The sequence below is a fragment of the Pelecanus crispus genome, chromosome 4 (assembly GCF_030463565.1).
Source record: "Pelecanus crispus isolate bPelCri1 chromosome 4, bPelCri1.pri, whole genome shotgun sequence".
Taxonomy (NCBI): domain Eukaryota; kingdom Metazoa; phylum Chordata; class Aves; order Pelecaniformes; family Pelecanidae; genus Pelecanus; species Pelecanus crispus.
Genome location: NC_134646.1, coordinates 51,132,083 through 51,204,171, shown reverse-complemented (window position 1 = coordinate 51,204,171; position 72,089 = coordinate 51,132,083). Strand labels below are relative to the sequence as shown.

The window sequence follows — 72,089 nt, the reverse complement described above, 5'->3', positions numbered from 1 at the left end:
GGGGAGTCTTCCTTCCATTCTCTCTCATACACATAATGAAGAAATAGCTAAATTGTTTTCTTCTCTTTACAAAATTTTTTCTTCCTTTTTTTATTCTTCACACTTCATTTTTCCCTAAGTGTGTTCATTGTTAAGATCCAAACAAAACTACTTTTTCAATAATTTCCAAAGATTATTCCTACAGTAGGACTAGCAGAGTCTGAAGAAAACATATTGAGATAGAAAAAAAAAATGCAGAGTCTCTACAAAATGTGATTTCTGTGGAAAAACTAGATTATCTGTGAGCCAAAATAAGGCTATATGGAAGCAGAAGAACATCACCATTAAGAAGGGAAAATACCACACACAATAAGACAAGGTGGAGGTAGATTTAAAAAAAGAAAAAAAAGAAAAAAGTGAAAGATGTTTCAATTGAGAATAAGAAGGTATAATACACACTGTTTGATCTTGCACTCTTGAGAGTTTTGCCTGAGTAATGATTGCAGGAACAAGCACAGTCACTGCTTTCATCTCAAATCACCCACAAAACACAGAATACATCCCTTCATATTAGCCAGTTGTATTAGAAAGCTGCAGGTCTTCATCCAAAATTTCTAAGTGCATACACAGTATAGAAACAGAATTTAGAAAGCTTTATATTCCTCCTGATCTTTGACTTTGATGGGATTTTATCTTTCATTTTGTATCCACGGTACAAAAATAACATGCAATTTCATCAAGCTAATCTTATGAAAGAATTCTTTAGATCCTCAAAGCAGGCAACTGTTTTTGTAAGACAAATGATAAAATCGAAAAATTAAAAAGATCTGAACCTCCTTTGTGCCTGAGAGTACTAACTATATTTGCAAGAATAAGTTTATATTGGAATTATTTTACATAATGAAACATCCATACATGTCAGAGAGAGACTGCACCTTGTCATCCACAACCTTAAAACTAAACTGAATCAGAGATTTTAAATAGTTACCTATTTCAGAAAGCTGGCATGGCTTTAAAGAGAATCCAGACACAACCTCATCAAGCACCTTTATGCTGGTTGGAGTTCCTACACTGGTATGTTTCAAGAAGCATTTTTTACTGAGTGACAAAGAATAAAGAAAGTGGTAAGACAACAGGCCATCTTCCTTGGTCTACACCATCCTCCTGGCCCCATAATTCCTACCATGGTGCATGTTCTGGCCATGGGCCAGAGCAATCTCCAATCTCCAGAACAACCTTCAAATGAGGAACAGAGCTAGCTGAATAATGTTTAACTTGTAAAATTGAGCAGATTAACAGCTCAAAAATAGTCCTGATAAAAAATGAAAGTATTTCTCTGGCTGCTCTTGGTGATGCTATTTTCAGAGCAATAAGCAGAGCAAGATTTAACAGAGCAATAACGCTGCACACCTACCAATGTAATTTGCATTTCAATATCTCCAGAGGATTCTCATTTTATTCGGTGCTATGATAATTAAGTTTGTCTTTCTCACCGATGGACAAATGAAAGCTAATTTACTACAGACGTTTTCCTATCTGTAAGTTTGAACAAACATCGCAAGGATGACAAGTCAAGGAAAAATTCTTTCCCTGAATAAATTCTCGCACCTTAGACGGCTCTAAGACTTACTCTACTAAAGCACAGCGCTGTACAAGGAAAGGGATCAAACCTGTATTTACCGAAAGCTTGCATTGTGAAATGTTTCTGAAGCATATGTAAAAAAATGACAATGCTTGTCATCGGTACATGTTTTTTGACACTGTTGATAGCTGTCAGCCATAGTAACATCATAAATTTTCCCTTCCATATCCAGTCCTGTGTGGACATCTGGGCTGCAAGCTGTGAAAAGACAGACCAAGTTCTGAAAACGTGCTTCTATTCTTATCCCCGCCTCGCACCCCAAACTGCCCAAAAGATAGCAGTTCATATGACACAGCCCTTATAATCCAGATTCCACATCCCATGCTCACTTCAGTTACATCATATTTCACACATACTTCTAGTAACAAAATCAGAAGTGTAGGTATAGTATAGTACCGTATGGCAGAGGAAAAAAATGGCAGATTTTGACAGTGCCTCTGCCTAAATGAGAGAGGAGCTCTAACCACTATGGCTGAGACCACGATGACATTAATCAAAGCAAGAACTCAGGATTAATACTGAAACAAACTTTCCCATTTCCAAATTCACAGAAGCCATTTAAAAGGCAAATTCTGTCCTCATAAGCAACTGGCATCTCCCATTTGAGTCAGAAGATTTAATTTACACTCCACAGAGGGAGACTTAGGACGGTGGGGTTTGAAATAGCTTTCCTCCATGCAGGATGCAGGTTTTGCTTCATGGTCAGTGAGGTCTCTTCACAGAACACAAGTCAGCCAACCATTGGGGGGTAGGAGGGGTTTAAACATATACGGGTAGATTTTCATTTTAGTGACATTAGTCTGATTCTAGAGTAACTCTGCTGATATCAATCAGTCTAAATAGTGTAAAGAATAACATCCCGCTGAAATCTATTTTGCTGGGCCAAAGCTACTTAGAAACGTAAATGCAACAGGATGTTGGCAGGAAAGGGCTTTTAAAAGCCCTGACTCCCCTGAAAGGCAAGGGGCAAGCAAAAGCAAGCACAACTGTGCCGTCAATAGCTGCAACAGAGAACTTGCGTAAAGTAAGACCCATTTAGCCCTAGCATATCGCGGTGCTATACTAATAAAACTAAACTATTAGCCTGATATCCATAAGACACTATTTGGCCTCAAAGTCAGGAAGTGAATAAATATATTCTTCCTTATTCTGTTTTTCTGCAGTACCATGCTATGCTTACAGCTGATCTCCTCTTAATTACATCATTATGATTGTATACGTTTAAAACATATTTAAACCAACACATTTAATAGGTTTTAAATATGCCTGCTGATAACTTGCAGGTATGGCATGCTGACACTAAGACTCTGTGCATAGCACACATACACTAAAATATGGAGCTGCTAATAAATTATTACACAGAATCATGAAGGTAGCAACATCACTTTGTTACTACGTGCTCCTGCTTTGCTGAGCATCTGCTCTACAAAGTTATAAAGCAGGGTCACACACACTGTATGAGCAGCTTGCTGGAGCGGAATTGTAGTAGCAAATTAATCTTTAGAGCTGGAGCTACCAGTTAAAGCATGTGCTCCCATCTGCCTCTAGCAAATGAAACAGTGACTGCAAAAGCATAGTTTCCCCATTACCTCATCTGGGGAGCCTCAGTGGTGGATAGCTGGGGCTGAAGGGTGAAACTAGTACAAGATTTTGTAAGCTGTGTTTGAAAGAGATCTGGCAAAGAACGTACAAATCACTGCTTGACTTCTTCCCTGATTCTATTCCTGGTTTTGAAATGCTAATTTTCTAACATCTGCTACATGATACAGAGCATAAAAAGCATACATGTGAATAACCGTTTCTTACCACTAATTTGGATGTTACACTGTTTTAAGGAATGTCCAGAGATAGCTCCTTCCATATTCACTTTCGGCAGCATTTCTGTATCGCTGTCTTTTAAGTAGCAGGAAAACCTATGTTTTAAAATGCAGCAATTCACAGCTTTGGCAGTACAACACAAACTTTCATAATTGTTTCTCAGGTGAAATGCAGCCTGTCCAATACCCCTCAACATTAAAATTTAGACAACAAGTGCAATTTGGAGAACCTAGGGTAGAGCTGTATCTGCTTTGTTGGCACTGGTGGCAGATGAGATTATTCAGTGTATGTGGGAGCTCCAAGAGGTCTCATTAAAGTGAGAAGCAGAGCCCAGGGTTTGGAGGACAGAAACACACTGGGCATAGAGAGGGCAGACAACCTCATCCTCTCAGGCTACTGAAGTTCTTAATTGTGAGAAAAATATGCTAAAGAGAGAGAGTGGGGACAGTAGAGGGGACCAGTGGAGATGTGAAATTGCTCACATTGTCCCTCAACAATAAATATGTGGCACAGAGGAGGGAGTGCACAGTCAGTTCTGTTTTCTTGAAAGGGTTGGTACGCGAGTGCGAAAGATTGGGCATTACCAAATTTAATCTTTTGGATTTAAGCAAATACTCTTTTAGATCATCAGTTTTAAAGATATGTGACATTGTTTTCCATGGCAACCCTGTAGCTTTCCCTTTGTGCCTGTGTTCTGTCAAAATGTTACTGAGCTACTAAAATTATCACAGGAGACCAGCAAAAGCCATATGAACATGAACATTTTACCTTTTTGCAGGATCTTTAGTCCATGCTGCTGGCAAATAGGTGAAGAGCAGACAGGTAGGATGGTAAGTACACACTACTTGGCAGTAATTGGCACTTGGTGTAAAAAACGTAGAGAGGTCCCCTCCTTGGAAGTATGTATTTTCATAGATCTGAGTCACACATTCTGATACGGAATAACAAAATGCGTAAATTATTAGAGATGGGAGTGTGCACCGGTCATCAGGAGAGGATGAAGCCACTGCTCCTCTTTGTCATTGACCTTGGTTTTAAGACAGTCATTTGGCAGAAGAGGGTAAGGGGGGCGAGTAGCACAGTTCCTCCAAGAGTCTTGTCTTTTTTCTGCAGCAGAAATAAAACTCTCTGGGACGTCTCCCCCCGTTCCCTGCCTCATACCCGATGCTGGAGCAGGGCAGCTTGAGCCGCGGCAGAAGCCGAAGCAGCAAGATGGGCCACAAGGCAGATCTGCACGGCAAAGAGGGAAGGGACCTTCTCATGGCAGATCTCGGGAGCGGCAGAAGCATCTTCAGAGAGAGACCAGTACAGTACAGAGCACCATTAAGAAGAAAACCAGGAGAAGGAAGTGCAGAGACCAAAAGGAGTTAGAAAGTTGTATGTGAAGACAGTCTTATTTTGTTTAGGGATGCTCTGAGGCCAGCGTCACAGGCAGTGCCACAGTGCATAGCTTCAATGGCTCCAGCATTCTGCTCCCTCACACTCCACCTTGAACCACCTCTGACTTGCTTTACAATGAAGAAAATACTGTTACAGCAGTAGTGTCTCAGGAACGGTCCAGAATAAAAATGAGCTCAACTACCACCTCACATCTGCAGGAATTCATCATCAATCCCATATTGAACTCTGTAATAAAACCCACTCATGCTGCAGAGCTGTGCAATGACGGTACCTAAGAGCAACCTGTTCCCATCTTTCAAAACGAAGGCATTTGTAAGATCTCCATGTTAAAACACACAATAGGGCTGGCTTTGCAGAGGAGCCTACTTTCTTCTTGTATTTTGCCCTCCAAAGGGGTAGCAAATTGGCAAATATGCCAATTTTTATTCCTGTGTTTACAAAAGTGCTTTTTCTTAGCTAGAAGATAAAGAGAAAATACTGTATTTTTACAGAATGGGAGGAAACCCAACTGAAAACATTTTATCCTACTCCTTCATCTGTTAATACAGAGCTATCATTCTGTATCAAAAGGTATTTAAAATGAAAACAAATGGAACTATCATAGTGGATTTTACAGTTTTAAAATATTACAAGTCAATTTTATTTGTTAACATGATTATAATCTATACTTAGGTAATTCTATGTTTCCTCCACATGGGTAAAATATATAGTTAACCCAAAAAAAGGGGAAAGTAAGGAATTATTAGACATATGTGCAAGATATGCTAGTATCTTTTAAAGATTAATTTTTTGTTAATACAAAATGTGTACATTATAAACATCCAAGGTTTCTGGTATATATACTTTCAAGATCTTTCTCTAAAAATTGGTATTTATTATTCTCAGTAGAGTTTCTTTGCCCAACTCTGTCATTAACAGAAAAGCATTTTCTATTACTTAGAACACTCTAAGCAAATTCTAAAGTCAAAAGAAAATATTGCAATTATTTGCTGTATGAGATATTTTGGATCTTATTTACTTTCTTCTCACGTAAATTAACACACACACAAAATTATTTATGCTGTAAAACTATGTACCCTGTAAAACTATGCCATTTCTGAATAATTTAATAAAAATATATTTCCTAGGTCTCAGAAGTGTTCCAATATTTAAGTTTTGCTGAGATTTCAATCCATATAAAACATTACCTTAAATATTACCATATTTATCAAACAGATTTTGCTAAAAAGCTGAGTTACCTAATTGTCCTCTGAGAAAACAGTTAATACATTACTGAACATAAACCTGTGTTAGGTCTTAGTTATAATTTATCAGCACAGGGAACTTCAGGGAAATGCAATGCAATTTTTGTAGTTTGACTTTTGCTAACTGAACAAGGTAAATCATTAACACAGACTGACATTGGAAAGCATACACAATCACTAGTTTCCCAGCGTATAAGAGAATTCTAAAAAATAATCTACGATAAAACAATTTTTGCTGGAGTTATTCACACTTATTGCAATAGCCTTTCAAGCATGATGGTAGGTAGGTGTTACACAGATGCTTTTTAAATTGGTAATTTCACACAAAGGCAACGTGTGAATAAGACTGAAGGTTGGTGGGGTTTGTTTATTTAAAAAAAAAAAAAAAAAAAAAAAAGAAAAAGGATGTTAGCTCTGAAGCTCAGCTGCTGTCCCCCAGTGAGGCTGCTGGGCTGAGTGGCTCCTGCACCTTGGCCATCAGTCCTGCCTCCTACCCTGACAGCAGCATTTGGGGAAAGGGCTGAGGCTCCTCTGCAGCCGGGAAGAGGCAGCCAGCTTACCCCAGCACTGCCGGACTGAGCCTCCAGCAGCCGGCGCACATTACTGCAAACTTCAGAGAGCTCTAATTTGTGCTGGGGGGAACCAGGTTAGAGCGAAGTCAGCTGAGAAGCACGGGGCACCACTCCACCTCCTGGACCACCCACCAACCACAAAGGGCTCCTAAGCTACTGCTAAAGCTGCTAACCATGCTGTTGGGTGTAGGACATTGAACATCACACTGATTTCACAGTTACGAGCTGGATGCAGCCTCAGTCCGATAGAGAAAATGCCTGTAGCATGGTCCCGTGTGTGCTGGGCGAGGTGACGGCATGGGGGGGGTGGCAGGACAATGTCAGTAAAGCCCCATTAGAAAGTTCCATGTCTGACAATAGGGTTATGTGAGTTACCCAAACTTAACTGAGTACAACCCAGCAGAATCAAGACAGTGCTTTCAGGACCAGACTGCAGTTACTAATCATCTCCCCTTCTAGAAGAGTTGTGTTACTCAGTGTGCCTATCTTAGGAATTATGTATTCACTTACCACTGTAAACGGAAGCAAGTAAGAAAATGAAATAAAAAGTCTGATAAATCCAAATCATCCTAAAAAAACACAAAATCATTCTTTAGGATAAGTTTAATAAAGGGTGTATAATTAGTTTTATAAAGTACCGCAAGGCATATCACTGATTTACACTTGTACTGTTACACCATTAATTCAAAATGACATTGAGAAGGACAAATTACAGCTATGATACGCAGTTATGGCATATATAAAGTAGCGTAAAAGAGCAACAAAGGTTTGTCCTTTACTTATGGTTGCAAGAAGCAATAAAGCTTATAAACACTCAAGAGAATTTCTGCTTCATTTTACAGCAGAATATTTATGCTTGCTTAGACAGGGAGCAATATTCCATCAAAATGTCATTATTAATCCTGACTCTGTCCTGGTTGTTAAGTGGATACTCTTATCAACATAGCAAACAAATGACTCGCACTCACTGCTTCTGGTATATGTTATATGAATTTTAAACCATTTCTTTTTTTTTTTTTTCCCCCCACATGCTACAACTTAAGCAGTGAAAGAATCAAATAAATTAACCGCACAACACAATCCATAAGTAGATCAACATACACTGTCTTGTTACTATGAAAACCTTTCACTGAATATCAGTTGCAATAATGATTACATACCTGAACATACAGTAGGTCTGGATGAATGGATAAGGTTTATGCGCTACTAAAAAAAAAAAAAAAAAGTCAACAGTTTGTGTTAAATATTACTGTGCCCGCAATGCTAACTTATCTTTAATATTTACTTTGAACGGGTACTCTTTCTGTCAATATTGTTACTGACCTTGGGCCGCATTTTCAGAGCATACATTATCCAGACTGCACCGAAATCGATGTCCAGTTTTTACACCAGCTGAGCATCTGCCTCTTGATGACATTTTAAAAAAGAAGGCAAATCCCTGGTTCAGAACAGCCAGAGTATCTGCTACCAGCACAAGAAGCTCTATAAACAGGGAATGAGATTCGTCTCGAGAGTAAATCCTGAGCTGGGGTAGGGGGAAATCCACATGAAATCAGTAAGACTAGTGACTCAGACCCAAGTAAATGACACCATTATGAAACTACTGTATCTGAGGACAGAACCGTCACCTATGTTTTCTTACTATTACACCATTTTCTTGAGGCATGCCTTGGCAAATAGAGACAGCTGTATTTTTCAACTGCATTCTGTGCTGTTTTCTTTAGCATCAGTTCAAGTTCTTTTTCTTCCTTTTCTATACTCTGCAGAAATTATCCATTCTGCATCTTCCAAATAGTTTTACTGCAGCCCTTTCCACGCTCCTATTTTGTTGTTAGATGCAACTAAGAGCATCTTCAGTTTGCTGGAAGCCAGAAAAAAAAACCAAATCTGCTTGCAGATGCATGAAATATAAACACAACAAGAAGTCAAGCTTACATTGTAGCTGATCTGAATCACTTGTTTTGATTTCTACAATTCTTTTTAACACGTGTAACCAAAGCAAAATAGATTTCAAGCCAAAAAAATTATTTTAAATCTTAAAAAAAAAAAAACCCACCAAAAAACACAACAGTGTTTCATTTCCTAGTGAAATTGCCAAAGGGACAACTCCCTCCTCCCCACTCTTTCCTCTTTTCTTTTAGACTGAATATGCTGAAAAGACAGATACACATGCTTTACTCAAAAAATATCTAGATCAAAACATTTCACCCAACTGCGACCCTTTTAAGCATCCTGATGATTAAAATTACTTCTCCATGACCTATGGGCCAGCAAGGTCTCCAAGTCCTCCTTACAGAGGAAGAACTGCCTCAAAGAAAGTCTTCCTACTCTCCTGTGTATCAATTTGCTTTGCCTTGACATGCTTGTAGGAGACTACTCAAACGTTTTCAATACAGCAGCTTTCACTTTCATGGGCTCTCTTCTAAGTGTGCAACAGTGACAAGGGAGAGTGCTAGAAGTGCTAGAAGTTTAGTCCTGTAACATGAAGTGTTTTGAGACTAAGATGCCTGTACAGCTCTGACCTTCAGCTCAGAGGAGATTTTCCATTGGCCGCAGGGTGTAGAGGTAGCATGGGAGTACAGCTCTGGGAAAGTATACCACACCATCTCCAGCCAACACCACTGAAGTCTTCCTGTGTAACCACAGGTATGTCACTTAATCTCTCTTTTCTCATCTATAAAATGACTATAACCTTTAACACCTCTGGAAAAATTATCACCTTTGCTTCAAATTACAGAATTTTCATAATCCTGCAAGTAATCACAAAACCTACCATGTATCTGAATATTTATAGACAAAACAAGCTGAACTTGCAACGTTTTATGTTGCTCAAGCTGCACTAGTACTCAATTAAATTTGTGTGTGTGTGTGTGTGCGCGCGCGCGCGCACATTTCACTTGGTGGCACAAAGAAATTAAAACTTCTCTCCAAGGACTTTTTATTTCTTCACTTTTCATTTCTCATCTGGGCTTTCCAGCTCAGATATTGGGCAGTGTTATTCCAGTTCTTTACTGCCTTATTAAAAAACAAACCAAAAATAAACCCCCAAAAACTCCAGCCCCACACTTTTGGAAAAATAAGGTATACAGTTCAAATCGGCAGAAAAAATGGGGCAGATTCATCATAAATTTCACCAAGATCATGTGTCTCATCATAAAATGTGCAGTCATACCCATTCACCAGAAGCTTCTGTAAGATTTTGTTTCTATAATCCATTATCTCTATTTTAGAAATGTGTCTCAGGAAAAGGAATCTTTGGGTGATGGCTGTTTGTTTCATAAGCAAACTAGTGGGGGAAAAAAAAAAAAAAAGAAAAAAAGACTTCCTTAAAGCAGCAGTTCTCAAATTTAGGTATCACAATCCTTAACAAAAACATACATCATTTTAACTGCATCTATATGGGCATCAATTGGATTTGATGGTGAAGCTGAGAAATAAGACAGCAATACTATTCAAAGATAATCATAATGAGCAGGCTCACTTTGGAAAATAAATGCATTCTCTTTCAGTGGGCCTGCTACTCACATTACAAATGCTCCCCTGTTTACACCGCTGCACTGTTGCTCAAATCAACAGAGTTGTACTTGCATACAGGGAAAATTAAGTGTAAGAACACTATGTTCCTGAATGAATTATTTTTTGTTATATGATAGGACATATTTATTATAGAACAAATTATAAAATATGCCAAGACAAATTCTCAGCTGGTATCAGTTTACTGAGCTTCACCAAAATCCAGAGAGATTACATGATTTAAACTAGGAGACAACCTAGAAATTCAAAGTGCATGGAATACCAAAACCATCTAACACTCCTTAGGCTCATAAAGGCTCCACATGTAAGGTTACTGAATTCCCTCATCATATTCATTTAGCTATCAATAATATTCTGGCAACTAAATTGGGATTTGTAATTAAGATTTAGTAATTCAAATGGCAGGGTTAAAAGAAGAGCTCATCAAAACATTTTGATAAAATGGAAACATTTTTTGATGATACAAGTACAAAATTTAGAAGAATCATCTGAAACAAAATGGAGTGTGCACTTCAGTTTTGACCCCGTTTCATTTTGACTTGGTATTTAAAAAAAACAAAACCTGCTTCAGCCTAAGCTGTCAGCAAGTTCTCTAAGATGAAATGTCTGTGGCACTGCAATTGCCTAGTAGCTTGATACTGCTTTCTGGTGATTTCCACTGTGATTTATGCAAAATCTCATTCAACTGCAAAGGTGGCACGAATTACTGAATTGTCTCACCTCAGGAAATGAATGACTGGACACTACTCTTATCTGATTTAGGTCTAATTCTGCCTACCAAAACAAAATCCCACATTTCTTATAGCAATCCTATTCAAAAAGCAGCGTCAATATGGGAGAGGATCTACTACCTGCCAGTCGTGACATGGAACAAGAGGAAGAGCATCTCGGAGGGAATGAGGGAAGGAAGGTACCAGGAAGACAGGAACACCACAAGTTCTCATTTCCATATGACTTCGTGGACATCCTTCCATCTGAATGAGGATGCTATAATAATATCATGAACCTGGTTGTGAATGCTCCAGGAGGGGGGGTGGGAGCTGGGGGGGATGACAAACAAAAAACCCCAAATATTCTAACATATTCTCTGTGCATCTTTAATTCTGCATGGTTATCATTATGTATATGACAAAGGACAGAGTGGAACACCAAATGCTGCTAAAACAAGTTCTATAAATTAAATCTTGATCTTTCCTTCTTACAGTGAACAATCTGAGTCCAGATTACATTATCTGAGTGAAGAATCCACTCTCTCACTAGACTAAAGTCTTCTTGATTCCACCCAAAATGGCTGCAGAAAGATGGCTAGAATAGCTTGTTTGCCGATTTGTGGAAAGTGCTGGATTGCATATCGTATTGAAATAAAAGCAGTACGGTAGTTCCATGTCCTGCAATTACACGTCAACAAGTCTTCCTAGAAATACAGCCCAGAAATAACTGCACATCAGGTGTCAAATAAGAAATCAGTGCAGACCAAATTCAGGATCACAGAAAAAAAAAAAAAAAAGAAGACAGTTGCAAATATTAAACAACAAATCACTACTGCGTTTGTTTTGTAAGAGGGTTTTTTTGATTTTTTTTCTTAGATATAGATTTGATTTTTTTTCTTATAAATGGAGAGTCAGAGAACTGCCCAAGGCCTTGCTTCTTGCAGTTAAAACACCTGATGCTGGTTATTGTTGGACATTAGAGAAGCAGAACATTTCAACATACTGAAGGGTTCCAGTGTCTTGACCAGGTCCTGTAAATTGTCAAACAGTAACTTTTGAGCAAGTTATATGTGTCCCTGAACTCCTAGCCTGGCGTCAGGTCTGGAGGTTTGGGCATACAGGTTTTTTTGCTAACTGACTGCCTCTCTTCGCTCAAAATAACTTACATTTTCAATGAACATTTTCCATCTCCACAAGCTACACTCCAGGAATGGCTCAGAAAAGCCCATTTGTTGAGCAAAAGATGGAGTTATACTTAGCAGAGAACTCCCATTTTCAGAAGAATCTCAGATTTTAATTTTTTTTTTTTTTTTAGAATGTGAGTTAATTTAGTTTTTAATCCATGCAAACTATGAAGATCATCTTCTAAGTATGACCTGGCTATGAGCTGAGATCGTACTATAATGGGAGATTTGCCAGAGGGTAGCAGCAATAACTGCTTTTCGGAAGGAAAGTGGGGTAGGATTCTCCAAAGGCTCCGAGTCTTTTACCTGCTGCAAGAGGGTATCAGTGAGATGACATGTTAAATCATGCATGGCACGGATATCTAGTAAGCACCACTACTCCACCTTCTGCATGTGTCCCAAACATGCAGCTTTCAGAGCCCAAAAAGCAGTTTGCGTCAAGGTGGCTGGAAACCTCTAGTGCCTCTAAGGCAGCCCTGGAGGTGCTTTCAAGCAGCACCACCCAAGAGGTCAGAGGGTTTGTTGTTAGTTTTCTTCATAACAGCTGTAAGCCATGATCCAGAAACACTGATGCACACTATTTCTGTCATCCCAGTAGAAAGCTGTGTCCTTTTCGTCACCATACAAAAGGGATCTTCATACAAGACAAGGGTACCAACTTCTTAGAGCAAGGCAGTCATATTTCAGAAGCAGAGCCAGCACCACCCCATGATTAGCATCATTGAGATGACCCTACACGAACCATTACTCAGGCATAATATTTGGGTTTAGGGTTCAGCCGCTACCTTCATACCATCAACAGATACCTAAGCTATGAGGACAAAATCACAAACAGTTACTATGCACATGCAGTTTTTATGACACAATATTTTATTGTCCCATTACTTTATCAGGAAACCTGGCAAGGCTGCACTGCATTCCTAAGTCCTACGGGGTTTAAAAAAAGCAAACCCCAAACGAAAACCCCAAAGCGTTGTTGCTGACCACAACCAACAACTACACATAACTCAGGTTAGTAAAAGGACACATTCTATGCGACGCAAGGTATCTAACATCTACCCTGCAGGCAGAAAGTTCCTATTCTTTCAGTATTGATTTCCTCAATATTTATTTTCCTTAGCAGCTTCAGACTGCTTCTGAATCAGTTTTCACAACAAAGGACGAGAGCTCACCGCCTTTTTAGAATAGCTCTGAACACCAAGACTACGGGATTACATCAGTGCTCATCTTGGCAAAGATACTATGTGCATCATTAAACAGGGATTTTCCACTTTGATAACCCTGTGCCGGCATTTGAGCCCACGCACTTCTAATGAGTTTCTCATTACGGTTTTATCCAGTTTTTGACTGTATTATTTTTCTTGTTCCCATCAGAGATTACAAAGAAATGACCATTTACTTGAGATGCTGTTATATGAGAAGAGTATGGTACAAAAACAAAGCGCAAGCAAAAATGCTGGTTGTCGCAGATCGGTGTAACAAAAATAATCTCCTTATGGAGAGAATTGTTATAGTTTGGTCAATTTTAAAAACTGTTTCCACAAAATAGATCCCACAGAAGAAAAAGAATTAATATTAGTTTTCATTTGTCTTGAAAGTCCTCAATTTAAGGACATAGTTTAACAAGAGACATGAGGTACCTCTCCAGGTTTCAACTACATACCATATGTCCTGAGAAAACGTATTCTGGGTGCAAATCGTGTATACCTCCAAAGCTCACATTACCAACTCCCCAAAAGCATTAAATAATTCCTTAACTTAGAGTCTCTTTGGAAAACGTGTAATTTGTTTTATGTGTATTAACATAAGAAGGTAGTCTCGAAAGTTATCTCATTATAAAGAAAACGATTTTTACAGTCAGCCCTGTAAACATAAATTCTTGTTATTATCTAGGAATGAAACCCACCTTTGAAAATGAAGGCTGAAGAATGTAACCATATTGTCATTGTCACATGACTTTTGTTTTCTTAATGGCAAAAGAAAGGTAGCAATTACAATAAACTATTTGTTAATGTCTGTGATTTAATTTATGTAAACTAAGCAGTTAAATCCTTTCTTTTTATAAGATCCTCAGAAAATGGTAAAACCTAGGTTTATCAGAGTATAAAGAATTCGTCAGGTTCAAGGAAACCTCTAATTTACTTGGAAAACATAGGAATTATTCTGATGTTCTACAAACCACAGCAGTATCCCAGGCAATAAACCACTGTTGTTAAAAGGGCACAAGGCAACAGACAAAAGAAAAGAATTTGTAAAGGTCAACAAAACCAATACGGACAGGCAACTCCTTTCTTACTCTGTAAGACATTAATCATTAGAGGTGGACCAGTCCATACTAGCCATATCAGCTCTGACCTCCAGCTTCTCATCCAGTTCCCCTCTGCAGGTCACCCACAGCCCCAGAACAACCTAAAGGCGATAGCACACCCAAAACCCCCACCACCAACCATGGTGGCAAGAGCAACTGCTGCATCAGCAGATAAAGACAGAGGTGTGGTTATTGGTGTGCACCCTTCTTTGTACAGTGCCAGGGGTTATGCTGTGGTAACACACACCAGCCAAAAGAAGTGCCAAAGCATAGGGAAGAAGTAAAGGGCAGACCAGCTAGAGGACCTCAGCTTGGTCTAGCATCAGGTTTTTCTTCAGTGCTTACAAAAGTCATGGAGAGCCTGTTCTCCAGCTGTGTGGCTTGCTGCAGATTTTGACCTGTCCTGGAGGTACAAACAGTCAGAAACTTTCACAGGTGCTTCATTCCATCACTGTAATTCCTCTTTAACATCAATTAGCAAGAAACTCTCTATGTTGCCTTCAGGACCCTGGAAGGCAAGAGCAGACTGGCTCATTGTTTCAGCTTTGACTAACACAGTAAAATCCAGTCGATTGATCACCCCAGAGGAACTGATAATAAGAAATCATTATCCATCAGTAACTTACCTGCACACAAGCATGTAACCTTTACAGATATAATTTCATTCCATACTGAGGCACAGTAGAAGTTTATTCTCAAAATCTGTAATAATACAGTGTTTCTGCCATTATGAAATCCTGTGTGTAATTCGCACACTATCTAGTTCATGGTATGATTATACAGATTAATGCTTATGGTACACTTCGCTAGAAAATAATTCAGAGCACTCACTACTTAAGAACTACTGTAAATGCTTACAAAGGAGGAGTAAATTTATCAGATATTTTTGTTCTGTATTCTTAAATGCAGTCATCACCAAAACAGAAAAAAAATTGTGCCAAGCAGAAGAATTGATCACGTGTACCTTTCAGAACCAAAGAAACCTGAAAACTATACAAAGATTTGAGACTATCAGCTCCCTCACAAATGCTACGGAATATAACCAGATCACTCTATCACAGGCATTACTGTTGTTACTACCATAATTCAAGGTTTTTTGCACTGTTGCAATAGAATAGTTTCATCTGAGTAGATAAGGCAATAAGATTTGATGTTTAAAGACTTGCACTTCGAAGATGAACATAAAGTTCATGTGTACTAGAAAAGTAGAGCAATTTAGGGCTATTACAACATCCTCTTTAATGACACAATCAGTAATGACTTCAGTTTCAAGAAATTGCTGGACTGCCATAAAAAATATCTGATTTAAAAACATCTCTCAACCTAAAAAGCTTGGAAGTTTTTGGAAAAATAAAATCTTGAATTTCCTTTCATTCTGATCCAGTGTTTGGCCTCCTCTTCAGCTTAATCCAGATACCATTATTTGGACGAAGAATCAGTTCTCCAGTTATACCAAGCTCTTCTGGCTTTTGACATGAGTCCACCCAAAAGCGCCGCAGGATGAGGGCTAGAAGAGCTTTCTCCTCCATTTGTGCAAAGCGCTGACCTATGAGTTACAGGGCAGCAAAAGAAAAAAAGATGTTATTGTCAAGCTGCATCAACAGTTGCTGCATTTGCATGCTCACAGTGATACCCCTAGGAACACAGGACAGCAAGGACTGTGCATCTGCCCTAAGAACAGAATTGGCTTTAGGCCAAAATCGAGGCCATATGGGTACTACTGAAACTAGCACTTTTCTCTGCATGACAACTCTGGCCTTCCTGGGAGAATCCACAGCATGTCCTTCTTCTCATAGTACACAGAACTCAAACAGCAAAGAGGAAATAGTCAACACTTTACATGGAACTAGTACAAAACACAGCCTTGTCACATCTCTTGGATAAACTAGGCAGAGGGGAACAGATGACAGACCAGAGCAGGAGAAGATGCAGCACAAGGACTGCAAGGAGAGACAAATCCCACTGTTCCATATATGCAGAGAGGAGCAAAGGAGATACTACTGCAACAGAAAAACAGACAAACCTTCCTTCAGTGAACACTAAGCGTCACACCCACCAATGATTTGGTAGCACAGAGGGCAAAGTTCAATTTACATTTCAGAGAAAGGTCGAGGAGGAAAGGCGAGAACAGAGAAATATGAGGGAAACCAAACCAAGTGTCACAATTCCAGCACTTCACTCAAACTAAACTGAAAATGGGAACAGGACACAAACCCCAGTGCTCAAAACTTTTTCTGTGCTCCCCTCTGTATAATACGCACAGATGAATGTCTGTACACATGTACACAGTAATGGATTTCTGCAATGATATTAGTGAACCACCTCTCCTGCACATGTTCCTGTAAACCCAAGAACTAGCTAGCCATGTAATATTAAACTAGATTTCTCCTTGGAAGACGGGAAGACCTAGTCTGCTGTTCTTATGGGAAGGGCACCTATTCCCAACGAGACAAATTAAAAACAAACCAACCAATCAACTCCACCCTCCCCAAAAGAAAACCAACAAAACAAAAAACCCAGAAGAAGTTGTATTTCCTGTTCCTGTAAATGGCATAACAGCTGCTGAATGTTCCCCATCTGCACTTAAGATTAGTGCAGGGAACAGTCTTTTCATGTGTTCTACAATATAAACAACAATGCCTCTACTTTGAGCTCAGATAAATGCCAAGTGTCTCAATGGCACCTGAAGAGCTAACAAGTTCTGCGATGACAGTGAAAACACCAGAGCAACAATGGTGTCAGAAGGAGGGCAAGAATATATCATTTGCAGACTGCACGTTTGGGACACCCAGCTGAGATCATGAGACAGACAGATGAGATGTTTCCGGAACAAAACAAGTGCAGGACTTTTGCCTTCTCTTGCTCTGTCTTGCTGACACAGAGGATCAGAAATTTGGAAGCAAGCCTGTCCTAACACAGGAGCCCATTAACATGCTGCCAGGCTGCACAGGCAGTGAGGAGGAAACACCAGCATGATAGATACTGGCCCCTTGGAAGGAAGAAAATCCTTGGGAAGAAACAAAATGTGGCAGCTCAAGCACCAGCCTTGCAGGGGAGACAGTGCCCAGAATTCAGGGGCGGGGTGGTGGGTGGGGGGGTGAGGTCGGGACGGGACAAGACCAGCAGGCTCATGAAGGCTTAAATTTCTGATACACTTGCTGCCGCCACAGTTACCACACCAAAAGCACCACTGTCACGTTACAAGGGTTTCCTCTTCAGCCACATACCAATGCAGTTCCTGGGACCAGCTGAGAAGGGCACATAAGCATACGGGTGCCTTCCCTTACAATTTTCAGGGAAGAATCGCTCAGGCCTGAACTCCTCTGGGTCAGGGAAGATCTCGGGGTCTCTGTGCAGGGCATAAGTTATGACAATAACATTTATGCCTTTTGGTACCTGATATCCTCCTAAAGAGAAAAAGGGAGAAGTGTTGAAACAACAGCAAATAAATGACTTTCTATACGCAACAGCACGGTAAAAAAATAAAACAATGCTGCCCTTTACTTGGGAAACACCTCCACTGAGGAGCTGCTAGCAGGATAGGAATTGGCAAACACAGGACACTACTTACTAATACAGCAATCCTCTCTCAAGGCACGGGCAAACAACGGAACTGAAGGGAAGAGCCGAAGGGCTTCTTTCAGAACACACTCAAGGTATCGAAGGTTCTTCAAATCGTCCATTGTAACAGCACGCTCGCTGTTGCCTGTCCAAAAACAAATAGGGGGATGAGCAAGACCAAAACTCCCCATTTTTGGTTAAACAAACTCATCCCAGCTCCCTCCAGGAACTCTCATCACGCACCAAGACCACATAGGAGAATGTGCTACACCTACATTGAACACGCATGCCTTGCCCCAAAGCCATAAGGTCATCTGTACTCTCCTACAGACCTTCCAGCACACGTCCCAATCACCTCTATCTATTGAAAGCTCCAGGATGGCCACAAGACATGTTCCTACCTCCCCTTCTACGTCTATGCTTATAATGTACCACATTCCCACTCACAAATGCAACCACCACCACAACCCCAATGAAGGGGGTAATGGAAACATACCAAACACCTCATCCAGTTCTCTGTGAACCTTCTTCTGGGCTTCAGGATTATGTCCAAGTAAGTACAGGGCCCAGTTCATAGCAGCTGCTGTTGTATCATGGCCCTAGAGGTCCAGATTTATAAAGACATTCACTTCAACAACATTCCTGTCCACAAGTAGGCTTCATAAATACTCAGGTGTGCAGGTAGTATGGAAAGTTAGCCTTATTAGTCCCACGACCATGAGAAAAACAAAAATCAAGAGTGAAGAACTCTATCCGACATGTTGACTGTCAGCATGTAAGATGACCCATGATTTCTGTCAGGTGCCTGAAAACTGACCAAAAGGGAAGTGTTGAAATAACCCAAGCAAACATCCCTCTCCTCTGCCTCCTGGAAGCTGCAAGAACTATCAGTATCTACACAACAAAAAAGATATATATTCATCTTTTTGGTTACTGTCCAGTCAACAACAGAACATATGGGGCACCAGTGACTAACCACAGGAGAGATACAATGGACACAATGTGTGACCTTTACAAAACTATCCAAAAAGAGTCTAACAAGACACAGTACAGTGGCCATAGGAGGGAATACTTCTTAGTTTCCTATGAGAAGGGGATCAGCTACTACAGTTCTCAGCACCACATAAAAACTTGGAAAGGAAAGGAAACAAAGGGAAGGGGAACAAAAAAAAACCCAGCAGTAATATGACTCTGAATTAAGCTCTTTTGAAACAGGTCCACCTAATGGAGGTGTGTGGAAAACTTGTGAAAGTCTTGGTTAGATCCTTCATTGGACAGGGAATCAGACATGAAAAGACAGTACACCAATGCACAGTTGACGACAGAACCAGGAGGTTACAGCCAATGTGGCAAGGAACAAAATGTGAGGAGAGCTGACAAATTGCAAGGCAAAACACTAAAACCATTTAGAGCTCTCTCTAGCATTAATGAGGTTTGCAACAGGAGCTGAAAGCCCACAGCCCACATCAGCCATTAAGCTCTTATTATTCATTTGCTTTCATGAGTAGAGCCTGAACACATAGGCAGGCCTGCCACATGTGTATTGCCCAATGTTTTGCCAGGACACACAATTCTGGATCAAATGTTTCTATCGTTCAGTAGTTTCTATCCTACAGAGATTCTCTCTTAGGCTTCCAGAGCTAAAACAACTTAATACCAAAAGCAACCTCCTGAACTAAGAAAAGGAAGAGTCACTACCTGCAAATAGTGAATCTCAGATTCTGGGATAACAAACAAAAAAAACCCCAACCAAACCAAAACAAAACCCAAACTAGCAGGTTCCTTGGGTACCTCAAACATGAAAGTATCCACTTCCTCACGAATGTCCCTGTAGCTCAGTTTGTTCCCTTCATCATCTGTTGCACTCAGCAGCATGTCCAGGAAAGCTTTTCTCTTTTTGGAGCCACCTTCTTCACAGTTGCCATCAGTATCACATTTCATTTGCTTGGTGTTCTCAAGTTCTGCAGCTTTTTCTGCAATGACCTGAGATTAGAACCATTACATTAGATAGGATGCATGCAGAACACATGCACAGTCTACATCACACAGGTTTGTCCTGACTTATTAGAACAATATCCACCGGTAGCAATCTACATGAGCTAGTTAGCATAGCTGTCAGCATTAGCTCATGAACTTTAACTGACTTTTTGTATTAGCAGGTGAAATATGACCAACCCCTCTTGTCCCAAGCAATAGAATGAACCTTGAATAGCCTTTGTGTGATCAAGAAAATAGCTAGCCAAACTATGCAAACAACTTGATGATCAAGAAGTGTAAACACATCCAGAATATCTGGAACAAGCCAATCATGAATGCCAAGGATAGGGACAGCAAATCAAAAAACATCACCACAATTTGAACAGACTGACCACCAAGAAGATATTCTCTACCCTATCCAATAACAAAGGAAACGATCACATCTCCAACCTCTGGGGAACCCAGGAGATTGAAGAGAAGCCAGGGCACCCACAACCCTGCATCAGGACCACACATAGCATGGCTGGAACCACTACACTGAAGCTTCCCAAACTTTCTTCAGTACAAGAGCAATGGTTGAACTTCCCTTCTTTAGGTCAAAGCACAACCTCAGTGACAGACAGAGATTTCTTGCTGTCACCACCATTGTTGTAACAGCAAAGCCCTCAATAAACTGGTATTGCTCTCAACAACAACAAAATAATTAAAAATAAAGGCTATAGAGTATGCAATTCTGTTCAGAGGAAGCACTGAATGGGAAAAAAAAAATAGAGTTATATACATACGCATTGTTTCCCTCACTGAACATACACATATAAAAACACATAAGGAAACACCTTTTGTCTTAGTGCTTTCTACCAGCACCTACACTATGTGATATTATTATTTACTGTTCCTTTGTCATCTTCTAAGATTTGGCTTCTCATATTCAGCACACCAGCCTAGCAGGGGAAGAGCCACTCTCATGCCTCACTGCTGCAATTCCCAGTAAAAGAAGCAAAACATGAACTACTTAAAAAACAACGCAGAGTCAATGTGGCTCATTATATGTAGTAAAACTTCAGAGATTATTTGCTTTGTTGTGGGCATTGATATAATAACATCATGGGGTACATATATCTATTTCAGGGAAAGCAGCCTCTCTGGTAACATCCTAACAGAAGATTTGGGAGTGCAATCATTGACAAGAATAGTATGGGAACTGTTTGGTGAGAGAAAGGAGTGTTACTTGCACAGTCTAACATGGTGAGACAACACTGAGTTTTATGCCAAGTCAATGACATATGCTTAATGATTTCTGTGTCAAAGTGTCTTACTGCTGATGTGGGGACCTGCATATGTTTGCTCATCTCAGCAGCTCTGCTCTGAAGAGTGGAAAATGAATACAGGCTTCCACTTCTAAGGGCTGGACCAAGTGGCATTACTAAGCAGAGCCCTACGCTTACTGCTACAAACTTGACAGTGAGCTGTTGCAGGTGATTCAGATGTGGAGCATCTGGGGCAGAACAAGAGTTCGATGAATTCCTGTTGTTTGTTTCAGTTGTCAAGGACCTGTAAGTCCTGTTACTCCCTTGGAGTAGTATACTCCCTTGCTTAAATACAACAGAGCTCCTGACAGGGAAGTCGGCTGTTGTCTTCTTTTCACAGAATTCCTCGGCATCCCAACAGAGAGCTAGTTCTCCTCTTAACAGATGTGTATCGAGGGGACTGAACCTCTTTTGGAAGCTCTCTATGGAGTGCAAGACTTTGCTCCAACAACTAAAATGTACCATTAAAAAAAAATTGAAAAAAAGAATCTATACTGTATCTGTAAAATTGTGAAGGATCTTGAGGTTCCTCTCATGCTCTCTTCCTTCCTTGAGCAGCATATAAACAAGACGAGGCCAAAGCCAAGGGCTCTTCTGTCGCTGTTGAATTAGTTCACTCATCCTAGGGGCACAATAATTGCATCGTGTAACATTTCTTGACCAAAAAAACGGAACTTACAGCACACTTTCAAGAACCAAAAAAAAGTTATACCTCCGCCAATGAAGCAAAACTTAACATATTGTGTAGGTTTAAATCCATTCATCTGAAGGGAAGGCCGTTCATATTTGTTTCCTGATTTTAAACTACCTCAAAATTTCTGTCACCTGTTCCAGCATCACCATGCTTTATTTAGATCTTTAACCAATCATCTCTGAGAAGGAGAGCATATACTCATTTAGTGGGAATCCTCTTAATACAGACATATTAAGTCATCCAGTCCAGTCCCATCCCCCATGAGTAAAGCATTGACCATGCTGAAAATACATGTACATCCTGAAAAGACTGCTCATACCAGGGTTCCAAAATATCTGCCCCATGTCCTCTAACAGCCATCTGAAAGCATTACATTCTGGCTTCACTGTCCAGATACCATACATGCCAGACAGCACATGGAAAGTATTTCAGATAAAGAATGTGAGACTTCAAGTATGCTCAAACACAACTGGAGTACATTTGGACTGGCTGATTGTCATTGCTATTCAGCTCTTACACTTGCTTTTGGCTGCAGAAATAGACTTTGAGGAGTAATTGTTACACTTAGGCCAACTTATGGCCCACTTGCATTACCGTTTGAGAAACACCAAGGAACTGATGACAATCAAACCCTCTAATTCCACCCCTTTTTTTGTAACACACCTGTCTCAGCAAGCCCCACCAAAGGCTAGGGGTGAGATGCCACGAGCAGCTACATCTCATCTAGGCTGACACACCAGTGTGGTAGGAATATAGACTGTGCTTTTCCTAATCTTGAGCTATGCTCAAGCACATGGAGGACAGGGAGGAGATATGAGACAGCCAGCAAGGCGTCACCAAGGGCAAGTCCTGCCTGACCAACCTAGTGGCTTTCTATGAAGGAGTGACTGCATCAGTGGACAAGGAAAAACTAACAGATGTCATCTATTTGGACTTCTGTAATACCTTCAACACGGTCCCCCACAACATCCTTCTCTCTAAATTGGGGAGATATGGATTTGATGGGTGGACTGTTCGGTGGATAAGGAATTGGCTGGATGGCTGCATCCAGAGGGTCGTGGTCAATGGCTTGATGTCCACATGGAGACCGGTGACAAGTGGGGTCCCTCAGGGGTCTGTACTGGGACCAGTGCTGTTTAACAACTTCATCAATGACATAGACAGTGGGATCAAGCGCACCCTCAGCAAGTTTGCAGATGACACCAAGCTGAGTGATGCGGTTCACACACCAGGCGGACAAGATGTCATCCAGAGGGACCTGGACAAGCTGGAGACGTGGGCCTGTGTGAACCTCATGAGGTTCAACAAGGCCAAGTGCAAGGTCCTGCACCTGGGATGGGGCAACCCCCGATTATCAATACAGGTTGGGGGATGAAGGGATTGAGAGCAGCCCTGCGGAGAAGGACTTGGGGGTACTGGTGGATGAAAAGCTGGACATGGGCCAGCAATGTGCGCTCGCAGCCCTGAAGGCCAAGCGTATCCTGGGCTGCATCAAAAGAAGCGTGGCCAGCAGATCAAGGAAGGTGATTCTGCCCCTCTACTCTGCTCTGGTGAGACCTCACCTGGAGTACTGCATCCAGCTCTGGAGCCCTCAGCACAGGAAGGACATGGACCTGTTGAAACGGGTCCAGAGGAGGGCCACCAAAATGATCCGAGGGCTGGAGCACCTCTCCTACGAGGACAGGCTGAGAGAGTTGGGGTTGTTCAGCCTGGAGAAGAGAAGGCTGCGAGGAGACCTTATTGCACCCTTTCGGTACTTAAAGACGGCCTACAGGAAGGATGGGGACAATCTTTTTAGCAAGGCCTGTTGTGACAGGACAAGGAATAATGGATTTAAACTAAAGAAGAATAGATTTAGACTGGATATAATGAAGAAATTTTTTACAATGAGTGTGGTCAAGCACTGGAACAGGTTGCCCAGAGAGGTGGTAGAGGCCCCATCCCTAGAAACATTCAAGGTCAGGTTGGTTGGGGCTCTGAGCAACCTGATCTAGTTAAAGCTGTCCCTGCTCACTGCAGGGAGGTTGGGCTGGATGACCTCTAAAGGTCTCTTCCAACCCAAAGCATTCTATGATTCTAATCCACTGGACAGTCACATACAATTTGAATGGTGTAAATACTGCCATGAACTGCAGAGCAGCAGTGCCTCAGCTTTAACATGGTGTCTAAAACAGCACCCTCCCAATTCTGCCAGTCATGCTGACATGAAATGTTGCAGCTCCCTTTTTTTTTTTTTAACCTCCTGTACCAACGGGTTAACTGAAGGGCAGCTGACACCTCTTCAAAGCCTCAGCCTCCCATTGCATATACTCATACCAGAAAATGCATCAAAATCTGCAGGAGTTTTTCCTGCCTTCTTGGCTTTCTACCTCCATCTGTGACCCCTTGACCCTCTCTACAACTACCTGAAAGGAGGTAGTAGTGAGGCGGGTGTTGGTCTCTTCTCCCAAGTAGCTAGCGATAGGACGAGAGGAAATGGGCTCAAGCTGCGCCAGAGGAGGTTTAGGTTGGATATTAGGAAAAATTTCTTTACGGAAAGGGTGGTCAAGCATTGGAACAGGCTGCCCAGAGAGGTGGTGGAGTCACCATCCCTGGAAGTGTTCAAAAAACGGGTAGATGTGGCACTTCGGGATATGGTTTAGTCTAGTCTACCCTTGATTGGTTTAGGTGGGCTTGGTGGTGTAGGTTAATGGTTGGACTGGATGATCTTAAAGGTCTTTTCCAACCTAGACGATTCTATGATTCTATGATTCCTCCTCACTCACAGCAGATAAACTCCTGACACCAGCAGCATCAACTCCAGCCCAACTACAAAGTAGCCAAGGAAAATGTCCATTTACCTGTAGATAGCACGAACATACTCGGAATCCTTATTCTCCTGAGCACCGACATTCTTGCCCATCGCTGTTTCTAGGAGGAGGAAATCATCAATGGTTCATGAGTGCAAAGTGAAATGCAGAGTCCCTGTACACAGTAAGTTACTACTGCTCCCAGCTTCTGACTGTCACCACAGCATCCCTTTGACAGGTGAATACACACATCCCTTTCCAGGTGATAAGCTCACTTTACATTTCCATGCCCAGGAACCCTGCTCCTCAATACAACCTCACTTCAGACTGCTACCTCTGCCCTGCCCATCCCACAAACTTACTGAGCAGGTCCTCAGATGCACACAAGACACCCTAGGAGAAAGGATGGCCTTAGGAGGATGGAAATGCATTCACACAATATGCAGGGACATTCCTCTTCAGCCATCTCCTCACACAACACAGCACAGCTGTACTCATGAGCCCCACCACAATAACTGAAGAGAACTTACCACAGATGATATCAAGGGCACACAAAGTGATGTCCAGAAAGATATTAAATGGTTCTTTGTCAACATGTTTCTCAAGTTTCTCCAACAAAATACCTCCTTGTTCATTCATAACCTCTAGAAAGTCAGTTAAGATTGCGAAGTGGAACGTGGGAGTTATCATCTTCCTCCGCACCCGCCACTTGTCTCCAGTGCTGCAAAATTAACAGGGAGAAGGAAGGGTTAAAAACTCCAAGCCAAAAATAAACACCTCACCATCACAGGAAGTACACAGTAAAAACTGCAGCCTGGAACACCTTCACAGATGGACATGCTACAGATGACTCTTCAAGCTGTCCACAGCACTCCCCAGAAGAAGCAAAATGGAAATATTTCTTGTTCCAGCTCTCTCTGAAGCACAAGCACCATTTCTATAGCTGCTCTCAACAAAAGAATATGCCAACAAGCCTTCAGGCAATACAGCCTTGTGGTTGCTCAGTGTACAGGCTCAGAAGGATCGAGCAGAAGTCATCTATAGGACAAACCAGCTACTCAGCATCAAGGCATCAACTCATCACGTTGTCTCTGTGAAATACCACCCGTGCTTGTTTTCATCTGCTGACTAGGACATGAGGATTGCAGAGAACTAGGGTCCACGGATATTACGCAAATGACTGCCTCATGGTCTGGCTACAGAGTACTTCCTTGGAGACAGGCAACCACCTCCCACATGCCCGTGAAAGAGCATGGAGCCACTGTGGGTGACACCAACTTCCTGGGGGTTCTTGCTCATTTTTTCTGAATCACATGCCCCACAGGCACACAGCTGGCAGCTCTACTTACAGGGTGAACTGTCACACCACTTCTCCTCTTAACCTGCTGTTGGGGCACTCCTCAGGCCAGCTTATCTGCTTGCTGTCTACCACTACTGCCCTTAATCAGCAGAGACTGGAACATTCTCCTCCATTATGTTTTTGCAAGCATAAGGAAGTCAAAACACCTCTAAAAGTCTCCTGGAGGCAAAACAACCAGTAAGGAAGAAGACTAACAGTGAGGATACACCATGCCAGATGCCTGTGGACCTCAACTCTCTGCACTTTGCTACTGAGTACTTCTTTCTTAAGACCATGAACGAAACTCAAGATAAAAGGCATTCCTCATCCTCTCATAAACTTGCGCCTCCCACACCACATGATCACAGCTGGCTTTTACGACACCATGGTCCCATCACAAAGCACAAGGAATTCACCTTTGAGGGCTCCAAACAGGCAACAAAGCTCCAGTGCTAACAGGGGGTGTGACCTTCTCGCAAAAACACGGAAGATGCACAAAGGCATCAGAGCCACTCTACACTTGCCTTGCTCTGACTCTTGAATATCTGCATCATCCAGACCAAACCTTCCTTGAGCCTCCCACGACTGCAGGACACCAAACCCTTACATCACTGCTCCTTCCTCCCTCCCTCCACTCCTGACTTGCGCTCTTACCCAGGCTCACCTCTTATGAGCCTCCCCTTCATGAGGGAAATGAAGGACAGGGTGCAGATACTCTCCCATCCTACCCCAAAGCATCACCAACCTCTGGCCCATCCTACTGGTCTGCAGCATCACCAGCTAAGCAATGCACACAGTCGCAGTTCTGTCACCGTCCAACAACTCGATACACATCACAACATTAAAAACATCCAGCATGTAGCATTGCAGACTAAGAGATACAACTTACCATAGGATACAACTTCCCAAAACTCACATTCATTTCAAGCCTCTGGGCAAAAAAGTAACAATGGCCAAATTTGCCAATGTCCTGGTTTCGGCTGGGATAGAGTTAATTTTCTTCCTCGTAGCAGGCATAGTGCTGTGTTTTGGATTTAGTAGGAGAAGAATGTTGATAACATGCTGATGTTTTTAGTTGTTGCTCAGCACTGCTTATGCTAGTCAAGGACTTTTTCAGCTTCCCATGCTCTGCCAGGCGCACAAGAAACTGGGAGGGGGCACAGCCAGAATAGTTGATCCAAACTGACCAAAGGGCTATTCCATACCATCTGATGTCATGCTCAGTATATAAACTGGGGGAGGTTGGCCGGGGAGCAGCGATCGCTGCTCGGGAACTGTCTGGGTATCGGTCGTCGGGTGGTGAGCAATTGCATTGTGCATCACTTGCTTTGTATATTATTATTACTATTATTATTATATTGTTATTATTATTATTTTACTTTATTTTATTTCAATTATTAAACTGTTCTTATCTCAACCCAGGAGTGTTTCTCACTCTTACTCCTCCGATTCTCTCCCCCATCCCATCGGGGTAGGGGGAGTGAGCGAGCGGCTGCGTGGTGCTTAGTTGCTGGCTGGGGCTAAACCACGACAGCCAAGAAACAGATAATGCCAAAAGATTTTTATTGGACATTAGCTGCTAAAGAGCAACCAAGACCATCACAAGGAATAAGACTTCTACAACTATCATCTACCTCTCTGTCCAGACATACACACAGCATTCCTGCCACCAAGCCCTCTTCCTATCATATAGCCTGCAAATTTCAAAAAGACTGCAATGCACTTGCATTTCACTGTACCTTGTCAGAAGTCCAGTGCCCAGCCATGGGTGCAGGAATTTGTACAGGTACGATTTTTCTATATGTTTTGAACTGCTCAGAATAACCTGTCAGAAAAAATGAAAGGAGAGGAAAAAATATCACTTGTTAGATGGAGAGAGATTTCTTCAGCTGAGGTTACTTCACACAACCTCAGTTCCTCCACAAAAATGCCCTGAGCCTCAGTAAAATGCACAATATTTCAGTACCAGCTGGTACACAGGGGGAACATTGAGTTCACACCCCCAAGTCTTTCAGTAAATATCCCAATCCTGAGAAACAATTAAATACTCAAAAACTACCACTCCCCTTATCTTCCTCCTGAAAAAGAAAAATCTGTGTTACAAAGTCACAGGCAGAGATCACAGAAAACCCAAGTTTCCAGCCTTAACCAAACTCACAAGAAGTACCATCTCTTCAATAAACACTCCAACAAAGAAACAACTCTGTCTTTCCAGTTCAGCCACAATAATTGTCAGTAGCAAAACTAACAACTACATTTCATGGCATCAGGACAGACTCACCAAGTTCTAATGCAGAAGTCAGTCAAACAGACACAAGCATCGCAAGCTGCATTTCATAATGTTCTATCCCCATTTCAGTGGTCCCATCTTCCCTGCTATCTGCTTGTCCATTCTGAGCTTGGGAGCAGAAGCTTTCACACATGTGAAAACAAAGCTAAAGGAGATGCTTCTGTCTATAGAAGATACTGACTCAGTGCTTTCATTTGCTGGCCATCTTCAGTATTTATTTTTTTCCAAGACTAGACTTTTTATATTCTTCCAGTTTCAGCCTCCTTCAGCACTGGGTCAGAGGACACTCTCAAGTAAAATCAGTCCAAGTCTTTTTTTGCTAAAATTACATTGAGAGAATAGAAACTAACAGGTTGGACACTGCTTTGTACGACAGTAGAATAGACAGGAGACAAGCACACTCACCTCCACACTGTCAGGGTGATACAAAACCACGACAGGCAATGGTCCTATCCAAAGTTTGAACAATGGCCAACTCCTCAACTCTTCAACATAAACTTGTAGTTGTTTAAAAAAACCTGGAATGAAAAAAGCATATTAGAATTTTTTAAAAAGTGGTCTTTGCTGAATAAGCAAGACTGCTGTAACAAACTCTTCTTCACCATATGCCCTGTAATTATGTTTTTGCTGTAGTTTTATCTCGCTACTATAACCAAGCAGCATATTTTGCCCCTATATATTAGCTGTACTGCAGGAGCATTTCTCTATGGCTGCACTCTTGAAGGCACTCTATTCTAGACAAACCCCTCCCATCTGTAGATAAGGCAGTTTGATTTAAGCAGTCTCAAAGCACTGCAGCATGGGCCTTCTGTATTGCAATGCTCTTTGTAACAATTAGAGCCAAATCAAACTATATCAAGGCTATGCTTACATTTTGGCTTATCTGACACTAGCCAAAATGCTATGTCAAGACGATTCTTTACTTTCCAAGTACAGCATCAAACCTTTTCCCATCTGAGACCTCACTGACAGGTGCTATGTCTGTGGTGCACACACAAGTGATGTTGTGCACAGTAATGGCAGAGCACTGCTCAGGAACCAGCATCACTTGAAATGTCTCATTTCTGATAGCTGGACTCCTGAAGAAAATCTTTGCAGCCCTTACATAACTGTTATGGCCTGTCTGCAAACAAATTACTTCTTGCTCCAACATGCTTAAATCCTCTCACTCTCTCACAGCCCTAACCATCAGTGACAGTTCACAATTCTAGTAGGGGCTTTTGAGAGCTAGCTGCTCCAGGATTAAATTCCACTCTTGTCCTTTTAGAAACCTTACTGAAGTGTAAGTGACCGCTTATGGGGCCTCTGTGGATTTCGCAATTCAGATGTCCCCATCTCTAAGGGCACAAAGACTCACAGGATCATTTATGCCACAGACCACCTGAGAGATACCACTACTGTCCAGCTGCCAGCTGGATTTCATGCCAGTGAGCTGAGCAATCCAGCAAATTCTCCACCCACATTATTATCCACATATCCAGTCCGCATCTTATCAGTTTAGCTATACAGAAAGCATGGGAGATGTTATCAAAAGACCTCACCAAATCACATTAAGCACCATCTGCTGCTTTTGCTCACAGATCCAGCTATCTCATCACAGAGGGCAATGAGGTTAATTCTGCAATTCTAGAGGAGGTGGCCACTATCAGGATGTTCAAGGATTAAACATGCCTTTGCCCTTTCAGAAACCAGATTAAATAATAAATTACTCCCTCCAAGACCTCTGCAGAGTTGAAAATTCAGGGGCCCTCAAATCAAAGGGAGGAAAAAAAAAATCCCCCCAAAAATGAAAAAAAAACCCTAGTTTCCTATTAGATACCCAAATACAGCATTCCCTAGTCTTAGGCAAATTCTAATGAAACCTCATCCAAAAGGTATCAGGTGTAAGAGTGTCAGATTATTTTGCTTTTTTTTTTTTAAATATTTTTTTCCTAACACCACCATGATTAAAATATCACAATTTTTCCAGCATTTGTCTACTGATATCAATAAATAAAATCTCCGTCAGGAGAAAAGTAATTTTTCTTTCTGCTATAAGACATTATCCTTTTTTCTAAAAACTATCTTTTTTAATTGTCAGATTTTTAGTGAAAAATATTATAAACCACAAACTTCACTCATTTTTACAAAATAAACAAGAACAAAGATGGATGGTCATGGACTTAACTAAAGCATGGAGGCTAGGTGACTCCTGCTAACAAAGGAGATTAGAGGCTCCATAGAACATGAGTCTCCTTCAGATTGCTTTCTGGAAAGAGAAGCAATGTTCTTTTTTGTTTTGTTTTTTTAAGAAGATTTAAAAAGAAGGAAAAAAAAAAGAAAAAAAACAGTTTTGTCTCTCAGTCAGGCTCATATAGCCATCCTGACCATGATCCTGCTACTGCTTCCCCAAAGTCAACTTCAGGGAAAGCTGCTTGCCCTCGCTTCCACCAAAGAAAGATCTCTTATATCTGTATTTAGCTATGGGGTTAGATCCAGAGGAAAGATGCAAGTGTGTACCCTTGTGAACAGAGCGACCATATCTCAGCATGCCCATGCCGTACTCGCCCTTGGCTTCACCACACTCCCATGATGTAGTCACGCTCTCTTCTGGCAGCATACCTGGCAGCACTGCCAAGAACGCGTGTGCACAGAGCGGACTGGCATAGACAGGCATCACAAACACACCCAGAAGAGTCTGCTGGTCCACTGACAGCACAGCCAGAGCCGCTTTCACACTACAGACTCCTCAAGAAATACACTCCTGTGCAAAACAGAGTACCAAACAGAAAGGGAACGTGTAGCACATTAGTGCTCTCCCAAGCACCTGGCAAAAAGAAGGTACCATCAATCAATGTGAGAACAGAAAGGTTTGCCTTTGAGGGATGTACGGCAAATACTCAGCAAGTTCTTTTGCATCTAACGCATAAATCTAAGGCACAGCTAATTCTGAAAATGACCCAGCAACTCAGCACACTAAAGTCCCTTGCATATGCTCACTTGGGGGAAGATAATTGTTTAAAGAACTATTTTTCCTTCGCAAGCTAAAAGCTTTGTTTGGATCACAGCTAACAGCCATGGGGACACAGTGCTTGATGCTGTGACATGACACGTCCTGCAAGAGCACCTAGCATGCCTCCCTGTCACAAAAACCACATTCCACAGCATTCATGCTCCACCTCACTGACAAGTGGGAAGGGGTCCGAATCCAGCATCAGCACCTGGAAGCCACTGTCAGATTGAACCTCCAGCTAATCTTTGACCGATAATAACCCCATATTTATGCAGTTCCTCTCCTTTCCCCTCCACTTCCCACTTCTCACACAGTTCCCCTCTGCAGGTTGCCCACAGCCCCAGAGAGACCTAAATGGCACACCCCCTACAACCCCCCGCAGCCAGCCACAGCTCAACCACCCAAGCAGCTCACCAGCCCTGGCTCCTCCAGCAAAGCCCCATGCAGTGCAGGGACCTCACAGCTGGGCTACGGCATGAGCTGCCCTTACCTTCTCCCTCCTGCTCCAGGAGTAGGGCATTTCCCAACACAGGATAACAGGGGCTGATACCCGGGATTGGCTTCATCACCCACCATTGCCTGCAGTAATCCATCAGGGAGGGCAGGGAGCGCACAGCCACAACCGTCAACAGCAGAGCGATGACCCCAGCCCCCAAGTGCAGCAGCTGGGGTGCCCCTGCGGCTCCCTGCACGACCTCCATCGCCACCTCCCAGCCTCCTGCTCCAAGCCTCGATCCCTACTGGGGCACCGGCACTGCCGTGCTGCAGCAAGCTCAGTGTGCCAGAACCCCGGCCACGAGAGCAGGAGGTGGAGCTGTCGCACAGGCCCCATGGCCCAACTTCCTGCCTGGAAAATAAACAAAGATTTAACAAACACGCACGCGGAGAGGCTGCCTGCAAGCGCTTTGTGACAGCAGAGCAGCCACAGGGAACGGTGCCATTTCGTTGCCCTCGCTTGGCAGCTCTGACTCAAGTGAGGAATGAGGAAGACCTTTGCAGGCCCATGCAATACCTGAGAAGGAAGACACAAACCGCTGTCAAGAGAAAAAAAACTTTTCTGCTTATTTGGGGAGGATGGGTTTTCTCAACACTGCCTTTCTCCACCCATTTTCATGTGCTCAGGGAACACCATTTTGCCATACGGAACTGCTCCAGTGCTCTCCAGCATGATGCCTGAAGGGTTTTACAGTGCTTCACATGGGGGGGGGCATCTTTCTTAAGTTGGGTTAATGTCTCAAAGGGGTTACACAAACCAGAGGCCATACAGACCCACGATCAAGAAGAGCACTGCAAAGCACACTGATGCTTCTCTTCTCAAACGGCCTTTGCTGATCTCACTGCTGAACGCTCAGTCACAGGCTAAAGGGTGCCAGTAACGCGACTGGCAGCACCAGCACCCATATCACAGCTTGCAAAGCGCTTGGGTAGAAGTGGTGCCATACCCACCATAACCTCTGCTGCCCTTCCTGCCTCAGCAGGAGCCAGGGTGTCTTCTCAATGCCGCAGGGCTGCTGAGCACCTGTCCCTCAAAGCTTCCGATGCTCAGAAACCTTGTGGTCAAACAGAAGTTCAGTGAAATTGCAGCAAGGCTCACACCTAATTTGCAAAACTTCACCCTCTGAATATACCACAAAAGCTTCTTATAGCTATGGTCATGTTTCTCCTGTCTGTTTTGTACCAAAATTGACTGCACTGGCATTTTTAGTAAACCAAAACAGCAAACAGCATAAACAAAGCAACTAAGAAATGAAACACAAATAGAGAAAGCTCAGAACATCAGAATCTAAGGAAGGGCTGATGACCCAAGGGTCAGCAGAGGGGAGTAAATTTTGGCACTTTGTTCCTGCAATCTCCCAGCAAACCCTTTATCATAAATGCCGACTGTTGCATTTTTCTGCACAGTAAACAGCTGGAAATGAACTTTGCTACTCTTACTGTTACTTGAAAACGTTTGTGACAGAAAGCAGCAGATACATACCCTGTCTGGCGAGCACATAAGGCAAGCTACATGGCCATCGGTCCCCTCTTTTGTTCAGGTGACATCCCAGGAAGGAAGCAAGCATGCAGGATTAAGAGGCTCACCTTTTGTCTTTGTAACATAGAGATCAGCTGGGTAATTATACCCTTTTCTTTATAAAAAGCCTTGCAGTTTGTTGCTTTCATGAAGCTGATAATTAGATGAAGTGGTTAATTATGATTCTGAGTCAAAATCTGTGTTTCTAACAGCTGATAACTCCTCTGCAGGAAAAAAAAAGAAAAACAGTGAAACAGCAGGGACAGGGTGAAAAGCCAGAGGGAAAGCAGTAGGGAACACAGCAGAACAAACACTGCAAAATCCTGCCAGCAGCTGGCAATGGTGATGCTGATACTAACAAAAGGCAGCAGCTACACTGGAAGGAGATATAAAAGATATACCCAAGAAAGAAGAAATAAGAGGTCTGGCGTCTCTGAGGCCTAATTATGTCACCAAGATTTGCAATCATTACGAACCTTTACTCTAAGTTTCAAAGGAGGATGTTCTATAGGAGAGGCACACATCTATCACCAGAGTTTTCTACCAGACTGCGTTTAGCATTCCTTTTTCACCTGGAGAGGTATTTGCTCAGTGTTGGGTTTCAGCAGGCACCCTACCGGTTAGTGAATCTGCTTTTACTCAGCCTCACGCCTAAGTGGAAGCCTATCTGCCCGTGGTGACAGAAGGCACGCAGCCTGTCAGGCGGCTATGTCAGCCCACAAGCACGATGGTGCAAGAGACTGAAAGACTTAATGTATGTTTACATCTCAAACATCACGTCGAGACAAGTTAAGGTCTCTGTAGCGACAAATTAGGGTCTGCATAACAACACTAAACCACAGGTGAGAAGCCGATTGCCACAGAGCTGGGAAGGTGTGTCTGAGGATGCACAGTTCTGCCTTCTGATGTCCCTTACAACTCACCATATGTGGCCAGAGGTCATACAGAGTTTGTTTGAGGAAGGGGCTCACGACCACCCGAAAGACCCCTCGCAACCACCCCCCACAATGGCACCTGCGCAGAAGATCAAGAACATTCTGGAACAAGAACCGCACAAGTCCTCAAGGGGGAGGGATCGGCGCGATTGAGAGGTGGGAGCTGGTCTATAAAAGACACAACTCCAAGGAGCCACGTGCACACCCGCTACTGGAGGATTGCCATGTTTACCATCAATGTTGTGGGATCCAAGGGTGGTGGTATCTCTCTCTCCCCCCCGGCTTTTCCTCTTTTTTTTAACTTTCTTCTTATAAGTATTCCAATTAGAACCCACGTTGCCTACCATTACGCTTTTCTTGTTCAGGTTGCCTACCATTATGCTTTCCAAGTTCAGGTTGCTTTTTTACCATCAATAAAGTGTTTAGTCAATCATTTGGTGTTGTTTCACCTTAATTCAGCCCAAGGGAATCACAGAAGCGACATGATCTTCCCTGGGCAGCCCAGTTTGGATTGTGGCAGATGGTAACGCAGGCTTCTGCTGATCCCTAGAATGCAAGTCTGGATTCTTTAATAAGGAAATTGATGAAATCATTGTTACCAGCAAGAAAAACAAAAAAGCAAGGCTAAAATGGATCTTATTCAACAGAAGGACAAAAGAGAAGTACACAAAACATTCTGAAAAGCTGTGGTGTGCTCTTTACACTAGTCCTGTGCTCCAGCCAAGACACCTGATGTTTTTGTCATCCCTTGCACAGCACATAGTGTCCACAGCAAGCAAGACTAACAGGTTGCTAACTTAGCAATCACTACAATTAATTTGCAGTTAGGAAGGGCTTTTCTTAGGACGATCTTCCCTCTTCTCAACATACACATTTACATGATTAAACTTTATGTACGGAACAAAACCAAAGTCAATTTGTAGTCCACAACCACCACCACCTGCACAAAGATAAGATACCACAGCATGTCTCCATTTGAAAAGACACTGCCAGTGCTGAACAGCTCAGAGATCTCCCCCATCCCCAAAACCCAGGCTTCAAAGCCTGAAGCCTGATAAAGACTTCAGCTTCAAATCCTTCTGTGGATTATCTTTCCTCACACAGGTAAAGAAGATTAACAGCATTTGAGAGACAGAGACCACAGCTATATTTTTCAGAGACAGACTGATTGCTGTGATGCTCACCTCAATCAAGCATATCTTGCTATGGTTTCTGCAACCTGGTGTTCACTGTACAGCAACAATTGCTCTGTTCTGTTGTTCTGTAGTCATCATTTGGAACTCCTTCACAATGTGAAGTTTTGTGTGAATGAATTATCCCCAACAGAATACAAGAGTTCACGTCCTCTTTAAGAAATCAAAATCTTCCATGCCAGGAAGATGTATGCCAGGATAATAACAAGCCTTGCAACAAAGGAGGTTGCAGCTTGGGCCACCATCCATCCCCAGAACACAGCCTACTGTTATAAAGCAATTCTGATAATGCACCAGTGATGCTGTCATAACTAACAGACATTAGTACTAAGTAGCTATCAAAGCATCACACCTATGTTTATTCATCTATGTGTCAAGGAAAAAGTGTACTCCCAAGTTGGATGGCCATGACTCGCCCAAAGGTCACGGCTGGAGATTCTGCCCACTGGTCCACAGTTTGGCTAGATCCTATGGGGCCTCCTCCTTGCTAAACTCTAGCAAGTTTAAAGAAAGCATTTAGCGGCATGCTACACATTACATGAAACAAGCCAAAGGTCATGGAACATGAATAAAAAGGTCAGTTTAAGATCTGGAAGAACTTGTGACAGTGGGTCACAGAAACACGCAAGACTGCAAATCTGCCTACCTGCACTCCTGCAACATGGAAGATTTGGTGTCTCTAGGAAATTCATTGTCCATGTTGGATGTGCATGCATATAGACAGTGATAGCTGAACAGCCTGTTAGAAGCTGTGGTGGGTTAGCCTTGGCCAGCAGCCAGACACCCACCCATTTGCTCATTTATTCTCCTCTCCCAAGAGGACAGGGAGAGAAAACGGGATGAAAAAGCTCATGGGTCAAGACAAAGTCTGTGAGATTGCTCCCTAGTTACCATCATGGGCAAAACAGACCGAGCTTGGAGAAATTTAGTTTAATTTATTGCCAATTTAAAATAGATACTTGGGAAGTCAGAAACAAAGACAAAAAACTCCTCTCTGCTGCTCCCTCCTCCTCTTCCTCACACTTTTTTTCCTGCTCCAGCACGGGTCCCTTCCATGGACTGCAGCTCTTGAGGATAAACCTGCTCCAGCATGGTTTCTCCATGGGCTACTGGGGAACCTCTGCTCTGGTGCCTGGAGCACCAACTGCTCCTCCTTCACTGACGTTGGTGTTTGCACTGCTGTTTCACTCTCTTTTCCCCCCCTTCCCTTCTCTGTCTGCCCAGCATTTTTTGTACCCTTTCTTAAATACATTTTCACAGAGGTGCCACCAGCTTGGCTGCTGGGCTCAGCTCTGTCCTGCTGTGGGTCCATTACAGAGCCGGCAGGAACCGGCTGTGTTGTCTTCACTGGCCTTTTCTCACAGAGGCCACCCCAGAAGCACCCCTGCTGCCAACACCTTGACACCTACACCTAGCTGAAAAGCCTACCATGAAACCACTGCAAGACTGAAGGGGAAAATGGGGGTGAAATTTCCTCCACATTGCCCCCTAGTGAGACCAGAGACATCATCAAAGTGATGGCTACATGCAAACTATCAACAACATTAAATATCTGGAAACCGTACGGGTGCCTTCCCTTACAATTTCCAAGGAAGAATCGCTCAGGCCTGAAATCCTCTGGGTCAGGGAAGATCTTGGGGTCTCTGTGCAGGGCATAAGTTGCAACAAGAATATTTCTGCTTTTTGGTACTTGATATCCTCTTGAGGAGGAAAGGGAAAGGGAGGAGAAGGGTCAGAACAACAGCAAATAAATGGCTTTCTATAAACTTCTTCACAGTAAAAAAAGAGAAAAAAACCTGACCTTTACTTGGGAAACCTTCTCAGTGCTCTCTCTCCTGCAGACCTTCCAGCACCCTTCCCAACCACCTCTAGCTACTGAAAGCTCCAGGATAGACAAGACATGTTCCTACCACCACTTCTTCAACTTTGATAAAGGAGGAATGGAAAACGTACCAAACACCTCATCCAGTTCTCTGTGAACCTTCTTCTGGGCTTCAGGATTATGTCCAAGTAAGTACAGGGCCCAGTTCATAGCAGCTGCTGTTGTATCATGGCCCTAGAGGTCCAGATTTATAAAGACATTCACTTCAACAACATTCCTGTCCACAAGTAGGCTTCATAAATACTCAGGTGTGCAGGTAGTATGGAAAGTGAGCCTTATTAGTCCCATGACCACGAGAAAAACAAAAATCAAGAGTGAAGAACTCTGACACGCTGATTATCAGCATGTAAGATGATCCATGATTTTGTCAGGTGCCCAAAAACTTACCAAAACAGAAAAGTGTGAAAATACTTCTAGTAGCCAGCAAATATCCCTCTTCCCTCTCCTTTGCCACCTGAAAGCATTCCATTGCTGCTCCAGTAATTAACAGATATTTCCTTTCCTTTTAAGCTGCAGAAGCAGATGCTCATTGCTTTGCTCTTCTCTCCATTCAGAAATACAGTGACTGAACTCCATCACTTCGCAGAAGTCAGCAGTATTCTCTCTTTCACAGTGCCAGATGATGAACCACTCTTCACTGTGTGGTTCCCACTTCTGCCATTATAGAACCAAAATGGCGCATATTCATCTTTTCATTTAGTCCACAGCGTAAGATCTGGATTGCCATGAAGTGCCACAAGATGGTAAGGGACACATTTTGCCATTGTTTCTCTGCATTCTTGTCAATGTACAGGAGGGAGCACTCACGACAACAAAACTACATCGAATTGACCTGCAACTGTATGAAATCGACCTGCAACTCCAAAGCAAAAGCATTCTGCTTTCTCAGATAACTATACCGCAGTATCACCAGTGAGTAAACTTAGTGTAGCCAAAGAAGAAAAATACTAAGCCAGGAAAATAATTTAAAAATACTTTCATTTACTCAAAAGAATGCAGTGCTTGATGACCATTTACAAAAACCAGAACTCTAATTAACAGTAGAGATATAAAATATACATTACAAATGCTTTGCCTTGGATTACCAATCCTTGAACATTCATAGCAAGAAGTGAGAACTGGTATTAGTCCCCAGGTAGAAGAAACTGATTCTATTCTTAACTGCACAATTTGGGCAAATAAGTTTTTCCTCTTCCTCCCTTTCCCCTTCAACAGCTCTTCAAACACATCTATTTAAACTGCTGGCTCTCTGATGGAAGGATGAATCCCTGACTGCAAATGCACACAGTACTAATAGCCAGGGACCTGATGAGGGCTGCCATCTCTGGGCCAAACACAATCCCGATCTCCTCTTCGATCTTCCCATTTGGGTCTACACAAAGAGGCGTGAAATAATGCTTTCATCAGTTAAGTACATATTTTCACATTAAAACTCTGAAGGCTCAGGTATTTCAAAATAAGATAAAATATTGTGTGTTATTGTACAAATTAATAAGAAATCTCAAGAAGTGGGAATGGTATTACTGACTTGTCAGCATGCAGGTTCAATTGCTCAGCATCTATAAACATTCTTGGCCTGGCAGAGAAAACATTGCTTCCTGTAAACAAAGTTTATCCCAGCAGTTCCCATAGTTACTGACAATTAGAACAGCATAAGTAGAAGCAATGAATGAATTCCATCTCAAAAGAATTAAAGGAAAAGTAGGGACAGACAATATTTACAAGAGAGCAACTGCAATAACCAGACTGAAAAATGTAGAAATGTTAAAACAGCAGTTAGAGAGGAGATACCATAAACTCCTGTTTAAAAGTATAAAGTTTATATACGATTGATGTTTGGATAGAGTAGAACATCTTTAATACTAAGGAAACATGAAAAACTGGGAACAGGACTTCATGGCCTAAACATAACTTATTTGCTTCTATAGGTAGAATAACAATTCCCTAAGGAAAGACAGAAAAGGGAGGAATGCCTGAGAAGAAAGTGCAGCAGCAGCATCTTGACTTCGCAAAGAGAACAGACACCTCAACCATTTATTTCATTTTGCTCTAATTTTTAATCTAACCCCTGGTCAGACAACTTTAAAAGAAGGCAAGGCAGGCATCCTGAGGATTGCAAGGCTCAGCAGAAACCAGCATACTACACATGTTCTTTGTTACACACGATACTAGCTGGCAAATTTAGCACTTCAGTCTTCCGTTCAGTGCAGGGTGTTTCTGTTTCTTCCTAAGCTGGGTTAAGAAGCAATCTGAAATCTCTTCCTTGAGGTTGGAGGATTTCTCTGAAAGGATCTGTAGTAATGCTGTGAGCCTAGAAAAGATAAAACATTGTTTGTTAATTGCGGTAAAATCTGAAAGACACTCCAAGATTATGTATGAGTTACTTCCATCAGCCTGCTCAGATCAGTGTGTGCTAACCTACCCTACATCACCTTCTATATAATTATACTAATCATATAATTAAACTCAAGGAACTTCCAAACAAATACAGGTTATGTACAAGCACTCAAATACCTCAGGAACTAGCTAGTCAGCTTTATTGTAACAACGGAACTAAATAAGCCATGTAGGGCTGCTTTCTTTTTCGGTGTTACAAATGGAGACATAATTGCAAATCAATATTGATTTTTTAATTTATTTAACAGAGCTTTAGACTTCTGTTAAAAATGCATATTTTCTATTTTATTTTTCCCCACATAAAAAGTTAACTAATTAGGTGAATTTATATGGGGGCTAAAACAAAATTTATGTCATGAAACAGTTCATAAACATGTATTTATGTCGCTACTCTAGCAGCTGCAAAACATCTAGCCTGTACACCACATACTCTTGCCATAATTGTAAATACGCTGAAGCCTTTAAAAAAAAATAAATAAATTCAGGAGGGGGAATCCTTTTCCTTCCACATCTCACAACAATGAAAAGAAGCTTTGCAGGGTTCCTAACAGTCAGTTAGGGCTATCTCAGACCAAGTGAGAAGAAACTTCAAAACCAAACTCAAAAGATCCTGCCAAGCACACCTGTTCTTTTATGCCAAGATGGCTCTCCCTGAGTACTTCTTGACTCTATGGGTTAATAGGTTTTGTTGGCCTTTTGCCTTCCAAGCGATTCTTGCTTTGCCTACCTATTAAAAATCTGTGACCTGTTCCTCTGTGATTAGCAAAATCCATGGGAGTCAGTGATCTCTTCTGAGGCGTGTCTGTCTGTAAAAAGGAAAGTCGTACTATTAGCTAGTATGGTACGCTTATCTACTGAAATGGTTTGGTTACAGTTTTTACGATCTAGTCCAGCAGAATGAGTCCTACCAAGCTGCAAAGCTCCAAGCAGTACTAAAACTGCATGCTTCTAGTTCATAGACACCCTCAAAGGAACTGTTTCATGCATCAGACTTGAAAAAAATCTCCTCATACACTAGTCCTGCTTTTCAAGGTCCCACACCCTCCCAAAACGTTTTAACATCCTCCTCTCTACAGGTAGCAGGAATCCCTGTACACCAGGAATCAGGAGAGAGACAGTAAATGAGACCTGTAGACCAACAGTGGGCATGAACAGAAGCTTCTTCACTTTTCCATGTCTCTATACTTACCTTGTAACATACCCTGAATGTGTGAGTTGTGTTGGGCCTTGAAAATTGATCAATAACAACAGTTTTTTCTCTGAGCAGCCGTTGCTCTGTACTGCCAGGCACTGCACTTGACACTCTGCTATGAGCATAACATCCTCGATGCTGACAGAATTAAAAAGAGCATTGAGACAATGCAGCAACTGAATTGCTTAAATTAATAATTTTTCCATTGCCATTCAAAAAAAACACAAGAAGAAAAGAAAAATACGTTTTCACTAATCAAAAGCACCAATTTAAGGTAACTTAAGGGTACTCATGTTCTTCAAAGAGATTTGAGACTGTTCCCTGATATTAGTCTGTAATCCCCAAAGGCTTATATTAATTAAAATAATAATAAACTTCACATGTATCTCAATTCAAAATATTATTCAGAAGCAAAATAATATCAAAATGTCAATTTACTTTCATTGTGGTGATTTATTACTTCCCTATCCTTCAAAAATAGGCCAGTATAAATAAGATTTATCTTTTTTTTAGTCAGTATCCTTTTCTACTTCAGTCAGCATAATTTTCTACTTCTTATAACCTAACATTAGTGAATAAAACACTGAAAAGAGCTATTTAAATCCAGATGCATGTAAGCGCAAGGTTACTATCTGGTTGGTTGTTTGGTTTTTTTTAAAAACAAACAAACAGATTTTTCTGTTTTCAGAGGAAGGTCTTACCACCATAATCTGTTTGTGATCTGAGGTTTTAAACTGGCTTCTCTTGCATTCTAACTGTACCCCAATGTAACACATGTTAGCATGTTAACCATGTATTAAAGATGAACCAACACAAACCATAAAATTGCTCATTTCAACCAGTGACACAGAGCAATTTATTTCCAAACAGCTTGAAGTTCTTCACCAGTACAAAAATGAACACTACTTACAGAGCTCTGCTGCAATCGAGGTACTGGAAGATATTGTTCAACACCCTCTGAGTTTATTGGTGGTAACTTGTTCCGGCTTGTAGGCGCACAAGCAGAAGATAAATGATCCAGGCTGGCACCCCTACAGAATTTTAAGGGTTCCTCTTTTAGGAAAAATCATATTAAAGGCTTCTTCACTGAAGTAATATGAAATTATTGAGCAGTACATTTCTTTATAGAGCTCAGCTACAGAAAGTAACAGCACCCAATATAGCAATAAAAAAATAAAACAAATGCCTCTCCTCAAAAAACATGGTTCTGCTTGCTTTCTTTTCCTCTCTGAATTCTAGAATCAACAATGAATCTTGGGTTAGTTCTCAAGTATTTTGCAAAATCCTTCACTGGTGAAATTTCAGTAAAATTCTGAGGAAAGCAAAGAATAAAATGAAAAAACTCACAATTTAGTCCCCCTAAGGATTTCATCATTGTACATATTAGGAGCTTTTGAGGAGAGTTGGTCAGAAGTGAGAGAAGGTAACCTACGATGGCTTGGTAGCTTCCTAGAAGATGCCAGCAGTACCCGAGATGATGAGAGAACACTGTTATCAGCAATTCTCCCCAACCTAATGTGCACTGAATTTGGAGCACTGGAGCCAATGCTATGCTGTTTGTCTTCCTGCTCATTCCTAGGGAAAAAGAAAGGAGATGAGATAGGGAACGAGGATGAAGGGGGTGGGGGGAGTAAAAGGATTTCTTAACAGAATATCATTGCCACCTCTACAAATCATTGTCACATCAGTGACAGACAAAGGAGATAACTGCCTATTGCCTTTTTATAATTGCAAAACATCTTCTACATAATATGAATTATGCCGCATTTTGAAAATGTCAATACCAACACCTACTGTATTTTTTCTACTGTGGCAACATGCCTCTGTTGGAGTGGTTTTGCTTGAATTGTCATTACACCATTCAAATCACTACAGAAGTTGCTGGAGAAACGATGAACCTAGTAAAAGCAACAAATATGCATTAACCTTCAGCTTTTTTTGAAGACCTCAAAAAGCCCGTAGTTAGGAGATGTTTCATTTGTTAGAAAAGTTTCTGTTAAGATGGCTCAGTAGAATTCTCAGTAGTAGATGGGGCAAATATGCTGTTTTGCTTATTTTAAACAGATTCTTACAAACAGAACTCGGGTAATTTAGTTATTAAATTGCAACGCAATTTGCAATATGTTTCAGTTGAAGCCGGAGTTCGATTCTCCAAAGTTTCCATCTTCCCTCAGCACAGTCCAACCCAGGGGCACGGATCCTGAGCATTACTTGTCTAAGCATTTTACTACTACTGGCTGCTGGGAGCACTACAGAACCAAGCGTGCCAGCAGGGAGCACCAAGGCTGCTGTGCTCTCTCTTCTGGGTTTCTTATCTTGCTACCTAGCAAGCATGGAAAGAGAGCAGACAAAATAGAGTGAAGTTGCTTGAACTGAACAAAGAGAGAAGGGGCGGCGGGGAACAGAAGCAGTGGCTGGAAAAGAAAGAATGTGCAAAACGGGAGCCAGGGGACAGAGGGAGGAGGTGGTAAGTGGGACAAAAAAGGGGCATTTTATCAATACAAACACAAGCTTCCATAAAGAGAGGTAAGGCCTAGTGCCAGCACGCTGGTGGATGTACAGTAGAGTCCCCTTTTGCAAGAGGCAAAGGAAATGAAAAGGAATGAGCGTCTGAAACCCACAGGGTTGCAAGTGAAGCACTTTAAGTTGCAACTTCACACCCCTGCAGTGCAGGGAAGAGCCTCATTTGTTTTCTTAATTCTACCAAGAGGAAATGACTGGACCACAATAAAAGCAGAATTCTTTTCTAAGGATGGAATACAGTCTAACAAGTGATTTTTTGTAAACCAGCTTCATCAATATCTTAGTGGTAAACGGCACCTTTAAGAACCACCAGAGAAGAACAAGTGATAGTAAACATGAAATGTTAGCAGAGAAAAGAACAACATTTGATGGAAAGTTATTTTTACCTGCGAGGAAACAAAATGAGACCCAAAAGATACACTTCGTGCTTCAGAGCCTCTGGAAAGAGGAATGTTCCCAGCATCTGCTGTAATACGAACAACTGGCAAATGTGGCAGTTTTGCCGTAACAGCTTTCAGTTTTTCCACCTGTTTGTCACCCTCTGCACAACAGAAAAAAAAAAAAAAAAAAAAAAAACAACCAAACAAAAAAACCCACACAACAGGAAATAACTTGCTTTTTGTACATTTACCAGCCATCATTTGTCGAGATTCAAACAATATTACACTGCACAGTAAATAAAGACTTTCATATAGTTTTAAGTTTACATGATATTTAAAAATCTACCATAAACAATGTTTTTCTGAAAGCATTTCCACTTGTTCATGCTTTCTCTGACACTGACAAACAAGTTGATCTATGCAAGTAGAGTTGAGGGGTTTTCTTGTTTGAGAAAATACTGCTAAGACTCTTGGAATGTTATTCAAAATTTCCCAAAGATTTTTTTAAAGCAGAAAAAAAAGATGAACAGAAAAAAGAAAAAAGTCGTCTATTAATCCTATCTTTGCCTGACAGCACCTACACATGGTTTCATTCTGGGTATATACCATCTTCTTATTTCTATTATAAATGCAAATTCTTTTACATTCCTAGCCAAAATACTTTGGTTAGCTATCTATTTGTCGTAAGTTGATGCCCTTCACAAAGATAAAAGAGCACGCCTATCACAAAACTGCTAAGCTATCCTCCCTAAACTATAATATTGAGCTAAACAATCCACCTTTTATATTTCAGTAACACCTGAAAATGTTAAGTTCTGATGCTGCAAGTTTTCTGAGAAATTTTACCATTTCTTACTTTGTTGTAGACTTTTATTTCATGTTTAGTGTACCTGACATGTGAGGTGATTTCCAAAACCCACCCCCAAGTATTCTTCTGTTATTGTCCTTTTAAAATATGTTAAAAAAGAACCGAAATTTCCCTCAGCCTATAAAGACAACACATGCACACTAAACAGAATTTCACTTCTAGTTAATTTTCCTAGCTTTTGCTTTTCTTCACTACAGTCTGTTAGAATACAAAACCATAAAATAAAATAAAATTGTATGCATCACTATTTCTTCATCTATATTAAACTTATGAACTCCTGCACTGCCAGCAAGGCTGTCTATCTCACTTTACCAATCTGACTACCTAAGGGTTCTTTTTATTAACAAAGCTCAAACAATGAGGACTAGGAGACTTCGCTTCATAGGTTCCAGGCTCAGATCACGTCATCAGTGATCCCCTGCTAACAGCATCAATTTGCATCCTGAGCCAGTGATTCATATTCTATTTAAAAAAAAAAAAAATTCTCCCCTGCAATGAAGCTCTTTCAGTCTTCCCTTTTTTTTCTTAAATTCTTCCTTTTTTTCACCTCATACAAAACTCCCTGAAAAATAGTAGGAATATATACGGGGGGGTGCATGTGCGCATGGCAAGGCATTACATACAATCCTGTGCTACCAACATGACTATCTTAAACAGATTTCCCAAGCTTTAAGAAAAGAAAGGGGAAAAAAAAAAAATTTCCTAAGTTAGATTCAATAAATACCATATCTAAAAATATCAAATACCTGTGATACTAGTTTCCCATTTTTTTTTAATCAGTTCCTCCAATATTCCAATTACATTGCTCCAGATACAATCAAATATTTCAGAAGCCACGGCATCTTTGATACAGGCATTGGGAGAAACAGGGGGAATGCCACGCTTACTCCTCTTCTCAGCAAGATGCATTTTCTTTTGTTCCCAACTCTCATCATCACTAACAAAGGAAGCAAATTCAAATGAGTTCCCATAGGTTTTGACTTTTTTTGTCCCCTTCTAATACACTGAATGAACAGAAACATACATATGGAAGAAAAGCAAGTCAGATGTAGGTCACAACAACAACAACAAAAAAAAATTCAAATGCACAAACTACCTATGGGAACAGAACCTGTCGAATATGTATAATGATTTCCTTTTCCTTTCCTTGCAGGTAAAAAATTAAAAATCCAGTCAGGGCATTACAACAGAAAGATCTGCAGCTCTAGAAGGAACAGCTTTATATGTGTCACTGAAGTGATCTGAGACTAAATCCTGTAACATAAGAGAACTATTGTCTGTTGCATTTGGCAGGACTATCAGATACAATATTTCTTTTATATCACATCCTGTGTACCTGCAACACATCTGCAAAACTTCACCACTGATCAAAGACAAACAATTTTAAAGGATTTCTGCAGCCTGACAAGAATAGTAGAGTCCATAGCCTTATGTTCATCTCCTTCCCTTCCGCTCCTGTGTGCACAGTTACTTCCCTCCCCCCTCCCCCCGCCCCTACCTAGGGAAGCACAGTGTAGCAACATTTCCTAACTTGGTCTTCTAATACACTTCTTAAGAAAAGAGGTTAAAATTTTCTTCCTTTTTTTTTTTTTTTTTTTTTTAAAAATGCCATGATATTTCCTTCTAAGAAAATGCAATTTTTTTGAGATTTCAAGGATGACCCAGATTCATACTGGTTTCTACTATCTCCCTTTCTCCTCTCAGTCACTTCTTTTACTTCTTCTTCAAACTGGACTGCTAACTTCTTAACTGTAACTAAGACTTGGCTGAATGGTCCAACTCGCAAAATGACCAAGCTATTTTCGTCTCAGGCTTTGTAACTCCTGATGTTTTAGTTAAGGAGAATAAGATATTTCAGAATCAAATCCTGAGAAGGAAACAAGAAACAACGTATCAAGGAGGCACAAAGGAAAGCACCTTCAGTCAAGTCCCTTTCCCAAATTAAGTTTGCCTACTTAGCAAAGCAAAGTGATACTTCACTCCTAGAAGGATTCTTAATCCTAAATGCTTTCCAAAACAGTAGGCACGCAGGCCCTCTCTTTCAAAAACAAGACTGAAATGGTTTACCTGGATCTCAGTCTGGTTTCCCAGTTTTTCAAAACAACCATGTCTTTCTCCTGTAAATGCATCAAGCTTTAGCACAAAAATGTACACTTTGTGCCCTACTAGTCCTACAAAACTGTCCCTCTCATAGAGGCCTTTCAGAAAACGGCACGTTACGGTCTTTATTCTACCCAGTAGCCTAGTTGCTGGAACATTCAACTGGGCCATGGGAAACCGAGGTTGCATTGTCAAGAAGACAGTTGCATTACTCCTGTCATTCACGAGAGCACTCTAAATGCAGGTTGCATCCTGCACCTCTCCTCAGAAAACTGCTATACACTGCACAAAAAGAATTTAAGATTCATTAGGGCAAACAATCAGAGCACGTACAGCGTAATGACCCTAAACAACCTGATGGTCAAGGCACTCACCTGGGTAGTAGGGATTCCTTCCTCACTCCCTGTCTCAAAATTAAATATTCATTCTATTGAATCTCCATGCACAAAACACCTCCAAACAACTAGTGGTTAAGACATATTCCTCTGACATGGGAGATGTGAGTTTTGAACCACTAGAAGGACAACATACCTAATCTTCCACATGCCCAGTGAGTACTCTGACCACTGTGCTACTGAATACAGGGACAGAAGGAACTGTATTTTACAGAATAGAAACACAGTTTATGAACCCTGACTGGGCTCACTGATAGTTTTTCATTATTTTCTTCAAAAATACATATATCTGTTATTTACAGCTCCGTGTTGTCAAAGGCAAGATATTCTTCTATTTTTCCATCCACATCGTAGATTTCTTCTTCTAGGAATGAATACATGGATGAGTCAGAGGCAGAAATCCTAGCGGAACTTGAATGTAGTGTTTTAGATATTGGAGATGATGTTGGGATCAGTTTAGAGCCTGAAATGCAGAGCCTGAAAAAAACATGAACAAAATAAGAATTAAACATTCAAAGAAAGAAGAAAGTGCATATTTAATTATACTGAAATGTTTCAGTAATACAAAAGTAGTATTTGTACATATTTCTGAAGAGGGAAGACCAAAAAGAAAACTTAAAAAAATTAACATACTCTTTTATATTACTAGTACATTCACCGAGGCCAGGTAAACACTTAGTGTCCACAGAAGTATCACTTCTGCTCTGAAAATGCTGAAAGCCTTCATCCTTCGGCAATAGCAGCTGCTTTCCTAGAACCCTGAATAAAAAGAAGAGAACGCAGTATCTTAGATGGAAATCCACTCCCTATGCAAATATCAAGGATACAAATACCTGCAAACAGTGGGCAATGCGAAAGCACAGCTTACATTTGCTTTGAAAAAGCAATTTCTGGAGGGGCCAGGGCCTTGTGTAATACATGAACATTGCCTAGTATTTAAGTCATCAAAATTAAGCTGATTTATGCAAAATGAGATTCTTTAAGAGTTTAAAAAAAGTCAAACTTGTTAGATTGTTCTAAAGGCTGATAAAGTAAACACACTTCCTTTCTTGTCAAAAACTCTGTACGAAATGTTTAAAAACAGATGCAGAAGACAAATAACATCTGCTATAACTTCACTTATCCAACTCCAGTATCCATCAATGTGAGCAGAAGTCCTAATCCAAAATGTTTACATGGATAGTTAAGACTAGAATTAATGTTCAGAAAATGCACAGAGGCAGAGAGAAAAGGTAAAAGCAACTCTATTTAAAGGTACTCTATAAATTACTCTATAAAATAATTTCTGAACACAGTACAGGTGAATAATCACTGCCTTCTGAACTGTGTTTCACTAGAATTCACAAGGGATCTTGAAAGAATTTGCCACTCACAGCTGTAGTGCAAGCAGCAATGTTCAGACTCACTTGAACACCTTTTCTTGAGACTACCTTTCACAAAACAGCAGCTTATGCCACATGAAGCTCTAAGCAATAGCCTTTTTTACTTTTTATAAGCCAAGAACAAAAAGCTTTCTCTTTAAATAGATCTGATATTTCTCTTACTGATGACAGTTCTCAACTATATTTACTCCCACAAGCTAAGCATTCACGTATCAACATAGCTGTTTTACAAACTGAAAAAAAAGGCCAGCCAGCAAGCTCTTTGAAGCACAACTCTCAGAAATAAATCTGGCATCCCAGAAGCTATTCCTTTGAGTAACTACTCAACACAAACTGAGTTTAAGCTTAATAATTGTCGTGGTTTAACCCTAGCCAGCAACTAAGCACCACGCAGCCACTTGCTCACTCCCCCTGCCCCAGTGGGATGGGGGAGAGAATCGGAGGAGTAAGAGTGAGAAACACTCCTGGGTTGAGATAAGGACAGTTTAATAATTGAAATAAAATAAAGTAAAATAGTAGTAGTAATAACAACAATAATGTAATAATAATAATACACAAAGCAAGTGATTCACAGTGCAATTGCTCACCACCCACTGACCAATACCCAGCCAGTTCCCGAGCAGCAATCGCTGCCCCCCAGCCAACACCCCCCAGTTTATATACTGAGCATGACGTCATATGGTATGGAATAGCCCTTTGGGCAGTTTGGGTCAACTACACTGGCTGTGCCCCCTCCCAGCTTCTTGCTGGCAGAGCATGGGAAGCTGAAAAGTCCTTGACTAGTGTAAGCGGTACTTAGCAACAACTAAAACATCAGTGTGTTATCACATTATTCTTATCCTAAATCCAAAACACAGCACTATGCCAGCTGCTAGGAAGAAAATTAACTCCATCCCAGCCGAAACCAGGACAATAATGAAAATGACTTTTTTTTCTTTTTAAGCCACAGGAAGTACCACGTTCCTCAGTACCAAATGACACAGAGCTCCCAGATTTCTTCAGTTCGCTTTCAACCTTTTGGACTTGGTTGGTATTGCCAACATTAGATTTGAATCAGAAAATCGTAAGTACAGGGAATCAGTTACTTAAAAAAATTCTCTGAAAATACTCTGAACATATAGTAAAATGACCTAATATTTTGAATGAATTACACAGCACAAAAACCTGTTTCCATTTTATGCATGTTCTATTAATTTTACAGTATCTAAAAAAGGCAAAGCATGCCTTAATGCTAGTGAAAATTGCCTCAGTTTTATTTAACAACTCTCTTGTTCCTGACAAAGTGTGACAAGCTTTGTTTGTTGATTTTATATTTACTAGTAACAAGCCACTGCAAATTATCTAAAAGCACTGAAAGCACACCACAGTTATTGACAGTGTTCTCTTTAATGGTGTTAAACTATTGACTAGAAGATAGACACATGCAGGTCTATGTTTAGAACAGCTTAGAGCCACGACATCTCACTAGAAATGACGTGCCATCATTTATGAAGACAGGACAGCACAACACAGTGCAACACCGACTTCTGTCCTCTGTGTTATAAGAAGCAGTCATCAGGCTGCCTAGACATTTTGCACATCTATGCAAAACAATTCTCATTAATCACGTATGCATCCTCATATCTGTTCAACTAGTTATTGTTGGGTTAATATCACATATTGTTTTACATTGATTTACATAGCCTAGGAAGACATGGCTGTGCAGTATATGTGAAACGTGGTCGCCTTCATTTTTCATTTCTTTTTAGAAGAATCAGTAACAGAATTAACACTGAATTTCTTGGAATTTCACAGTATGTCTTCATTTACAGTAAAAAAAAAAATTCTTTACAAGATGTATGCTTTATTTAGAAAAGGTCATTACAAAAATGGTGCATTATTATTTTCTTATTACATCCTGCTAAAATATCTGTCTGCAATCACTGTATTAAGCAAAATAAAGAGCATTAGCTGCTAGTGTGCCACCACCCAGACTTAACTGCATAACTATGGCACAGCTCAGTCCCAGAGATCCAGATTTGAATGCAAAAGTGTTATTGATGCCATACATCAAGAGCAGTTCCTACGAGGGTACCCCAAAAATTCAAATTAGAGTGATAACTGGTTAAAACTAGTACCACCAAGAAATTCCCTTACCTTAGGTGAGGAAATTGTTCAACCCAGTCTGCACATTCTGCCTGCAGGCTCTGAGTTTGGGACGTCACTTTTCCTTCAAACAGCATTTCATCAATCTCCCAAAGTAACTGATGCACTCTCTGTGTGTTGGCTTTATCAAATTCCTACATATTATAAAAGTAATAGTTGTTAGCAAATATGCATACATATTTATATTCAAAACCCCACAATATTTAAAGAACAGGACAACTTGGACTGATTTGGCTGAGCATCCCGGAATGGATCTTCAGACCACCTATTTTAGAGACGCAATTTATATGCTGCAGTGCAAAAAAAAAAAAGAACCAACCCAGGTAGCTGGCCTGAACAAGGTGATTTAGCAAAAAGGAACTAGCTGTCTAGGATTAGCCAACAGAAAACACCAGTTATAAAGTGTCTGGACCCCTGGCTCCCTCCCTGCTCCAACATGGAGTGAAGCATCCACATCGCGCCTCTGTGGCCCAGAGCACCAAAGCTCCCTGCTCTTTCGAGCAGCGTTTTTGCTTTCCGACTAGAACAGCTAAAAGGGCCAAGAAGGGGCACCTTCCTCCTGCATGACATAGTCTGGTGGTTAGCAAACAACCCTCAGTGTGAGACATGGCCTTTCACGCCTCTTCACTGAGGCTACTGCTCGGTGCAACCAGAAACGGGTGAGCGCAGGGGCGCATGAAGGTAGCAGGGAAGTGCCCAACTTTACCCAGTGATGTGGAAACGAGCACTTGGCTGAGGGTTCCTCAGCTGGGGCACTGTTCATAAAAATATCTGGCCACTTAAATTAGACACTTTGAAACACACAAAAAAGCGATAATACTCAGGGCCTAAATCATGTCTGTTCGCTTCCAGCTGAGTGCCCCAACCACTTCAGAACACAGAAGGGATCACACCGAAAAGGAATGGGAAAACAACTCTCGCCCAGGTTACCGTATGATCCAGGGTCAGGCTTTCTCCTGGAGGGCTGGAAGCGACAGATGGGGTCAGTACCCTAAAGGTTAGGATATTATGCAAAAGGTATGGCAGAACTACCACTACCAGCCATGGATGGCTTTTTAAAATGAAAGTGGCAGTGACTGCAATGCTTTTGGATTTATTCAACGCTGCCAGCCTGCACCAGGTATGCCCTCAGAGGTCAGCCTCTGTAACAGGTTTAACCTCCCTCTGCATCATCTATGAAACAGAACCGAGCTTAGGTAAGAGCTAAACATTTACTCAGGCTGGGATACTTACATGCATGCCCATGAATGTACTTTATGACTCAAACCTTTGAGAATACTTCCATTTAGACATTACCTGCATTAAGCAGCATTCGAAAACACATATTTCATCACTCTCTTGGACTCGGAAACCTAAGCCTACCTTCTTTGGTAAAACAGGTTTTTTCCCAAAATGTCATCATTCCATATTTTTATTCCATATTTCTTTGTTACACATCAGCTGCACTGATATCAACTTGCAAACAGAACTATTTTTTTTTAATATTCAATTAACAGACTTAATCATTAGGCTAAAATGAATGAAAGTGGTTAAATTCTCCTACAAGACATGTACTGAATGTCCATCTTCTGTACAAATTAATCTGTTCTACAATATTTATCTAAAGTGTACTGTAAAAGTTTCTGTGACATACATCATCCCTCCAAGAGTAAACTGAACTTCTTTCAGTAGACAAACCAGTAGTATAGCTGTTTATTCCAGACCAAGAATTATTCAACTCCGTGGGTGTTGTACGACCACTAGATGAAAGTGATGAAAGTGATGAAAGTGTTTCACTGTGAAAAGAAGATCAATTAAAAAGAAGAACACAATGGATTTCTGTATAAACATTTTAAAAATAATGCAACTGATCACATAAATGGACAGTGATACGTATTCTCATCAGATGCAAGATTTTCAGGACATGCTGTTAGAGTAGATGTGAAGAGTTGCAAACGTACATTTTTAAGTAGAGTGCAATGAATACACTCTCCTATTTGTACCATTTACTGCCTGAAAGGCAATTCCTTCTACAGCATTACGCCTTTATATATATGTGTATCATTGCAACTGTAAGGGCACTCTAGACTATATCCACACATATATAGACACACACATGTACCAAGCATTTCCACCTCAAACAATTATTTTGTTTTCTCCAGTTCAGCTAATAGTTCACCAAAACTATACATTAAAGATAACATAAGCCTTCTTTAACTCTATTAGAAGCTATCACAAGAAAATGATGCAAAACATCTCTACAAACGTTTCAGATAGCATTGAGTTACATATATGTACACAACGTCTTCTACGCTGTTAGACCCAGTGCACGTTAAACCTTGAGTTCTGGGATTCCAGCTCTCAGAAAGCTCTAGCTGGTCCCTGCCAGCTACCACGCAGCCTAGGATGCAGTGAAAGCAAGGCCAGGCAAATCCTAACCAGTGCCAATGGGAATTAAACTTCTTGAAAGTTAGCTGACCTACAACGCTGGTGAGCATTATTTGTGTTTAACCATGAAGTCTGACTTCCCCTCCAGGCTTAATCAGTGCCCTTCGCTATGTGCTAAAAATACACAAATCTGTAACACAAACCAGGAGTAAAGTTCAAAACCTCTAAACAATGGGTCAAGTCAATTTATATCCTGCATTATATTCTGCAATAGTTGTCATCCATGAGAATGACTAGAAGAATGGCTAGTGAAAATGAATACCAATCTTGAAATACCTATTTAGGCCAAGAGGCAGTTAATGAAGTATTATTTTGGAAGTGAACGCATACCAAGTATAATTGCCAATGGCTTCCTGCACATTTCTCTCAAAAACTGCTGGAAGAGACTCTCCACTTTTTCCAGAAAGACACTGATTTGTGGAACCTCTGGACAGTCCCTTCCTGTAAACACAGAAACACATAATTCCATAATATTAAATAAGGTTAACTCACACCACCACTGGGGGGGGGAGGGAAGATGACAACAACTCTGTTGAATTTTTCAATCCTATCCATCAACAATCAACCGTGTTTTAAAATAGTTTTTATTTACACAAGTATTTTTCAGAAAAACATACATTTAATTTGAGACTTATTTTACTCCACAGGCATCCTCCTTCGATTTTGCACTTTAAAATTTGCACAAAGCACACACAAACGCAGCAGCGCCTCACTATTGCAGGAACAGAGCAAAGGCACAAGCCAGTAATTGTCCACACAGTAGTTATTTAGCTATGTGTTTCTGCTCAATCATTAACATAGAACCCATTTTCTCAGAAATCTCTCTGCATAAAAAGAAGTTGCAGATACGGTGCCAAGCAAACAGTGGCCTTTACTAAAACAATGAACTCTCAACTTGGCTGTTTTAAGTGAACCGAGATATTAGTATATCAGGAAACATGGGCATATTCTCAATACATTTACAGACCACAAAACATCAGCTCCTCCAGTACCAAAGACTCCTGAACACTGTATTAAAAACCAAGCCACAAACTTTCTAGTATTATGCCTTTCCAGCATAAGAAATGCTAGAACTTGTATTTTTTGGTTCTCCAAATACCTGAACACATGCTCAAACTTTAAAACCATCTCTTACAAACTACATGGATGAATATTAAGACACAGTAAGGTACAGGAATGCCTGCACTTTTATTACTAGCCTTAAAAGAATACCTTTTAGTGAAGGAACAGACTTTTTAAAAAAAAAAAAAAAAACCCAAAACCAACAGAAACTTTATAATCATACATTTCTATAATCCCACTAAATTCTGTCATTAATATGTTAAACCCACCTCTTCAGAACATATACAGATGTGTCAAAGTGTTCCTCAGAAACACTTTTGCAGCAACAGATTACTTCCATGTGGAAGTTCCTATTTTCATCCCATAAAATCATCAGGTCATAACCATGAATAGCAGCATGATTGCATCAAAGTACATTTGTGAATGAGTAACTGTAAGGAAACAGCTCACAGTTCAAGAATTTTCTTGATATCTTTAGCCAAGAACTGTAGATAGGTCCTGCAACAGCTAGGATTGCTCTGCCTTCTTCTTATCCTTCCTAATATTTATCTTGCCTTTACACAGATTACAAAGATACATATCAAAAATCTAACTCCCCACTCAAATGGACCACATCACAAATCCTACTCCTATGCCTTGGCTAATAAGCCACCAAAAAACTACTACAAGTTTAAACTTCTCATCAGGAAAGACCTTGAACTGCAAATTCGTGGTGTCTGGTACAACAGCAGTGGAAAGCATCTCTACGTGTTTGCTCTAAATTTCCTTCCTCTTCCCTACGCATCTGCTTTTGGCCACTGTCAGAACCAAGAGGGCGTAAGAAAAGCAGCACAGTCCAGTCCCATCTAAACTTCATTTTGTCATAACACCAAGATCTCTCTCTCAGGCAATAACAGTGAGCTCACAGCCCATCTTCTACATAGAAAGCTGGTTCTTTCTGTTCATGTACATCCCTCTCTGCCATTTCTTTTGCCATGTTATTGCCCAGGCAGCCTTATAATGTCTTTCTCAATTTTTTTCATAGCTGACCCTTGGCCTTAGTATTTTTCTACAGCTTAATATCACCACCAAAGCCTTCTCACTTCACTGCTCATCCCTTTGCCTGGTCAAGTAGCTTGAACTGCCCAGGACAGATCCCTGTGAAACACCACTGGAAGAGGAAACCATTTACTGCTGCCCTCCGTTTCCTACCGTGCAAGAACCTTCTTTGCCTGTGCAAGAACCCTTTCCTCTTGCATTCCAGCCGCTTCGTTTGCTTGACAGACTTGTGGCAACCCAAGCTAACTACACTGATTGGATCCCCTGCATCTATAAGGCTTTCTGACTTCTCAAAGGACCCCAGGTGGGGCTTTTTTTTTTTTTTGCGCTTTTTTTTTGTTTGTTTGTTTTTTGTTTTGAAGGAAGCCTGAAGCTACCAACATGAAAAAACAAAAATACCACCAATAAAATTTCATGGACTTTGTCTGTGAAACAAATGATACGCTTTATACTTAATGGCACGTGATGCGAGATGGATCAAAAAAGTGTTTCTGCCACATCATTCCACCGCATGCAGCGGTACTGCTCTTCCTGACTCCCTGGACCGCATGCCGTCAGAAGATGAGCCAGGAAACGACTGCAACAGACTAAAAGGAAAGGAAAAACCCCTCCCAGCACATCCATAGCACGCCTCCCCAGCGCCGGCCAGCGAAGGCCGGGGACCGCAGCAGCCAGCTCCCGACTGCCCTGCAGCCCTTCCCGCTCCCTGCAGTGGCAGGCATCGAAGGATGACGGTACCGCAGCCCCCCCCGGCCCGGCCGCCCCCACACTCACCCCACGACGAGGAGCCCCCGGCCGCTGCAGCAGGGGCCCGGCGGGCCGGCGCCCCCCACCCCGCGCATGGGGCCCGCGGCGGGACCGGGGCGGCCACGGGCGGCCCCTCGCACCGGGCCCGGCCGCTGCAGGGCGGCGAGCAGCAGCAGCAGCAGCAGGAGGAGGAGGAGGAGGAGGAGGAAGCGAGGGCCCGCAGCGCCTCGCCTCGCCTCGCCTCCCCCGCCCTGCCCTCGCTCAGCAGCGGGGCCCGCACGCCCCGGGGGCAAGGGCTGCCCCCACCCCGGGCTCCCGACCCAAAAGGGCGCCCGCAAAACCGAGCCTCAGCCTGAACGGGAGGGGTGCGCGTCTCCCTCGCCTCTTGCCTCTGAACACACAGCCAAAAAAGGCTGGTTTAGGGCCCCTTCTGCCCAGAGAGGGCTTCCCTCGCCTCTACAGATGACAAAAAAAGTTAGGCGGTGCTGGACAACCGCGTAAGACTTTTGCTTGTTAATTAATTGAGTTCGCCTCCAAACTATCCCTGCGCAAATCATCGCTCTCCCGGAGTACAGGTGACAGGGCTGAGTTTAGGCTGTCAGCTGCAGCTTTACACTAGGCCATTCATCTCTAGCTCCAGTATATAAATTCTGGTGTCTATGCATTTTGCTGCAAATCTCTCAGAGGAAGAAGTACATCTGCTCATAAGCATGAAGAAAATAAGTATTCTTACTGGAAAAGAAGAAGAAAGGCAACATTAAAAATGCTGAAAATTAAGACTGAGAAAGTACAGTGTACAAAACCTTTCACTGCAGGAAAACAAACAGCAGAATTCATATGATATTTAAAGTTTCATAACTAAAAAAAAAATACTACACCCTAAGAAAGGTGTATGGAAAATGACTATGCGTTTTTCCTCTGATATTTAAAGAATTCTTGCCAAACATAACTTCAAAAAAAAGTTCCACATTCTTCTGATCCAGTAAAACATTAAGAAAGATTTTACTTGTATGTGCGTTGTAACAACTCTCCTTGTCTTTAGCAATCATTCTTCTTTAAGAGTAAGTTTGTCTGAAATCTTAAACACACACAGAAAAAAAGCATAACTCTTTATCAAGCCACACGTATCCAACAAGCAGCTGAAGATCTAGAATAGCAAATTATGCCCAGGTTAAGAAAATGCAATTTTAACACTAAATCACTGCACATTTATATATTCATGGAACACAACTTTTACGAACAGAACACTGTAAATGTCCGAGAACTACAACTGCACTTCCAAGAATATTTAGAACACGAAGCAAATTATTTCTCTGAAACCTTCTGAAGATTTTCTATAACTTATTTCAAACTATGTATCCTGAAACCCTGTTTTGAGCTAAGGGAACTATAGCGCTATGCAGGCTCTAAAGGGATTTTACTATCATCTAGCTTTTGGTCACTTCCGTCCTAAAGACCTACCCAGACAGGTACAAAAACAGTCTTAAGAGTATTTTGCTATTTTTTTTTCTATTTTCTAATCTGCTAGAACAAATCAGAAGGAAGGCAACACACAGCCTAACAAAGGGCCAAGACCACACACCCCTACGTAAGTCCAAGCAGTCAAGTTTTGCAGCAGAGATTTGCACTATCAGTCCAGGGACAACATGTATTTGCAGACTTCTCTTGTTCACGTATGCAAGCAGCAGAGGATGGCAAGCAAAAATGCAGATACAAAGTTATCAATCACTTATTTTTTTAATCCTCGTGCCAGGGTAAATGTTACCTAACTAATTATCCTACAAAATCACAACCACAAGGAAGACGGACATCCGCAGTAATTGTCCGTAACCCAGCTGACTGCTGTGGTCACCTCGGCTTCCTCCTCCTTCAATATGCCTTACAACTTACACTTCAAAACATAAAAAAACCCCAAAACCCAAACCAATCAACCAAAAAAAAAAAAAAAAAAAAAAAAGTATTTCCACAGTGGCAGAACTCCAGTTATGCGCTACCTCCAGAAGCACAAACCACTGAAGGCAGCACTGGCTGTCACTTCAGCTCAACAAAAGGTATCGGAAGGGGAACACATTAGCACAAACACGGCAGCGGGATAGCCTTTTGTAGCTGAAAAAGTTAAAAGAAGCACCTCCAAAGCACAGACAACTGAAAGCAAAAAGAAGAAAGAAACCCTATGATTTCCCTAAATCCCCAAAGCTTGTGGGACAGCTATTTCCAAAACCAGTTTATTAATAAATAGGCATATAATGTAACAATGAAGTGTGTTTAAGCTGGTTCTACTGCATGTAATTTGTATCCTTTAAAAACAACATTCACAGCACAGAGCCAATGCTATACCAGGCTGAATTAAGCTCAAACTGTTGGGCATACTGTTTATTTCAGACTGCTCTAGGTGACTACATTTCCTCAGAAAATAAGTCTCAAACAACACTGTGTCAAAACAAAGGAAAATATAAGGCTGCCCATGAGTTTGAATGATGTGAAAAAAGGACCTTGTCCGAAATAGAGCAAAAGAAGAACATAAAACAGGAAGAGAGAAGGCTTGAGTAAGTGAAGCAGCTTGTGTCTTCAGTTGAATTTTAATGTCTTTGTTCTGTATTTGTTTATTGTAAAGCGGCATGGGGTGGGTAGACCCTTGTGGGCAATAAAACAGCCTTAAATTTGGTCCATCTTACATTTATCTATTCACTGCAAGACATGCAAGAAACTTTTGGCTTTTCTTCCCTCTTTCCTGAAGCAACACACAAAATTTGTCTAGTTGCTTAGATCAAAAAGGGATAAATATAATAAGCCAGCTAAGCACAGAAGTTTCACAGTTGCAGTTCTTGTCCATCATTTTCCTGAAAACATTTCTGAACCTGCTGATACTATTTGCCTCTACAACACCCTGTTGCAATGAATTCCAGAAGTTACTACCCATTCTGTAAAAAAACCCAAACAAACCCCACAAAAAAAACCCTGAGACATACACACACACCCCCAAAAGTGTATCTTTTCCCCTAAATTGTTCTGACTAATCTACTAGTTTTCTATGTATGCACTCTAATTCTAGTATTGCAGCATCTCATGAGTAAGAGGTTCTTGTCCTGGTTGTCCATCACACTACACCACAGTTCTGCAAGCATCACATCTGTAGCAACCACATGCTGAGCCTCCTCTCAAAACTGGCGAGGCCGACTTCACAGTCTCTCTTCTGAAGACACGTAGTTATCCCCCCCCCCCCCCCCCCCCAACACATCCCAGCTGTCTTTCTCAAGGTGTGAAACCAGAACTGCATGCAGCACACAAGATGTAGTACCCTGCAGTGAATGGTGCTTTCCGCTCTGTGCCTGATGAGGAACAAGATTTTACTGCTTTTTCTGGGTATCACCATACATGGAGGCAAGCATTCACAGAACTGTCAAAGACACTGCCAAGATCTCATTCCTGAGTCATAACTGCTAGTTTTGAGGTCAGCATTATGTAATGCAGGTTTTGATTATTATTCCCCTAAACATATTATTTTCATTTATCCACTCTTAAGCTCATCTCCCACCTTTTCCCACATTTACTCAGTGTAAAGACTGAGACCAAGAGTTAGGTTTTGTGTAACCTTTTTGCATTTTGGAAGGCTTGTTTGTCATTGCATCTGCAAGAAATAGTCACTGGTCACCCCTCACACCCTACCACCAAGTTATACAAAAAACATTAATAGGAAAAAACACAACAGCAACTGCATTACTCTAAACCAAGCCCATTCTTCCTCCCTTCCCACCAAGGCAATGATAATTTTATGGATAATTAATTGAGAAGGAGTATATTATTATTACTACTACTACTTCCACCACCCTAATTTGGAACTGGAGAGTGTTATAAAAGGAGATGCCCAAAGGCATTCAACAAGAGGAGTTTAGAAAAGTCAATGAACAGAGAAAAATACTAACTTTACTATCTACCATATATGCACGTGACACCTCTCTAACAGATGAGTAAAAGTCTATTTTGTAGCCACAGCCTCTGATAAAAATATTTACTACACATTGCTCCATTTCCAACAACGTATAATATCCTAATCTCTAATAAAACTGCTGTCTTGTTGTCTAAGAGAATTAATTTTCTCAGATCTCGCATCTTGTTTATATATTCTTTTCTGTTTTGGAAGCATGATTTGTAACAAACGTAAATATACTAAATACATCATACTATCATAACATGACATGCTTTATCTTATAACCTGACATTATGAATTTCATTCATATTCTCACTTTCTGCTGGAAGTTCCATCCCACACTCAGTTTTGTAAAACTGAGAGATAACTATTATTTGTATGACAGATTTCTAGGGAATTTTGATATGAGACTATTAAAAAAAATTAGAAATATAAGCTCTCTAGCATAAATGTATACATCTGTGGGAAGAAACTGACTCTGAAATCACACCATCCTTTCTTACACTGGTTTGGGACAATTACCATAGGAGCGTGTTTCTTATTCTTCTTTGAAGTGATATAATGAACAGAAGTTGTTACTCCTCAAATCCACCCTGCTTAAATATCCCTCTGTAAAGGGTTACTGTCAACACAGTGCCCACCTTTCAGGAGCAGTTTCATGGAAGTGAATAGACCACTCCTCCTGGTCACAGAGCAGAACGTACAAACTTCATTACAAATGACACTGAGTTATCATCACTGCACAGAAGGGCCCTTCCAGACGTCCCCCAGCTGCTTTCTGCATCAATGACGACCAATATTCCAGGCATGCAATGCGGCATTGCAGTTGAACATTTATACCACAGAAAGTACAAAGCTCATAGGAAATACACACACCCTGTTCCCTCTAGGTGAGGCAGTCATCCATCCAACTTGGTTGAGGTCAGCCGTGGTACACTCTCCCTGTATTGCTTGACAAGACAGATGTTTACTTATTTTTTCAGACTCAGAGGACCTTTAAGAAGATAAGAGCACTTTCACCTTCTTGCAACAACTTCAGTGACCACAAACTGCCAAGTATGACGGACAGCACTGAACATCGCTGGCAAATCCTAGAGGAGATGTATCTGAAAACTGCTGCAGCAACAGTGCTCAGGGCTGAGCATGCTTACATGTGGTTAATACAACAGCACCGAATTCTTCCTTCAGCAGTCCAGACCTTTTATGAGACAGATCCAGTGACTTTTACAAATGTTGAAAGCACTCAGTTCAGCTCAGCCTTTAATTACTTACTGCAGCAATACAAAGGAAATCAAGGTACATGACAACAATACCTGTTCCTGCTTACAAACCCTTATTCTTCAGCTTTCTCAAAGTTAAGACAGTTGTGGCATATCTTGAAAAGTCATCTCTGGAATAGTTTAGCTGAGGTAACCCCAGTAGGTGCACAGTAAATGAAGCAAAATCTAAGAAATTTAATAGATCTTTCATCCAGCCTTTGGCAGAAAATTATTTTAAGACAGCTGTTTTGCCTGTCTGCTTAGAAATTACATGGCTCAATGAGGGGGAAAAAAAATCTGCCATGGAAGGAGGTATAGCAAATATTTACCTTCTAAGCTCCCAGCAACACATCTTTATCATTATCACTACTAAACATGCCCAGAGGCTGTGTAGCACGCTTGACAGCTAGCAAGTATACACCCCAAAAAAAATGACAGCACACATTTTTGTTGATGAGTGTCACTCCAGACCCAGAGAAGATTTTCATTTTGCTCTCTTACCTATTAACAAGCATGGTCAAAAGCATTTCAGTGCTTTCAGTCATCTTGCTCATTGTTCAAGGATGTATTAACTTCATCTGAAGCTTGAAAATAAGAACCTTTATCAGAGTTTTTCTACTGTTAGCCTTTTATTGTACCACCTGATAGGGCCCTTCCTTTTTCAGAAATGGCACTTACTATCTTTGAATCTATATACAGGTTATTGATGTTTTGATAGAATTATAGAATTATAGAATTATAGAATTATAGAATCATTTAGGTTGGAAAAGACCTTTAAGATCATCCAGTCCAACCATTAACCTAACATTACCAAGTCCACCACTAAACCAATTAAGGGGAGAGTAGCAAGTTCATGTTTCCTGGCTTGGTGGCTGGATTATTTATAATGAAAGTAAAAACTAGGAACCATTAAGGTTGGAAATGGCAGCTTTGACTCTTAAATATGTGTGTTTTGCAAGAAAGAGTAATAACTGTGTAGGTGGCAGCATTAATGTTAGTTGATGATTAGACTACCCTGGGAGTGTTCATACAGTTGAACTTTTAGTGAGTTTTCAGGTGACAATCTTTTTGATCTGACCAAATTAACATAATTTGCCACAATGTAAAGTTCTTCATATGTAGCTAAAAATCTTTTCCTAAATAATCATAAAAGCCACACTCGGTCCTAAAAGAAGATAGCTGTAGAAAACATTGCCTTCAGCTCCAGAGAGGAGGTAATCTTGAAAGACTTTGCCAAAGGAATACCATTGCTCATCAATGCAACACAGCTGATCAATATACATCCTCACCATCTCATGGTAACACTGCAATGACTATGGTCTAGGCAGGCAAATGGCCTCCAAGAAGGCTACAATTTGATCTTCTATCTCAGTTTTGGGTAGCAATTGCATAATGGCTAGCGGGGAAAAAAAAAAAAAAAAAAAAAGAAAGAAAATCTTGGCCAGCAGAAGAGCCCACTGCAGGTCAGAACCACCCCTCCTCTTTGCCTCCAGGTAGCAACAGGTTGTCTCAGAACCTGAATCCCAGAGCACAGAGGTTCCTCAGTGCTTCCCTGCATCACCATCTGCAGCTTGTTAGTCCTCTGCGGCAGCCTTCTGCACACAGTGTTCACCAGCTGCACTCAAAATCACCTCTTTTACCCAAGACCTGCTTCTCCTTAGGGTTAAGGTCTCCACTTGATATTGCATCTGGAGGGAAGAAAAATCAAAAAAGTGAACATAACTTTCTTTTAAACCACTGAAAACACATATAGCACTTCACATATAGTATCCTCCTACATCTTCAGGGCTACTTCTAAAGAGGCGGAATAAGGGAAAAACAGGCCATAATTTTTCATACACAAGTAAGACTCTACACTGCACTGGTGAAGCCCCGCTTCAAGTACTGTGTGCAGTTTTGGGTGCCTCAATGTAAGAACAACAACATCAAACTATCAGAGTGTGTCCAGAGGAGGGCAACCAAGACCGTGAAAGGCCTCGAGGGCAAGACTTAGGAGGAGTGGTGAAATCACTTAGTTTGTTCAGCTTGGAGAAGAGAAGGCTGAGGGGTGACCTCATCATAGCCTACAACTTCCTCAAGGTAGGCAGTAGAGGGGGAAGTCCTGATCTCCTCTCTCTGGTGACCAGTGATAGGACACGCAGAAATGGTATGAAGCTGCATCAGGGGAAGTTCAGATCGGACATTAGGAAAAGGCTTTTCACTGAGAGGGTGGTCAGTCACAGGTCAGTGGAACAGGCTCCCCAGGGAAGTGGTCACAGCACCAAGCCTATCAGAGTTCAAGATGTGTCTGGACAATGCTCTTACTCATATGGTTTAGGTTTTAGGCAGTCCTGTGAGGAGCAGGGAGTTGGACTTGATGATCCTTATGGGTCCCTTCCAACTTGAGATGTTTTATGATTCTAAGAAAAATACCCAGTACATACAACAGAGCTTCTTAGTTGGATATTTGTACTACACAGACTTAAGTGCAATGCCTAATATTAGGCATTTTTGTATTGAATCCTGAAATAGATTTAAGGGGTTTGCAACCATGATCTGTGTTGAGTTCTGCTCCTATCTTTACAAGACAGAGCAACAATAAACTGTTCCAATTTTAAAGCTAGGCTTAGTTCTTTAAACTATATGTATATAGTAAATTTATTCTTCTACAAATTTTGAATATATTTCAAAATTATAATGCCTTTAAGATGGCATGAGCTTGCTGAGGTTTTTTTTGTTTAATCTATTTCTAATCTTGGTTCACTGTAAAAATGGAAACACAGCTATAATACTTGGTTCTAGGAAACAAACAATTTCTGAGAACAAGATATGTATATTAAGTACCTCTTCTATTTATAGAATTAAATCTGACTTTTCAATATAAATTATGAATTAACATTAAGAAAAATACTATCATCTTAATTAACTGCAATAATAAAGAATGCTAATTAGTGTCTTAGAGAAGGTGTTTTATTTCTTTGGATCTGATACGAGGCATTTACTGCTGCAGGATCAAGTGTCTGTGAACAGACAGACAGGGAGTTACACCCTAACAAAACACTTGGAAGTGGTCCACAAGACTTTCCCTTTATATTCTTGTTACTGATGTACATTTGGAAATTCAGTTAATATCTTTTCATAACAGACTTCCTTCATCAGCGTAACATCAAAGAGATTAGAACAACTTTCATTTCAAGCAAGTTGTTTAAGTCTCTCATTTAAATACCTTACAAAACTTTGCAGTGAGGTCAAGACATTGAGTTTATAATGTTAAAAAAAAATAATATATATAGCCACTGCATCTAGTCTACTTTTCACACAATGAAAGCTCTACTTTCACTTTTGTTCACTTAAACTACCAGGTAACATTCAATACACTATTTCATCTGCTAGGTTGCCAATAACACTCAGTATCAAACTTCAGGAAGTGCTCCAATACTCTGCCAAAATACTACACTGCAGAAGCCTCTCCCTCCAATTCTGTAGCCATTAGTAACAAAAATAAGGATACTACTGAAATGTTGCCAGTACTGCATAGGCATCTCTTCCAGTGTTTATCTTGAGTACTAATCAATCTTGCAATAATTTCCCAGAGCAGCATGTCCTTATTTCAGTGTTTTTTCTTTCATGTCAGGAGGCATTAAAGAGCATATTTCACACATTTTAAAGCGCAAGGGCTCACTATGTAAATATGCTGAAACAGAGGTGTATCAGCCAGAGCAGAGGGATTACATGCTGGCGATGGACAGTGTTCCATTAGATAATCTCCTGTTACCCATCCATGAGAAATCCCTCATGCACGCTGCCACTTTCCGATTATTAAGAGCCATCAAATCACTGTGCTAATCCTCTATAACTCACTGGCTGCAGCCTGTGGGGCATGATGCCACTACATAACCCAGCAACTAAGCAGCTTGCACCTCACATTAGCACCTATCAACTGAACAAATATGCACAGCAGCGTTCAAGCTGTGTGTCCATATGCAGGTCAAAGGCATTTCTTTTTAACATAGGGGGAAAAAATATGTACACTTTAATTTCAGGTTACAGAAAGATAATAAAGAAACCAAAATTAAAGTGTTGAACAATGCATTATAAACCCCTGGTGACTGTTGAGATGAGAAGATGGTTTTAGACAGTAGATAGAAAGACAGTAACCAATCTATTCAGGAGAATCTACATGGCGAAAAGAAGGTGTACTTTGAAGACTATTAGGTGTTCAGCACACCTAGTCAGCAGTGGGAAGAGTAAGGATGTAAAAACTATCACTCACTCAGAAAGCATTGTGAAAGGCAATGAGCAGGAGGAAGAGGGGGAATAACATGAAAAGGGGATGAACACAATGGAGAGAACATGAAAGCCACTAGAAATAGGTTGTAAAATACAAAGCAAGACAAAAGGTTTTGGTTCTTTGTGTCATGTTCTAATTCTTCTGTATTACCCCTTGCAGCATAATAAACTGTAATAAACAATCCCCAGGAATTTACATTTTGGTGAAGAAAATTACAGTTCCCAGTATGCTCTTTGTAAGGAGTTGGAATACAGTCATGTCATTAAAAATACCAAAATAGTCAATCAGTATAACTTTGGGCAATTTGTCACATTAAATATTTTTACCGGAATGTGTCTTCCTTGATTACAAACCAGACATACTTTATAAGTAAATGTTGAACTCTAAACATGTATTCTCTAAAACTGTACACATGGCTTGCTTGTACCCCATCTCAGCAGCTGTGCATTATTTAAAGTTTTACTTCTGCACTGCTTAGGTAGTTGGGACATATTTTAGTGAGTGGCAAGTACAGGTTAGTGAGGTAGAACTTGTTCAACCTTGACATACATAATCCCATATTTTTAATCTACTAAAATTGTGAAACACTTTTTTATGTGCTTCTGTTTTATTTACCAATGGACAGTTATTTTCTGACCATACAACTGAATGCTGTGTTTCATTTTGTCTCAATATGAAGATTTGTGTCTGGATGAAGACACTGTAATGACATTCTCAGAGACTGTTAAACTGTCTCATTGCAAGATATCTCATTGCACTGTTCAAAGCATGCTATTTAGGATTTATCCTTTACAGCTTATAGAATAAAAGCATTCCAAACTCTCTGAAGGGAGTATAAAGTGTGTATATATAAATTTTTAGTAAAAATGCTAAAAAGTTTTACACATTAATCCTTGCATAGTTCCAGAGCTTTTAAGAACTATTTAGAATGTGCTTTAGAATGTGCTTTTGTAAAAAATACAGGGGTAAGAAAAAAAATATATTTTTAGCAATTGCTTCCTGTATTGATTATGTAAGACTTCCCCTTCAGAAGAAATTATCTGGTAAAAATAATGCGTGTGCCAACTTGTGTACATTACGTAGATGTGTTTTGAAGGAGTCAAAACAGCACAGAAATCCCCACCACTATTATCCATATAGCGTACATGTACACACATGCACAAGTACACATACACACCACTTCAAAAATTTTCCAACAAGATTCTGGCAATGGCTAGGAAGGACTGGTTCATTCAGTCCCAACTTAAGTACTTTGTGAAGACAAGAAATCTAATTCCTTTAGAACCTGATCAAGCTGACAGGACCTATTTCACCCCTGAAAAGACCACAAACTTCCAACAAACTACTGCAGCATCCAAGAATCTTCTACCTTATCAGAAATATTGGGGGGGCGGGAAGGGAAATATTGATCTGGTGCCACTATGGGCCAAAGCAAAACTAGAAAGTGTAACCTGACAAACAATTGCACACTGAACTCTACACTGATAAGCAATTAAAAAAAAAAAAAATATAGGCATTACAAAGTAAAATGCATTTCTAGCCCCCAACTCACAAGATTTTAGAGGAATTCACAGTTAAGTGGAACAACATTGGCCCAGAGCCTCTCCTCTTCTTCTTTCCATAGCTAACGCTAGTGATCCTGCTCACCAAGCACCGGATCAGAAATAAAATGCCTGGTTGTAAACATACCACCTTAGTTTCCTATAAACAACACCGACTAATATTAAAGGTACACAAGAATAAGTTCTTAGCATCTGAAAGCAATAAAAACACTTTGAGGAAAATTGAGATTCTTTGGGTTTAGCTTTTTTTTTTTTTTTTTTGGATATTTATTCTCTAGCCAATTAGCTACTTGCTGGAAACTTCATGAGACTTTACCAAAAACGGTATGTTACATATAATATTATAAAGTGTTAGGAATTATTCTTAGTTCTATCCTTCTGTGACTTCCATAGTACCATGTAAAATTAAAATTTACCTCTAAGCTCATTTACACTTATTTGCAATGAAAAAAATAGAGCACGGCAAACCACCACATTACTACATTTATTCTTTTAGATCAGTACAACAATGGAAATGAGCAGCTAAGTAACATTGCAATGCTCTGTCTAGGTTAGCATGCATTACAGAATGAAAGAGATCTATTGCTTTTAGTGGTTAAAGCAGGAGACAGGGAATCCAAGTTTCCATCCTCTTCTGCAGCTCATCAAGTTACTTATACCCACATTTTCAAAGTTAATCATTTTGAAGGCCAAAGCTTGAGCTACTGAGAAGTAAAAGCTGGCAGTAGACAGTGACATTTTTCCATCACAGATAAAGCTACCCTTCTCATACCAAGTTTACAAACACATTTTCCATGTGTTAGAACTATGCTGAAAATGGGGAGCAGTGCAGTAATTTCTGCAAAATATTACCCACTCCTAAACAACATAACTTAAGCCTTGCCCAATTTACCTTTAGATCAGCTAAGGGCTGTTACCTCCTCTAGTTATTGCAACATGTTAGGATAGCAGTAATAATGTTTCTTAGAAAGGGAATCCATGTATCTTGGTGTCACCAGCATATTGTGGTAAGTGTAGCATAAGGCATCTTATTATCCTCCCAAGGAATTTCATGAGCTTATACAGCAGAATATATATTTTTCAAACAACAGTAATAAAAGTAGATTTCTTTTCTCCATTTGAAGAAAAAGAGATTTATTCATTACCACTCCTTCAATTTGATTAGAAAGATAAGAAATCACATGTAAATAAACAGTAAATGTACAATCCTACAAAGTACTGTTATAGTTTAGCCCTACACAGTATTAGGACCAGTTGTTGACTGTTGCGGAGCTCAGAAAATTCAGAGTACCTGGGAAAGACAGGAAGAAATCAGTGCCAAATTTTTACTATTTTGCGCTCTCAGTGTATTTTGATTGCTATCAACTTTTCAGCACCTAAGAAAAAAATAGTAAGACATAAAATGGATCCTTTCATTTATTAGCCAATTACTCCAAGTTAAATGGACATGAGCTGGCAACGTGTGCTCTTGCAGCCCAGAAGGCCAACCATATCCTGGGCTGCATCAAAAGCAGCGTGGCCAGCAGGTCGAGGGAGGTGATTCTGCCCCTCTGCTCTGCTCTGGTGAGACCTCACCTGGAGTACTGCGTCCAGCTCTGGGGCCCTCAGCACAAGAAGGACATGGACCTGTTGGAGCGGGTCCAGAGCAGGACCACAAAAACGATCAGATGGATGGAGCACCTCTCCTCGAGGAAAGGCTGAGAGAGTTGAGGTTGTTCAGCCTCAAGAAGAGAAGGCTCTGGGGAGACCTGATTGCAGCCTTTGAGTACTGAAAGGGGACTCATAAGAAAGATGGGGACAAACTTTTTAGCAGGGCCTGCTGTGATAAGACAAAGGGTAGTGGTTTTAAACCAAAAGAGGGTAGATTCAGACTAGATATAAGGAAGAAATTTTTTACGATAAGGGTGGTGAAACACTGGAACAGGTTGCCCAGAGAAGTGGTAGATGCCCCATCCCTGGAAACATTCATTGTCAGGTTGGATGGGGCTCTGAGCAACCTGGTCTAATTGAAGCTGTCCCTGCTCACGGCAGGGGGGTTGGACTGGATAACCTTTAAAGGTGCCTTTCAACCCAAACTATTCTACGATTCTATGAAATCGGTATTAATGAAAGTGCACTGGCCATTGACAATGTCTTCTAGAACATTTTAAACAGCAATGAAACTGCCACAGAGGAACTTTGGGTAAGCAAAAGCTTCCTATGTGTAACTATCAAGAATAGAATATTGTGTTCTGTAACTCACAAATTCAAATCTGAACTCTAGGCAAGGAATACTAAAGTTTTCAATATTTAATTAAGATGCTTCTTCTAAAAGCTTAAGTGGAACCATCTAATTAAAAAATGCTAATGTGGAGGTATAGACTTTCCTTGTCAAAGTGATGTATCTTATTCCTTTGCTGCACACAACCAGTTTTTAATGTAATAGAGTTTACTCTTCATCCCAATACAACCAATTAGTTTGTCTTAAGAGTGAATTTCATCCTTTTTTTTTTTTTTTTTTTAATGATAAAAGTCATCAGCCCTTCAACAGGAATACTGGCTCACACAGCATTATACTTGGCTTTATTTTTCGTACTAAAAAAAGAAACAACTAATGGGAAATTATAGACAAATAATACTGATTTGGTTCTAGTATTGTTTATATAAATCATCAAACACCTTCTAAACAGAACTCTGTCAATACACTTCAAGCCAGATTAACCTCCCTATTCCAGAAAGGCTACTATTCCACACAAATGCAGAAAAAGTTTAAGCTTGAAAGAGCTTACAGTTTATTCTGAAACAAGACCAAACGCATTAGATGGGAATAGGGGGAAATAAAAGACGTATGTCAGGGAGGGTATGTGTTCCAACTTGTATTATTTTCACAGTGTAACATAGCTTAGTTATCTGGCAATTATTTCAATTAATTTACTATCTGCTAAAATATAAATATCTAGATAAAAGTATGTATTTACAAATATGTATTGTCAATGGCTATCCAGCAAAAAACAATCTGAAGCACCTTTACACAACGCTGACATTGGGACTTGCAGTTACAGTTCAGAAAGCAATCCTGGAGTCATCACGGACTCAATATACAGTAACAACGAAAGCCACCCACAAAACACTGATCCACATCAGGCAGGATACCAAGACAAAAATGGAAGGCATCACTTTGCTGCTGTGTAAAACCTTATTGCATCCACAAACAGAATACTGTGCACAGTTCTCGTCCCCGCATCTCCAGACAGACATACTGGAGTAAGACAAGGGCTACAAACACGTTAAGGGAAGAGACCCACCTTCAGAAGGAATGCTAGAAAGGCTGGGACTCTTGGAGAAGGCTAAGAGGTGATGTGCTCAAGGTTTACAAAATCATAGAAGAGGGAGATAAATTAGAAGATGAACAAATGACTACTATGCCTTGCAACACAAGCACTAGAAGACACCCCTTGAAATCAGTCGATCAGTTTAAACAGAAAAACACTTGGGTTTGGTTTTGGGGTTTTTTTCCCCCCAAAACAGAGCAGGCAGTGACTTTCAAGACATTGTTGCTGCTAAAGCTTACAGAAGCAAACACTACCAGCACGTTCAAAAACAGATCAGCCACGTTCACAGACATGAGGCCCATAAACTGATTCCAAAAGGACTAAATAGGTGCCTACCTTCTACCATACCTGCTCTAATGACCGTGGATGCTGGGGAATAAGCACGATTTCTCTGCCAGTGAAGAGCTAGAGACTGATTCAGAAAGCCAGAGGACTATCATTTAAATCTTGTGCTACATGGAAACCAAACTAAAAGTAGGGGTTCTAAAACCCATCTGAAAGTTTAACAGACTACTAAAGAGATTTCAATCCTAAAGAGTTAAGAACTTAACTTTCCAAAATATATTCATTCCTATTGACATCTGAAAAAATATTAATGTTTTCCTGATTGTCAGTAGTATCAAAGACTACCATAGTTTAGTACTGCAGAGGCAGCAATTAGAGATGTTCATGTAATATATACGGTAGCCTTTGGGTTTTTTTTTTTTGGAAGAGTACAAAGTACTCCACCAATACAGCAACACAACTATTACCGGCTTTAGGAAGCTCTTCTGCTTTACATGTGCTAAGAAACCACTTTCTGCTTTACTATACCCTTGCTTCAGCAAAGTATCACCAACTGAATCCTACAGCACTCTTACTTAACAGGTTTATCTTCAGCAAAGCCTAAACATTTTCAAGGTTGAGCTTGAAGACTAAACACAGAAGCATCCAATCAAAGCTCCATACCCGTTATCGACACTGTAGATTTTCACAAGGCAGTGACTGAAATCCGTGCTTTGCCGCACAGCAGCAACTTCGGGACGGACTTTGATACAAGTCGTACACCGGCATGCGGTATCTTTACGATCCCTACCCGAGCTCAGCACCCCCTGCGCTGCCCCGGACTTTGGCTGGCCTCCCCTACGAGCCTGGGGCGTTGCTCCCCGCGGGGGCCGGGCTCTGAGCTGCGCTCCCCCGCCATACAGCCGCCCGCCTTACAAGCGGGGCCCCGAGCGCGGTCCGGCTCTTTGCGTCTTAGGGGCGCGGAGAGCAGCGAGCAATCGCCTTGCTCTCGAAGGTGCTGCCCTACCCCTAGCACAGCCCCGGGGGAAGGCACCCGCAGCGCAGAGAGCCGGTCAGCACCCCTCAGGACACGCACAGGCGGAAAAGGCTGGGTGCGGGGGAACCCCACAGGAGAGGGGGGCACCCCCACCCCCCCCAGGTTTTGGGGGCGCGCACTCACGCGGGGCGCCGCGGGCTGCCGGCCGCCTCCTCCTCCTCCTCGCCGCCGCTCGCCGCCGCCTCCTCGCCGATGTCGGGCAGGCTGACGAGCAGCGCCCTGCCGCCCGCCCGCCCCCCGGGCTCGCCGTGCGCCGCGGCGGCTGCCGGGCGCGGGGGGCGGCCGCCCGCTGCCCCCGCCCTGCCCGGGGCGCAGCCCCCGCCGCACGGGGGGCGCGGGCTGGGGGGCGGCGGGGCGCGGGGGCCGCGGCGCAGCTTGGCGGGGAGGGCGCCCGGGGCCGGGGCCGGGGCCGGCGCC

General features: G+C 41.3%; 3 protein-coding genes across 4 annotated transcripts in view; all 3 read right to left on the bottom strand.

Annotated features, from left to right (window-relative positions):
- Positions 1–8,022, bottom strand: part of LOC104029039 (coagulation factor XI) — a 17,878-nt gene extending 9,856 nt beyond the window's left edge. Inside the window, exons 1-7 of one of the 2 annotated variants that reach the window (XM_009480231.2) lie at positions 7,980–8,022; positions 7,817–7,862; positions 7,167–7,225; positions 4,208–4,370; positions 3,428–3,534; positions 1,660–1,819; positions 968–1,077 (exon numbers count right to left, since the gene is read on the bottom strand). In XM_009480231.2, the coding sequence (XP_009478506.2) occupies positions 968–1,077; positions 1,660–1,819; positions 3,428–3,534; positions 4,208–4,370; positions 7,167–7,225; positions 7,817–7,824 (607 nt within the window). In that variant the 5' untranslated portion in view covers positions 7,825–7,862; positions 7,980–8,022. Of the gene's footprint in view, positions 1–967; positions 1,078–1,659; positions 1,820–3,427; positions 3,535–4,207; positions 4,371–7,166; positions 7,226–7,816; positions 7,863–7,979 lie in introns of those variants that run through there. The other variant, XM_075709066.1, reaches the window with a different exon arrangement.
- A 7,740-nt stretch (positions 8,023–15,762) lies between these two features.
- Positions 15,763–32,042, bottom strand: CYP4V2 (cytochrome P450 family 4 subfamily V member 2). Its single transcript, XM_075709646.1, has 11 exons — positions 31,832–32,042; positions 28,755–28,867; positions 27,799–27,884; positions 25,251–25,441; positions 24,772–24,841; positions 21,733–21,859; positions 19,745–19,936; positions 18,450–18,552; positions 17,964–18,098; positions 17,620–17,799; positions 15,763–15,938 (listed from the first exon to the last, which is right to left on the bottom strand). Exons 1-11 carry the CDS (start codon positions 32,040–32,042, stop codon positions 15,763–15,765), a joined length of 1,584 nt encoding a protein of 527 aa, XP_075565761.1.
- Positions 32,043–39,563: 7,521 nt separating this feature from the next.
- Positions 39,564–56,116, bottom strand: FAM149A (family with sequence similarity 149 member A). The gene is made up of 14 exons (XM_075709295.1): positions 56,049–56,116; positions 53,505–53,615; positions 52,381–52,522; positions 50,739–50,881; positions 47,854–47,979; positions 47,521–47,697; positions 45,472–45,662; positions 43,864–44,018; positions 42,749–42,852; positions 42,302–42,529; positions 41,865–41,985; positions 40,952–41,092; positions 40,490–40,568; positions 39,564–39,676 (listed from the first exon to the last, which is right to left on the bottom strand). Exons 1-14 carry the CDS (start codon positions 56,114–56,116, stop codon positions 39,603–39,605), a joined length of 1,860 nt encoding a protein of 619 aa, XP_075565410.1. The 3' UTR covers positions 39,564–39,602.
- Between the last annotated feature and the right edge of the window lie 15,973 nt (positions 56,117–72,089).

What these genes read in the sequence shown, in the direction of transcription:
- CYP4V2 (XM_075709646.1), bottom strand. Translation starts at nt 32,042, where the DNA reads ATGGAGGTCGTGCAGGGAGCCGCAGGGGCACCCCAGCTGCTGCACTTG. An exon ending in TGGATACTTTCATGTTTGAG is followed by an intron (nt 18,553 to 19,744) that starts GTACCCAAGGAA and finishes CTGGACCTCTAG; the next exon opens with GGCCATGATACAACAGCAGC. An exon ending in GAGAGAGGATTGCTGTATTA is followed by an intron (nt 17,800 to 17,963) that starts GTAAGTAGTGTC and finishes TTTTCTCTTTAG; the next exon opens with GAGGATATCAGGTACCAAAA.
- FAM149A (XM_075709295.1), bottom strand. Translation starts at nt 56,116, where the DNA reads ATGCGCGGGGTGGGGGGCGCCGGCCCGCCGGGCCCCTGCTGCAGCGGC. An exon ending in CGGGGGCTCCTCGTCGTGGG is followed by an intron (nt 53,616 to 56,048) that starts GTGAGTGTGGGG and finishes CTGTGTTTACAG; the next exon opens with GAAGGGACTGTCCAGAGGTT. An exon ending in GCCTTTGACAACACGGAGCT is followed by an intron (nt 45,663 to 47,520) that starts GTAAATAACAGA and finishes TTCCTTTGTTAG; the next exon opens with TGATGATGAGAGTTGGGAAC.